Source organism: Rhipicephalus microplus, chromosome 9, assembly GCF_043290135.1.
Source record: "Rhipicephalus microplus isolate Deutch F79 chromosome 9, USDA_Rmic, whole genome shotgun sequence".
Lineage (NCBI taxonomy): Eukaryota > Metazoa > Arthropoda > Arachnida > Ixodida > Ixodidae > Rhipicephalus > Rhipicephalus microplus.
The window spans coordinates 57,813,516-57,885,604 of NC_134708.1; the positions used below are offsets into that span (position 1 = coordinate 57,813,516).

The 72,089-nt window shown below is 44.7% G+C and overlaps 2 protein-coding genes across 2 annotated transcripts; one reads left to right on the forward strand and one right to left on the reverse strand.

Moving 5' to 3' along the window:
* Positions 1 to 8,900: 8,900 nt before the first annotated feature.
* RpS21 (ribosomal protein S21) lies at positions 8,901 to 15,054 on the reverse strand. Its single transcript, XM_037415275.2, has 6 exons — positions 15,003 to 15,054; positions 14,841 to 14,920; positions 14,656 to 14,719; positions 13,896 to 13,967; positions 9,019 to 9,074; positions 8,901 to 8,946 (listed from the first exon to the last, which is right to left on the reverse strand). Exons 2-6 carry the CDS (start codon positions 14,888 to 14,890, stop codon positions 8,937 to 8,939), a joined length of 252 nt encoding a protein of 83 aa, XP_037271172.1. The 5' UTR covers positions 14,891 to 14,920; positions 15,003 to 15,054; the 3' UTR covers positions 8,901 to 8,936.
* A 288-nt stretch (positions 15,055 to 15,342) lies between these two features.
* On the forward strand, positions 15,343 to 49,921 carry Ns2 (nucleostemin 2). The gene is made up of 13 exons (XM_037415274.2): positions 15,343 to 15,591; positions 15,763 to 15,850; positions 17,478 to 17,706; positions 18,126 to 18,224; positions 18,723 to 18,866; positions 23,839 to 24,111; positions 28,318 to 28,446; positions 32,456 to 32,560; positions 33,272 to 33,430; positions 34,279 to 34,374; positions 39,549 to 40,358; positions 44,343 to 44,444; positions 49,759 to 49,921. Exons 1-13 carry the CDS (start codon positions 15,519 to 15,521, stop codon positions 49,906 to 49,908), a joined length of 2,457 nt encoding a protein of 818 aa, XP_037271171.2. The 5' UTR covers positions 15,343 to 15,518; the 3' UTR covers positions 49,909 to 49,921.
* The last annotated feature ends 22,168 nt before the right edge of the window (positions 49,922 to 72,089 follow it).

Genomic DNA, 72,089 nt, shown 5'->3' on the forward strand with positions numbered 1-72,089 from the left:
CTTAATATTTGCCTTAGTGTCCCTTTAATGTATCATAGAAAAAATCAGGGCCCCAGCACAGATCCCTAAGGCACTCCTGAAGATATGTGTCTTTCGGATGAATGTAATGTCTTCAAATATACTTGTTGACGACGATTTGAAAGAAAACTACCAATCCAGTCAACAAGCAAGGGGTTGTTTAGAAACAGACTGAGCTTATATAGTAGTTTTGAAGGATTTACAGTCGAATGCTTTCGAAAAGCCAATGAATAACAAGTATAATTAGAGCGGATCGGGCAGCCGACGTTGGTTGGACTGACTAACCGTGTATTCTACACATAGCAGGAACAAAAACCACAAGCATCGGATTGCCTGGCTCGTCATTCTGCGACAACGCGGAATCATGAAGTGGACTACGCGCAGGCGCACCTGTGCCTCTGTTCCTGCAAGTGCCGACTGCTTCGGATCACGAGGCGTCGACAGTAACACTGCAGGCCGTTGGGCACGCCCCCATCGACTATATAAAGAGGCAACCCCGGATAGACATCATTCAGAGCGGATCGGGCAGCCGACGTTGGTTGGACTGACTAACCGTGTATTCTACACATCGCAGGTAGGAGTCTGATCATTTGTGTAACTTAGCATAAATCCTATGCACTCACGGCTACCGATCCGCCCTGAACTTGCATTTGTTTTATGACCCTGTCATTTTGTTGTTGCTATTTGTAAACAAAGTGTGAGCCGAAAAAAAGAAAAATGGATGCCCTGACGGATTTCGCCAATGCCTTAGGTGAAAAACCACCAAGTACTGTAAAGGAAATAGGGAAGGCAATGTTGGAGATGAACACGAAGCTTCTTGACATTCTGTCTGCTATCAAAACAGTCGTGAACACAACTGATTCATTGTACAATGCTATCAAGGCAGAATTGATATCCATCAGGGCATCTGTAAGCTTCGCTAGTGACAGCTTTGACGAACTAAAGACTGAAATAAGGTCGCTGCGTAAGGAACTGAATGAGGCGAGAAATCGAAGCATCGAGTGTCGGAAAGAAAACATGGAAATCAAAAGAGAATTAAGAGATACAAGAAAACAGTTGATAGATTCACAGCAATACTCGAGACGGAACAACATTGAATTGAAAGGCATTCCCTATGTTGAAAAGGAAAACCTAATGGAGATAGTGGAAAAAATTGCCGACTGTTTGCGTGTTGAGGTCAGCGCCAAAGATATTGATGTTGTTCACAGAGTGCCGACGAAGGCAAAGAATGTGCCAAATATTGTCGTTAAGTTCTTGTCTCGCTTCAGACGTGATCTAATAGTAAAATCAACAAGAAGGAACAGGCTTAACACGTCAACTCTTGGTTTCAGTACAAATCCACCTGTGTTCGTGAACGAACATCTGTGTCTTGAAAATAAGGTTCTATTAGGTAAGGCTACACAGAGAAAGAAAGATAAGAACTGGAGATTCGTCTGGATTTCCGAAGGAAAAATCCTTGCTAGGAAGTCTGAGAACTCGAAGGTAGTTCACGTTACATGCGAGGATGATCTCGCGAAACTAGTGTAGCTGCTCTTCTTGATCACTTGCCACAAGAATTTTCAGAGAAATGGCTGTCACGATAACTCAAGATCAGCTCATAGATAAGACATACTAAGATATTCCACTGCAATATCCGCAGTATAAGGAAAAACCTAAATTTGCTTATTGCTTTCTTATCTAAACATACAAACCACTTTGATGTGCTAGCAACTACAGAAACATGGTTAAAAAAAGGAGAGAATGTCAACATTCCCGAATAAGAAACCATATCACATCAGCGAGACTCATGTTCACGTGGGGGTGGAGTGGCGCTTTTTGTAAAAAAAGGCTGTGCATATACAGCTATCTCCTTCCTGAACCACAGCTCTCCCGATCTAGAAGCACTTTTTATCAGACTCCACTGTTTCGGCATAATTGGCGTGGTTTACCGTCCACCAAATTCCTGAACCAAATTCCAGAAGTACCAGAACCGAGCAGTCATCGTTGGGGATATGAACATAGACACGGCAAACACTAGTTACACTCATTACACACAATTGGTTAGTTCATTCAGTTTTCGTAATCTCATGCATACCCCTACGAGAGTAACCAGTACGTCGGCAACAACGATTGATCACATCTTAACTAACGTATCATCGAAAGTGAATGCTGGTGTTTATAATGAACCAATAGCAGATCACCTTTATACCTTCGTTTCCATAAGGAAAACTTGAAACAAGTATGCACGATTTTTCAGCAATACAAGCAAAATCAATTACAACTTATTACGGAATCGCATTCTCTCCATCGAACTTGAAACATTGTAGGACGATGACGCCAACATTGAATTAGAGAACATAACAAAAACTCTTCGCTATGCCATTAAATGCAGTCGTTCAAACGTGTCCGCACGCTCATATAACACCCCGCTAACTCCTTGGATGACAACAGAGATCTTTGTATTGCTGACGAAGAAAGACTTCTGGTACCACAAGTGGAGACAGCACAAAGAAAATAAATATTATTTAGGTCAATTCAAACTTTTAAGAAACCAATCCGCGAGTCTAATGAGGCAACAAAAAAAAAAGGTCTATTATTCTCGACTCATTTTTCAAGCACAAGGCGATTCAAAGAAAACACGGCAAATTGTAAAAAAAGTTGTCGGTAAAGAACCAACACAGCGTGTATCACCTGATGTAGTCGATGCGCGTATACTTGATAAATTTAATCTATTCTTTACTGAAATCGGTTCTACCTTAGCCGCGAAATTACCTAGTAGAGAAATTAAATGTTTTTCAACCTCCTTAACAAATACGTTTGCTCTTCACTACATCAGTGAGCATGAAATTCATGACACTGTTGCCAATATAAGCACGAAAAAAGGCAGTGGAATAGATGGTATTACTGCTCGCTTAGTGAACATTGATATTTTGAGTTCCATCTCGTGCCACGTATTTAACCATTGCTTGCGTACGTGGATGTACCCATCTTGTTTAAAAAAACGCCAAAGTTGTGCCAGTATATAAAGAGGGCGATCGCTCTGATCCTTCAAGCTATCGGCCCATATCTGTGTTAAGCATTATAAACACCATATTCGAAAAGATTCTTGGGAAACGAATGCACCTATTCTTAGAAAAATATAAAGCTTTTTACCCGGAGCAGCATGGATTTAGATCACACCGTCCCTCATCAACAGCTGTGTTATCGTTATCACAGAAGATTAACAAAGCACTGCACAACAACCTTCTTGTGGCAGTTGCCTTCATTGATTTAAAACAGGCATTCGATACCGTCGACCATAATATTCTGCTTATGAAATGGAAACTCTATGGGTTCCGCGGCAAAGTTTTTAGCCTCTTTTCTAACTATATTGATGGACGTCATCAAATGGTCAACATGCAAGATCTTACGTCGTCATTATCGAACATAAAGACAGGGGCACCTCAGAGGTCCGTCCTGGGGTCACTGTTATTCTCACTATACGTAAATGATTTGCCATGCATACTCATATCGGCCGAGTTGCTAATGTACGCTGATGACACAGCTTTAATAGTTACCACCGATAACATAGCCGATCTAGAATGTAGAGCTAATGAAGAACTAGATAATATTTTTAAGTGGTTTACAGTGAACAAATTAACACTCAATGCAAAGAAAACCAAATACACCGTTTTTCACTCCCGTTACCGAAATGTAAACTGCGAGTCATTTCGACTTACATTGAACAACTGCCAACTTGAGGATGGACCTTTAAAACTTACCTTGATCCTATCCGAATATTACAAAAGCGTGCACTTAGAATTATAGATTATGCGGCATATAATAAACCCAGTGAGTCTTTGTTTCACAAGTTGGATATTCTACCTTTTGATTACATATGGCAGCATGAAACCGCAGTCACCATCAATAATGTTATTGCACACAGTGTACCTTTCGATGCATCTATCTTTTCTTCCTCGTTCCGCGTCACTAGATGCATGACATTGCGGAATTTTAATCTTCCACCTACTAAAAACGTGTATGATAAACGCTTACTACAGTTCGTAGAAGCTAAAGTGTGGAATAACATACCACTTCAGATTAAAGATTCTAAGGCTTTCTCGAGCGCTCTCAAAAAATATTTGCTACATGTATATCAATAGTAATGACCATGTACTAAGCCTTACACAGAGTGTGATGTTTTGCCTGTACTTGATTATTTCATTATTTATGAACAAAGTGCAACAATGTCTATCTTCTTGTATTTTTTATCGTTCTTTTTTTTTGAAAAATCAACGGTTTTTGATGTTCTGATTTTTTTAAATACATATTGTACTTTGCTTGTATACTTTCTCCTGTTAGACCCCCTACTAGCCTATGGCTATGGGTCTAATCAGTGTTGTGCATTTCTTGAAATGTAGTCATAACAACCACAATAAAATGAAAAATGAAATGAAATGTTCGACGATTTATAGTACGTTGTACTCTACTATACACAAGGACACTAGGCTGTCAAAGTGTGTTTAGAAAAAGTGGGTAACGATTTACAGTACTAGGTACTCTACTATGGGAGAGCATAGAGCCGTCCCTGCGCCGAACTTCCTGACACATAGGAATTTACAGGATCACTTCACAAGACACTTTATATACTTAACCATTATCCTGTTCTACCACCACAGTTTCTCAACTCAATAATGAAGTTTCACGTTAAATACGCCGACATTTGTCTTACACGCGATACCAAGGACGGTTGAGTAAACACTCCGGCAAAACATTGCCTCCTTTAGCAAAGTGCTTAACTAGGTACATACGAAAATGATTTTTTTTTCCTCTCTACCTGCACAGATGTACGAACTATAGCACGAGGCGAGCTTCGCTCGCATTGAGATTCACGTTGCCTGCAGCAGGTGATAATTAAATGTACACACAAGAGCATAGTGAACTTCAATGGCTAGCAAGACACAAAGCGCAAGAGTCTGCGACAACGAAAATTCCCTCTCAATGTTAAATCGGTCAAAGATAACTTAAACGAGCACCGACCTTTGCTTTTTTGTTGCAATAAGTAGGTTATCACCCGATTTTCACGGCTGGACACCTCATTTTTCCGAGTGCGCGACGGTTTTTCATTTACAGACGTTTTCAAAGCGTAGCAGTTTCGGTTTTCAAAGAGCACCGAACTATAGGCAGCAACAGCCCCAGCGTTGAGGCAGAAACCGATGCCCACGTGACCATGCAAGACTGTGACGTGACCGTTCCGCAAGAGCGGGCGCCGCACTGACAGCCACCACAAAAACATGCAAAGGCGCAGGCCACAGGAACAAGGAAAAAATTGGCAGATTTCACGTACAGTGGGAATTCAGACATGCAAAGCACGAATGAGGAAGGTTGATTTGTCACTTTAAAAGTAGCACAACCTAACGAGGCGGAAGTAAATTATGTCGTACATGACTTCTACGTGATGATTATCATGTTTGGACGTGTTATTTACCTTCATCATTTATTCACGTCACCTGATACCGAATTTGGTGGATCTGGAGCTAGCGAAACGGCCGTGAGTGCATCATGGTGTGGCATGTAGTCAAGTTACAAGACACGCATGTCATGATTATCATGTTTGGACGTGTCATTTACCTATGTCGTCCGTTCGCGTCACGTAATACCAAATTTGATACATGTGAAGCTAGTAAAACGACCGCGAGCGTATAATGTAGTCATGTTGTACGCATCTCATGATTATCATGTTTGCACCAGTCACGTACCTACGTCATCCATTCACGTCCCGTAATACCAAGTTTGGTATATGCGAAGCTAGCGAAACGGCCGCGAGCGCATCATGAGCGTGGCATGTAGTCATGTTACATTACATGCATGTCACGACTTTCATGTTAGGGTCCATCGCTTGTGTTTGCCATGCAGTCATGCCACACCATGCGAGTTTTGCAACATGTCATGTGAGCGAAACCACTGCAAGACCATGAAATGTCAGTCCATGACAACCATGTCACGATTTCCATGTTATGACTACTCACGTATGCTCGAAATACAATCATGTTCTGCCATGCCAATATTGATATCGATACCATTATCCAAACGACCAGGAGAGCTGAAAGTCATGAGCGGCTAGATAGATAGACACGCTCAAAGTCGCCGAAGCTCGCTAAGAAACGCTTCGCATTTAAAAATTGCCAGTAGTCCAAGAGCAAGGTGCGTGCAAAGCTAACAGCCAGTGCGAACTCGTGACGTGGGCTAGTTCACACTCCCACCACGTTCATATCTGCGTCGTGAGGTGCTTTGCATTTTGCTCAGACACACGGCGTGCACTTCGAAATCGATTTAAAATGTTCTAGGCTACATTTGCCTTTGATATTTCATAGATGTGTATCACAGTGTCTCCGCATAAATTTACCTCTCGGCTTCACACTTTTATGTCAATGGTCCTTAACTCGCAGGCGCGCATACTTCCGTGACGCACGCGTCAACGCATAACCCACGCTTCCTAGAAAAACTATGCCTGGAACATCGTTTTATTTTCAATTGGGAGCCTCCTGCCAGCACGCAATCTCAGAGGCCATGCCTCCTGCCGTGTGTTGCGACCAGCCACGGCGCGAGACCACTCGCCTCCGTACCGCTCAGTCACGTGACATAACTGTACTACTCTGTCACGTGACATCACGGCTGTTCGGAGGCAAGTGTTAGAGCATGGCTGTGTTCGCAGGGGGCGACCGTCGGAGATGCTCGCCTTCGTACCGGAGGAGGAGGAAAAAATCAGAGAGTAGGGCAGCGCGTTCGCGGCTCACGTTCCAGGCATAATTTCTTTAGGAGGCGTTAGCATAACACTACAACCTGTCATGCATTCAATCAGCGGCGTAGGCAGAATTTTTTTTTTTTTAGGGGCGAAGCTCCTTAGGATTGAGCAATGTCTCCTGTCCGTCGGCGTAACATGTGCCACAGAGGATGCGAGATGGCGGTACTGCTGTGTTCACTAGATGGACGCACAGACGGACAGACATATTACGAACAGAAGCAAGAACGAACGGACAGGCTGAAGGCCGCTTCGCCCCCACTCATCATTTACTCTGTGAGTATGCTGTGATTTTTTTTTTCCAGGGAGGGGGCACCACTTTTTTAAGGTCGTCATTTGTCCTGTATGTCTGGGAAAAATTAAGGGGGGAGAGGTAAAGTGTGCCAACCTCTGGCAACGCCACATACTGCATTGCACACAACACACTCAGTATAAAGAAAACGAAAAGAACAATAGAACTTGATTTTACGCCTCCTTAAACTTATGCAAGGAAATTTATTGAAAAGGCGGACATTGATTACAGCTTCTTGCGCATGCGGAGTTTTTCGGTGCATGTATCATTGGCAATGCATGACGCCGGCACTCTTGCACCGACATAACTTCCCACAGCAACTACTAACCCCAGATACTTCAAAAGTAGTGTTAGACCTGAAATTTACGGGAAAGCAAGCTCAGCCTATTACTATGCATATACATATATCTCAAAGTTAGTCTGGACCGTAAAGCAAATAACAGGGTAATTAGTAATTTTGCACAAAAAACATTCTATAGAAACACGAAGTCACTCCGCCCATATATACTTATCTATTGAAACGCCGACCGCTTTACGGTCATGTTGAACAAAATCCTTGTGCGCTTCCTCGCAGCAGGACACGCTGTTGAAAGCAAAGCCGCATCAAACCCGAGAAATGATTGTCATCGATACGAGTGATTTTTCGAAAAACAAGGTTGATTCCTTCGTAATAGGAATCCGTAAAACACGAAAGTAAAGCGTGTGCTTACAGAAGCAGTTTAATGTTTCCTCTACATTATGAGAGCTTGCATAATGTATATTGGTGTTGTTTACCATCCCTTTATCTGAAAGAAAACTCTTTATTACACTTTAGTCTACTCGAAGATTGCCTGTTGTTCACTAGTATGGGCTACTACCACCAACGTAACTAGACTAACAATACTGCAAAAATGAGTGCTGCATATTTTTAAAAATTACATAGGGGATACGCGAGATTAGCGTACCCAAAAATTATTTTTGAGACATGACATGCTTACGGCCGATCAAGTTTGCCTTTATAAACTTATACAGCACATACACATCACCGGCATGTATAAAGATATTGGCATGGTAACTGAACCTCGGTACGCGTCTAGGCAGCAGATAAGAAAGCTTCCGAAGATTAGGCCGAATTGCAGGAAACAATTACCCTATCAAGCTATACAAGTTTTGAACAAACACAAAGGCATAAAATTGGACATAGACTTCGTAAGATCAAAAAAATGCACAAAACATTTCTCGTGATGACAGCATGCATTTTGTAGGCTGACGTGATACTTTGTTGTGCTACTAGCATTTCCGTTTTCTGTTCATGTAAATGCGTTGGACTGACGCATGGATGTTCTAAGCATACTCTTAATGCGATACAAAGCCTTTTCAGTTTACCTGGCGCGTGTATACTGTGTGAGCAAGTGATCTGAGTGAACCACTTGTTTATATTATATGCATGTATAATGTACATTCTGTGTTAATTATGTTCCAATATGTATTATGTGTTGATTGCATAATGATGTACATATGCAATATTTGTAACCCGAAGAAGTCGATGTGAGCTTTTGAGTTTTCTCAGTTGTATATTAAAAGCTCAACCCGTTTTCCCGGACATTCTTGAACGCAACTCAAGAACATCCAGATAAGATAGCGCGATGAGCGTGCATCACCACATCGTCATGACACGGCGGCACGCGCTTTCCTCTTTTACGCGTATTACTTTGGACGCTCACTTGCGTGCCCTTATCTCACGGTGGGGAGGATTGTAAGTATTGGCTGGCTTTGTACTTTTACTGGAACAATTCTGTGAAAATGAAAGAACATACAATAAAAATAAAAAAACATACACGAAAGACACTGTTTTGGTGGTTACCAATGTTTATTTATGAGCTTCCATCAGTAGTCCCTGCAGAAGGAAAAAAAGGAGCAAATATTATGTAAGACTTGTACTGCAACAACCTGAAAATGTCATGCTTACTTTGGAATATAGCCATCTTTCTGTGCCAACCGCGTTATGCAGTCGTCAGACTCCCCCTGTGAAAAAACGAAAATGCATTGTTGTGTTGATGCAACGCTAGCAATACAGCTGGCAAAGAGCACTTATCAAAAGGACCAACCAGCAACAAGGCGGCCTTATATCTTGCAATACATGGGGATCTTAAGATGGCGGCAATCATTACTTTTTATCTCCTTAGAGAAAGTCAGTGCAGAGGAGGAGACTAAGTTGTTCGTTCCTAAGTTCTTTTGTGCTCTCCCCTCTTTCTACTCTTGATGAACCACTCAAGGGAGAACATAAAGGGTTTTGAAGGGTACTAGCTCTAATCTTATGTCATTCGTCCAGCTCGCGCATTTCAACCAGCTGGGGGCCCGGCAACGGTGACGTCAATGCGAACTACGTGTAGACTTATTCTTCTTGACCACCTTCAAAGTAGATATCACTGTCACCCTCACAAGGCTAATATTACTGTTATTTATTTCACGAGTCTAATAAACACACATTTAAAAAAATAAACCTGTGACAATTTAGATCAATTCTTATCTAAATTCGATGCGTTAGTTTTGGAAAAAAATAAGTACCAGCGCAGACACTCACTAAAGGTACGACACACGCAAGCGCCTCCCTTATTTTTGGAAAAAAAAAAAAGTTTTGATCATCATCATCATGTACGCATCACTCTCTAATGGCTGCCCTCTCGGATAACTTGGTACAGTTCACAGGGTTGAAACTTGAAGTGTCGTAGGTATAGGCATGTTGGTAATTCATCGCTGTTGTTCATCCTCTAGTGCCTGTGTTCGTCCCCACTGTTCTTGCTTTGTTTTATTCGTCTAATGAACACACTAACTACGGCAATCTTCATGAGAAAATAGAGGTTAGAAATGGCCAAAGAAGCTTTTGTTCTTGAAGGTACCATTTTAATAACAAATCCATTGTGATCACAATAGCAAATACAATGGCTGTTGCCTTGACAAAGTTTATACTGAAAATGTTGCCTCCACCAACACTTTTTCACCACTGTTATCCACTAGCAATGCATGGTCACACAATCAGCAACTCTTGCACACAACCACTTTCTTAGCATAAAGTAGGCCACCCTGCAAGAATGTTAACGAGAATATGCACAAGGCTTGCGTGAGTAGCAGAGAGAGCAATGCTACCATGGACTGGAGAGTGAAGCGAATTCTGATGGTATGCTTCATTGGCATCATATCAAAGCCAAGACAACAGTGCTCTGCGTCTCTTTGTATTGCATTAACATGTGAAATACAGAAAAAGCTCGTTAATTTGAACATGCGGATATTTCGGATGAGTTCCGGATAGAACATGCTTTGTTTAACTACATCCAACTCTCTAAACTTGAGTCATTACTGCCAGCGACCCGGTCATTTTGGACACTCCTCTATTGTGCCGAGCGCGATGTGCCGCAAAGGTGTGATAAGACATTCTCCGACAGCCAAAAATGGCCGTGGGGTTTAAGAAAGCTGTGGTCACCACCCCTAATGGCATTGTTGGTATGTAGTGAGAGATTGGCTCAGAGCAAGCTTCGGATTAAGACATGGGAATATTGAGCAGCAACCACATAGTGAACGAAATCATACAAATGGCAAATGACTGAAATTGCGGTTTTTACCACACTTGCAGATTTCCCAAGAAAATGAAAGAGCATTGATGAAATATGCATTTATTGTTGTCTTGACACTTTTAGCATTTGGTTAACTTTGACAGTTTTTCCAGTCTCTTGGAATTTAAATTACTGCACAGATTTTACTGTACACCCAAACCTCAAAATAAAATTGCATCGTACATGAAAATAGGTTTGTTTTATCCGAAAATTTGTTATGAAGGGTTATTTTTAACACTATATTACAAGGCTATTTTTAATTTACTTCATTATATCTGGGTTCATTATATCGGGCTTTGAGTGTAATTGAAAGACTAAGTGGTAACCCACACCAAGCTGAAAAGTTAGATATAAGAACTCCCTTCAAACAGCTAATGCACACACAAAAGCTGTGGCCCCTAAGGTCCTGAGAAACTGCTGTACAGACAAGATGTTTTTGTTCTTTTCAAAACATTGGCAAAATACTGCGATGCCGGAGCAGCGAAGCACCAAAACCAACCACCACCATGCTAACACTTTGTGGTTGTGAGTGAAAAAACATTGCCCGTAAGCAAAAAATTTGACGTAGGTGCCATAACGCTAAAAGCTGGAGGGCAAATGCACATTGGTTTCCTAGCAGCCCACTTAAGACTCCACTGACAATCAAGGGCCGGCTAGCAATCGAGAAGGTGATAGTGTGCGAGTGCAGATATCGTGATCGCTTTGAACTTTCAAAAGCTTACCGGTGCCCCAATTCTTTTCTGCACGGTACGAAGTGCCTTCAGAATAGATTCTCTCAATTAGGCACAAATAGTCCGACAAAATTTGCCTGTTGAGCTAACGCAAACCTTACTATAACAAAGTCACATCTGCCACAAAAATGCTTTGTTATATAGGAAAATTCGTTCTGAGCATACATTCTTAGCACCACTGCAAAATATTGAACACCCCCCCCCCCCCCCCCACCTCCCGCGTAAGCCAGCCCTAATGTGAAGCCTCCTGGCTGCCTCAACCCAGCAGCACAGTTCTTCCGACTCATAAGAAAGCTGTCGAAACCGAAACCCGTGCCAAAACCACACAAGTGTTCACTGAGGAAGTGGACGACGCACTTTTTGAGTATCTCAAGCTGCACGGGCTGTCAGTAACAGATTCCTCTCTGAAGAAGCTATCAAAATAGTTCACAGCTTGCAGTTAGGAAATTTTACTGTGCCAAAAGGCGGAAACAGCAATTTGGTGTGACAGTGCAGCAAGCAACAAACGAGTCAGAAGACACGTGAGGACTTCTTGAAGTCAGCAAAGGTATTTCCCTCTGCGGTGAATGCCCTACAAGCACGCCACGACTATGCTCTGTGCAACATGTGCAATATGAACCAGATGATGCTTTGAACGGACTTTCTAACGAACAGAACAAACAACGTGGCCGACACTGCCTGCCTCCATAGAGGCTTTACAGTTTACACTGGCAGCATGTGCAAGTGGACACAATCTTGCAACCTTTGACATTTTGAAAAAAAAAAAAAAATACAAGCAGAAGGATACCCACCAAGGCGTTTATGAGCCTTTAAATACTAGATGAGTAGCGAAGTTTGTGCATCAGGTTCTTTTTTGTTAGCTTTTACGACGGACAATGACAATTGGAAATGTGCTCAACATTACAGTGCGCTCAGTTGACTGAATCTTTACAGCCAGCCGACGTTACATTGAAACAGACCATTTGAAGCCAACCATCAGAGTGCTTGGGAGATATTTGAGAAAAAACACTGAAAGGCAACGTGCGAGGGCAGTTGCGGCAGGACGCCCTCAACTTTATGTCCGAGACTTGGGCTGCTGTCACCACCGAGACAGCCGTGCATTCTTTCCAAGGAGTGCTCCGAGGATGGCAAGCTACATGACTGCCTGTGAGATGTCGGCTGTGGCATCTAAGCTTCCCGAGAACTTGCAAAACGAGTGTCTGAGCCCGCAGATTTCTTTGATGGCTTCGAAAGCGATTAATTAGATTGAATGCCACTGAATAAATCTTTTTTGGTTTCAGTGCATTGCGTTTCCTACCCAGGGGAAGGGGGGGGAACATTTGGCCACAACTTTGAATTTCGAGGCAGTTCGGAGCAAGAACCCCCCCCTCGACATTACCCAATTATCCTCACGCCGAGAGGGGGTGCTTGATCGTGATTTTACATTGTATATGTGACTAAGCTACTCTTTAATTACTTCGTTATATCGAGGTTTGAGTGTATATCTGCCAGCCACATTGTTCAGCACTTGCTTAGAGTTGCACAGGCACAAAAGTGCTACACTAAGCACGGAACTACAGCACTGAGACACCAGGCACACCTTTCGCTTTGATTGTGTTAACTAGCATACAACACAACGCTCTCTGCATACATTTGGGCGCTCACACCCCTCCAACAAACACTTGTTCACAATGGTGACTAACAGCAGTTACAAAACTAAGCTGATAACAGGTACTGCAAACTGTTGCTTTTGTGAAGAGCAACCACTTTGAGGTATCAGCTCACTACACAATCTTTCAGTTGCATGTTGCAACTGTATGACCAAATTGCCAACACTGCAACTGTAAGAAGGCCACCAAAAATAACACTGTTCGGCAATGCAAGGGTGACCCACAACAGCAGTCTGCACTCAAGTGCTGACCAGCAGGTCGCGGGATTGTATCCTAACCGTGGCGGCTGCATTTTTGATGGAGACTGAAATGCTCAAGACCCGTGTGCTAAGATTGAGGTGCACTTTCGGTGCACCTAAATTTAAATTTACGTGCACTTTCGAAGCCCTCCACTAAGACGTCTCTCATAATCATATGGTGGTTCTGGTACGTTAAAGCCCAACAATTATAATATATAATGCAAGGGTGACCTTCCTAGACAATGCTGCTAGCTTCCCTCCAGAATGCATCTGTCACTCCTATTAGTAAGTGACGTTGATCAAACAGAGGAAACTGATTAACCAGACTCCCAAAACGGCCGTGGCAAGAAGCCGACCAGCACCCTTCAAACCACCAGCAAGCAACTCTCACCGATTTTGTCGTGCCGCTAATAAAGTTATTTATATCTCTGCAGTCAAAAAGTTTGTGTTATGAGCCAATGGTGGTGTGAGTTGATGCAAATCACACTGATCACAGGGCACGTCAGTGTGATCGTAAGTCGGTCTTGCTAGGCTGAGCAAATTCCCCATCACACCAACCCAGCGAATCACCAGTGTGAGGGCCAAGAGCGAAGCACACATTAGTGATGCAACTCACCATGCGGCGGATGGCACCACAGATGGCGTAGGCCGTCGTTTCCCCGGTCGCCCGGCCGGACTGTTCATCTACCTGAAATACAAATGGTGATTCAGTGCCATGGTTAAACAAAATGCAGTTATAATTCCCGGTCAGTAATGCATAACATTACCTTTTATACAAATGTAATAACCCCTCTCACACATGCAGTCGGCGCCCCAACTTCATAGACCACTACTTCTTGGAAAACTTCGAAATAATGACTCAAGTCGGTTGAACTGCACGGGTACACGTTAGCTCGTTCTCAAGACTTCGCGCCTATCGCGGTATTCGAACTTTCGACGCTAAATGTGCGACGTAACGCTAAACGGCGTGTTGAGTGCCAAATGCTAGCCGTTTTTAATAAAGTAGGTGAAAGGAAGCGGTAAACATCTCGCGTATTACGGGTCCAAGTCATGTCTACGAAGCATGCAGTATTGGGGGATTTCTTTCTAGCACATTTGACCACATGTGGTTCTTTCAGGCGGGTGCACGAAGCCAATCACGGCTGTTCGTTCATTCAGCCCCCGTCGAAACGCTGCGCCGTGTTAGGTATTCGAACCCGTGACATCACGCTTCGCAGCGCAAACACCGTGGCCACCATGTTACCGTAACTGGTGCGCACACGACTAACCAAGACACATATGGGCGCAATCCCTACAGTTTCATAATCAACATACACGCGGAACACGTAATCGCGGATTCAAAGCGAGTCGCAGGAAAAACGCTGTAGGCGACTTACAATTGCCAAGTTGATCTGGATGGAAGCATGGTCCTTGGCGTGGATGATGCGGTTGCTCGTAGAGCTGCAAAATGGTTTTATCGAAAATCAACTTTAGGTTCTCGAATCCCCGGCAGAAAATTCCGCGGCCAACGCAACATGAGCGGCCGGCCTCGGGAAGAGAGAGGCAAAACACGTGCACTCACCACTTGCGGGGAATGTACAGATCAACGTATTCTCCGGCCTCGTTCTGCATGGTTGGCTAACCTGAAGTTGCTCGCGAACACTGTCACGGAAAGAAAAGCGCGGTTAAGCACCGTTTTTACGGCAAATATGGCACAAAGGCGCCGGCCGAAATTTGACGATACCTTTAGCAATGGCGTCAGTGATGAAAAAGGGCTGGGACTGGCAATAATCACATTTGTCGTTTGTGGCCGCTAATAACTTATGGCGCTATCAACCGCTTAACTAAAACGTTCATATTTTTACGTTTTGTTTTTAAGTTGTATTATGAAACAATAAACATAACTTTAACTTCAGTTTTTTGTATTTATATTTAATAATTTTTATGTTTATTAGGCACAAGGCATTAGTTTTGTATTGATATCTGGTAAGTCTAGTAGGCGATTCTTAGATGGCTTCAGGGCTTGCATTGCATACATATGTCTTTACGTTTACTAGGAGCACGTGTGATTGCTGGCTGCTGCAATTTCGTCGCAGCCGGCGACGTGCGGCTGTAAATAACTGATTTGGTTACCAACATCCAAGATTCAATTAACATAAGCGTCTGATTTTGCACGCACCAACTCGTTCCACAGCTGCGACCTGTTCAGTCCGGCCGCTCGTCGTTTTTCTGTGTGTATCGTCGATTCGAAGTCGTCAACATGGCTAAAGCAAAGCGGATCGGAGCTAAGAAAACAAGCTCTTTCAACAAGGGAACTCACAGTTTGAACCCAGGTAACCGCTTGACCGTTCCTTTATCACTAAGTGCTTATGTACCGAGGTGCGTTTATGGAGGTGGTTTCGCTTTGATCTGTGCCATGAAGGGTTGAAGAAATGATCAGACCCGTCTGTGAGTGGATCGCGACTGTGAAGATGACAGCTTTGACGTGTTCGGTGTCCTTGCAGATCGGCCCAAGAAAAGCAATGACTCCACGATGCGAGACAAGTCGACCATCAAGCGTCTCCTCATGTACAAGAACTCGAGACCGTACAGGTATTATGACTGTCATTCGCTGGTCAGCGCGTGTGCGAAACTCGCCGCGTACCTAGTGCGTTCTTGGTTGCGATGACAGCGGTCGATTATGGGCACTGAACGACGCGACAAGTTACTGCGATTGCAATGAACAGCAGTCGTAAGCTGAGATGTAACTTGCTGTCAAACAGGCATGTTGCTATAAGTCGTTTTTAGCAACCAAACAAGGTTGTTCAGACGATGGCAATCACTGTTGATTATACGTATGGCCAAAATAGCAGGTTGATGTCCCAGAGATTCCCACAGCGACACACAATCGTCGCACAACGCAAGTGCATGAAATGTTAGGTTTTAAGCAATCTATTTTGTGATGATTGAGCGGCGTTACACTTCGACACCCATTTCATAACTTTTCGCGCAACCTTTTACGCGAAACCCGTCGCGGGTGAAGTTAGCACCATAAAAAAAACAGTCAACTTTGATGTTGTGGTGCAGGACAGTGTCACAGTAGCTCATTTCTCACTGAGGCTGTACACTTCAGAACTGACTACTGATTCAGAAATCCGCTTAATTCTTTATCTGTTCCCTGACCAGTTATAGCGGCTTCCCTATGGTATTCCACTACTGAGCACGAGGTCACGGTTTCAATTCCGAGCCAAGACGGCTATATTTTGATCGGGGCATAATGCAAAAAAAAAAAAATACCTGTGGACGAATTTTTTCTTGACTTAGAGCCTCTTGTTCCGAGAAATCACTTCACTAGGCTCGTGCTGTGACTGGATAAATGGCAAAAGAAAAGGCTAACGGCCTGTTAGCCTGACTGTTGGAGGGGGGACCTATTTCTTTGTAGGGACCAGCCAAATGTATGCAACAGCCCAAGAAAAGTACAGGGTACATTAATTGTTCTTTTTACTGCAGTATAATTATTATGGCAAGTGGACAAGGAAGCAGCATTTCGATCAGTGCGCCCCGAACCAACAACTTTTGAATAGGGAGGCTGTGAAATTGGATTCCATTTACTGAAATGGTGCTTTCTAGTCTATTTTGATTCCTTTCAATTTTGGTAATAGTCATAGTACAAGTCAAGACCCTCGTGTAAACAACGGGGAATCGGGAGGGTGGGGCGTCTTTCCTTGAGATTTATCTTTAGAAAATAACCGCTGAAGCCCTCCCAAAGAGCAGAAACAATGTACAAAGGGGAATTCTGTTTTTTGTTTGACAAGTCGTTGTTGAGAAGTGACTGTTGAGCACAAGCTTTCTTCTATGATATAACTCACGTCTGGTAGGCCATTTAGTTTGATCATCTAAAGTAAATTTAGTATTGCTGATCATCTACCACAATTTATTTATGAAGATGTTTTGGTGGAAGCCATTGAAAATGAAGTATGAATCCAATCGCTCAACTATGTTTGTGTTATTTACTGATTTGGTGCCCTGATATGGCTGAGGACAAATGAAACAAAATGGGGAACCGTGGCAAGATCTGTGTCCCTCTCTCGTAATTTTTCTAGATTTACGCCACCGCTACAAAACAACAAATAACGCCCCCTATGCTTTTCTTGGTTTGATTAAACGGGTGAATTTTTATACCTGTGTTACACCCTTACCGTCTGTAACTAACGCTGTATGTTGTGGTGTTGTTCCACAGAGACCGCAAGGGCAAGATTGTCAAGGCCGCACCATACCAGTCGTGGGTGACGTCTGGCACCGTGGCCCGAGTGGCACCAAACCCCAAGTGGTTTGGCAACACCCGCACCGTCAGCCAGGGGGCGCTGCAGCAGTTTCAGCAGGAGCTGGGGCAGGCCATGCGCGACCCTTACCAAGTGGTGATGCGGCAGAGCAAGCTGCCTGTTAGCCTGCTGAACGAGAAGGCCAAGGTATCCAGCCAAGTCATCTCACTTTTTCTAGTCTAGTCTTTTTTTTTTTTTCCAGCGTTCACTGTTTTGGGAGCGTAAGACATTGGAACTGTTAGTGACATAGCGTACTGCACAGTAGAAACCGTTGACCAATTTCCAAAATACCAGTCGAGCCATGTTGTGACAAACATGGGTCATTGTCCTTCATCCAACACAGTATTGTTAATATGTCACTGTGGTCATGTTACCATGTCACGGCGTGTGTAGGCAATCAAGAAAAGGTCTACGTGCCTCTTGGACGATGGCCCTACAAATAGCTCAACCATAAATAGTATGTGACTGATGTACACAGTAGTGTGCTGGTACAAGCACTTTAGATTGCTTATCAGTAAAAGGTATTGCGCTTGGCAGTTGTGTGGCAATTGAACTACCCTTTGCAGAATGCCAGAGTGCACATCCTGGACACGGCAAGTTACGAGGCAACGTTTGGCCCCAAAGCACAGCGCAAGAAGCCACGTATCTCAGCTGGAGACTTGAACGTGAGTATATTTAAGAAGTCTGTGTGCACGCTACAGTAGGCGAGTGGTGCTGCTTGTCCATTTGTTGAACAAGCAGCACAACAGATGTCGTGGCTGCACTTTAATGGAGGCAGAAAATCACTTGAGTTTATGGACGCCAGCAGTTGCGGTGGTAAACAACTATGGTGCCAGAATCGACCCTTGCTGTGATCTCATATGAGCTTTCGCTGTAAAAACTACAGTTGAACCCCTTTATGAGGAACATGCATCAGCGACCAACCTTTGCATCTTATATAAAGAGTTCCTTTCAAGCAGGGTACCACATATGCGCTTTCTTGTCAAAAGCTATTTCAGTGCAGGCCCACCGGTGTCTCTTACTTCAGTGTCTCTTGTAAACAGGTTCGACTGTACAAATAATTTTGCCTATGCTCTCCATGGCTACGTTATTTACTGGCATTGTACAGCTTTGTTTAGTTCGGCTCTGCTGGGGCAAAGAGACAATTGAAGTTGTGTTTGCAGGAGCTGGTCCAAGCTGCTGACACCTCTCAAGCCCAACACGAGGAGACCAAGAAGGATGCTCCAGAAGAGGAGGCAAGGGCTACCGTTCGTCAGGAAATCATGGCCAAGGGCCAGTCTAAGCGCATCTGGAATGAACTGTACAAGGTAAGCAGGTGTGGCTTATTCAGCGAACAGCACCATCTATTAAGTAGATTGTACAGAGTGAACAAATAAACTTTACTAGGGATGGGCAAATCTTCGGTTGCTAAGCTTGAGGCTAAAGCTAATTAATTCATGCTTATAATAGGAAAAAAACCAGTCTGTACTAGGGATGGGCAAATCTTCGGTTGCTAAGGTTGAGGTTAAGGCTAATTGGTTCATGCTTATAACAGCGAAAAAAAAAAAACTGCACAAAATTCTGACAGAACACAAAATGAAGAAAGCACAACAACAATGCTGACTAACAGCTGATGTTTTTGTTGTTTTTTTTTTTCGACTTGTTGGCGCATGTATACCGCAACAGTTTAAAAAAACAGGAAGAAAAAATGTTTTAAGAACCCACTGTATTTACTCGAATCTAGGCCGACTTTTGAAGAGTCCAAAGCCCAGAGAAAAAAAAAGTACCTCGAATGTAGGCCGAACGAGAGAGCGCTCACAAAGAGAAAACATTTTTATACGGTAACATGAAAATGGTATAATGCAGTTGGTTCATGATGCAAATGACTTGAGAAACATACAGCAACTAGTCCTGTTGTGCGTGTTTCTTGGTCGTCATTTTCAGTAAACTTATGCACTATTTTTTTCACGTGGTTGCAGACATGCTCTTTCGCTCTGTAGCTTCCACAGTGCTGTCAAGAAAAATTGTCCCCCCAGTGTAGTACTACAAAGATGCTGAGAAGCACCAAAAAAAGCATGCCGGACACATTGAAGCAACTGAAGGTTTTTTTTTTGAGATGTTCATGTTTGTTCTTTCTGCTGTTCTCTCTATAAGATGAATTGGGATATAATTCACTGAACGATCTTATTGACTTGTCAAGAAGTTCTTCTATGCATATCATACTGGCCACAGCCTTCCTGGTCACAGTGGTTGCATTTCAATTAAGGCAAAATGCAAAAATTTTAGGCCACTCCACTTCGTGAAAGCTATCAAAACAGTGAAGCTGGTGCTCCTTTTCTCAGGCTCTCTTCACTGTTTTTCTTTTGGCAAGTTCTTCTAAGTACTACTATTTTAATGTTTTGCAAGTGTTTTTTAGGTATTCCTCTGTTGTATAATTGCTCTTTATTTTGTACTCTGTGTTAAGCTATTGGGCAACACCATGCTCTTCAGCGCTGATGCTGTGCATGACATGCCCCCCTTGTCACTCCTCTAAGCCTGCTCCTCGCAGGCAACTACACTCTAACACGATATACAGCGGCCTTCACCCTTGCCACTCCAGGCATGCCTCCTGTTTGTTCACCCTCTCCACCAAGCCTCACCGTCATTTCAAGACCACATGAGCAGACCTATTGCACATATGGCAGAGGGCCAACTACGAACATCTTTGATGTTTAAAGGGACCCTAGAACCGTTGTGGCAATCTTGTACAAACACATTGAGCCCATAGACCAAGTCCCAAGGGTTATTTAGAGACCGATTTGAGCTCTCTGTAGCAACTGTGTAATTTGTTACAATGCTTTAAAGCTTCCAATTACTGCAGATCGTGGCAGATTGTTGCGACACAGTCAAACACATTTTCAACCGCCCATTCACAGAGCGACATGCTCTAGGCGCTTGACGAAGCCAGAGCACATCGGCAGCCACGTCACCATGGCCACCGTGGCTGCTGATTGGCTCTCATGCGCTGTAGAATGTGTTGAAGTAAGATCGGCTGTTAGGGTGGCGGCACTTGTTTCATTTCATTTTATTACCTTAAAGACCCCATTGAAGGGGTATTACATAAGGGGTGGATACATATATGAAAACGTGAAAGCCATTTTTTTTTTTCTTTACAATGAAAGGTAATTTGTTACGGTGTTCAAAAAGGTGGTAGGACAGATTATGGCGGTGATTTCGTTAGAAAGGCCGTTCCAGTCCGTAGCTGCACAAAAAAAGAATGAGGACGAAAAAGTGACGGTGCGCGTACGCGGCCGCTCAACTTGTTGCGGGTGACCAGTGCGATGGGAGATGCGTGCCGGAGGAAGAATGTATGGTGGCCTGCCGAGCGAGCTGTAAAAAAACTTGTGAAAAAGGGAAAGACTAGAAATGTGGCGACGACTTGTTGGAGCAGATATGAACCACTCCGCGAATATCGTTTCTCTTGCCAGAAGGTGTGCATGCTGCCAGGCACACTATGTGATGGCCTCCGAGACTACCGTATAAACCGAACTATAGGTCGAGTGGGAATATAGGTCAACCCCCCCAAGTTCAGGTTACCGAAAAAGAAAAAAAGGAAAACAAACCAAAACTGCCGAACCACATTTATTTGCGAATTGGGCGCACCGCATCCCGATCGTCGGAGCTCCCCTCTACCACCATCGCAACTGCTCCTATTCGTTCGACGAAGCACCGCTGTCTTCTGAAGACGAGAGTTTGTCGCTGGCCGTCTCCCACAGTGCGTCGTCTTAAGTGCCATCCAGCGAGTTGCTGATGCAACATTTCTTGAAAGAATTTTCCACCATGGAATCCGGCAAGGAGCGCCAGGCAGAAAGCACCCAGCCACAAACAGTCGCAAGCGGAGGCCTCTGTAGGGGTCCCGTCGGTGTCTTGCGGTTGTCGCCGGACATCCACTCTTGGTATTCCAGCCTCACTCGGTCCTTGAACGGCTTGTTTAGTACAACGTCGAGCGGCTGGAGGGTGGACGTCATACCACCTGGTATCGCGGCGAGGTCCGTTTTCTCGTCGCCGAGTGCGCGTTTCACTGCGTCGGTCAAGTGGCCTCGAAACGCATCCAACACCAGCATGCTGTGAAGACGCAGCAGTGCACCTGGCCGACGATTCCACACCACTCGTATTCATTCGAGCATCATGGCCTCGTCCATGTATCCTTTTTTGTTGACGCGAATGACAACACCGGGCGGGAACACTTCCTTCGGCATTGTCTTGCTTTTGAAAATGACGAAGGGCGGAAGCTTTCTACCATCTGCCGTGCATGCCAGCATGACGGTGAAGCGCGAGTGCTCGTTGCCAGTGGACAGCGGCTTCACATCCTTGGCGCCGCGCTGCGTGATCGTGGTCGACGAAGGCATGTCAAACCACACGGGGGTCTCATCGGCGTTGCCAATCTGCCCCATCATGTAGCTGTTCTGCTCCTAAAGCCGGTTTACGAAGCGCTGAAAGTTTATGAGCTTGTCCTCGAACTCCTCCGGCAACTTTTGACAGATGGATGTGAGCCCCCGGAGAGAAAATCCTTTGCGTCGCATAAATCGACGCACCCAAGAGTTCGGTGCACGAAGCTCTTCTCTCGTGAGCCCAGCTGGCCGAGCGAGTTCCACGGCTTTCTTGCGAATGGTATCCACGGTCACTGGCAGCGAGCGCGCACGAACTTCCCGTACAAAGTCCACTAGCTTATCCTCCAGCTGCGGATGAACGGCACTTCGTCCACGAAACGACATTTTTTTGTGGATTGCACCTCTGCAGCTTCCCTTTCTGCGCCCTCCAATAGCGCACGCTTTTTTCCGATACACCTAAGCGGCGCTGAACAGCCATATTCCCGTTCGCTTCTGCGAACGTAACAACATCTAGTTTAAACGCAGCTGAGTACTGCCTTCTCGCACCGCTGGACATATTCAGTGAACGAAAAAAAAAAGGCCACTAAAAATGCAGCGCAATGTCAAGCGGAGCGTAAACTCAGAACAGATCGGAAGGAAATCACAAGCACAAAAAAAACAGACTGTGATTGGATTTGGATGCGGATATGGCCGCGTCTGGCTTCACAAGCACATGCAAGTCATATGTTGCCAGACAGCGTCGCACTTTCGGCTAGACACCGCTATATAAGACGAGGGGTGACTTTAGCTTATCATTTTATTGAAAAAATCTCGACTTATATTCCGGTTTATACGGTATACGCAATTTGTCGGCGTGCGGTCTCGGAGGTCTAGACTGGTAAAAGCTCAAATCGTTGAGTGCGCTCATGAGAGCTCTGTGATCGTCAGTGATGCCAACGTGCCTCATGAGTTGAGCAGGCCAGGCAGAGGTGAGGAGGGGGGTATAATATAATTGTTCATAGCGTTCTTTGTACACAGCGTGCGACTCAATTTTTGGTGTGAACCGTTTGATGATGCTCCAGCCTAAACGCTGACAAAACCAAAAAAAACGTGTCAGGGTCCCTTTAATACATTTGCCAATCGTCTGTTCAGATGCTGAAAATTTGGGCATGCTCGTTTATTTGAACACCTTCTTGCCGCTGCCACTCGTCACATTGAAGTAACGTAAACTCACAAACGAAAATTCGGTTACAGCACAGTGCGCCATTCAATTTTTTGAACTCCAGCTTGCTGAATGATTGCAATGATAAATGCCATGACAAGCTGTCTACAGTATTTACTAGGTTGCCTGCACTGTCTATAGTTGAAGATAGCACCAGCACAAAAATTCACACAGCAATTACAATTGCTAATTTGAAAGGCCGTGTTTGTTGGCTACACAAAGTAAAGGCCGCCTTTCTTCAGCCAGTCGAGCATTCATTGAATGACTACCACAGCCATACTGAGTGTAGGTTCTTTTTTTTTTGGGGGGGGGGGGCATCCCAATTCCAAAAGGCAACGAAAGCGCTGCTGGGTTTTCTCAAAGACACTGGCCTGTTTCATCGTTTGTGATGTGAAATTGTTACGTGTCAGCCCAGTCAGTGACCTTTTTTCTCCTCCTCTATAACTTTTCGTCCCCTTCCAAAGTGCAGGGTAGCCTACCGGGGCTCGGCCCGTGTTAACCTCCCTGCCTTTTTTTCTTATGTTCTCTCTCTCTTTTTTGGGCTTGATTAGTTCACGGTTCCCACTGAGTCCAAATAAACGATCGACGAGTTTAACCTCAGCTGCTCAAAGTGAGTCAAGAGTTGCCTATCGTGGTGGACCTCACAGTCATTTTACAGTTAAAACCCCAGAATGTTAATCTTTACTCATAAGCATGCCCCGAGAACTGTTGCCACCTTCACTGTCGCAGGTGATCGACTCGTCGGACGTGGTGATCCAAGTGCTGGACGTCCGGGACCCACAGGGCACACGCAGCCCTTTCATCGAGCGCTTCATGCGCAAGGAGAAACCCCATAAGCACCTGGTGTTCGTGCTCAACAAGTGCGACCTGGTGCCCACCTGGGTGACTCAGCGCTGGGTGGCTCTCCTCTCGGCTGAGTACCCCACCATGGCATTCCACGCTAGCATCACGAACCCTTTTGGCAAGGGCGCCCTCATCAACCTGCTCAGGCAGTTCTCCAAGGTACTTGATCCGTTTTCTACTCTGCCAATTTCCTCGGGATAATAAGTGTTTGTTGGGTGTGTAGGTATGTACATTGAATACTTGCATCTGCCGGCAGAATACCTTTGTAAATACCGTATTTACTCAATTCTACCGCGCCCTCGATTGTAACGCGCGCCCGGTTTCCACGACAAAAAAAAAAAAAAAAAAAAACACACTAAGACATCGATTGCAATGCGCACCCATTTTTCTCGTTGGCCCGCTTGATCACACCACTTGGGAAAACGACTTCTTTGAGAGCCTCTTCCGTTCAAATATGAGGTACGGGGGAAGATTGTGCCTATCTGACGTGCAACGGAGCATTGCTGTCACTCTAGTTTTACCGTGGCCCGATGTCAGCACACGAACTTGCTTCGCCCCCTTCTCCTCGACGAATGTGGTGCCAGGCATGTCGAAGTAAAGAGGCGTCTGATCGGCATTCCCGATTTGCCCAAGCAGGTAGCCGTTGTTGTGCCGCAAGTTAAGGAGGAACCTCTGAAGACTCTGAAGCTTTTTTTCGTACTCCTCCGGCAACTTCCGGCATATACCCGTTCGCCTTCGAAGGGAAAAGCCTTTCCTCTTCATAAAGTTAGTTAGCCAGCACCTGCTCGCTTTAAACTGGCTCTGCATTAGCCCTTTTTCTAAGGCTAACTGCATAGCCTGCACTTGGAGCAGTTCTGTCGTCACGGGCCGCTGTGCCGCTCACTGCTTAATTGCATACTCGCCGAGCAGCTCTTCAATTTGTGAAAACCGACCCTGCTGTGGTCCACTGAAGCCTTCGCCTGAATCTTTGCTGTCGACAATATTCTGCTTTTGTTTCCGACAGTCCCGCACGCACGTTTCGAGAACTCCGAATGACCACGATGCGGCCCGATTTCTGTCCGTTTCGGCACACGCGATGACTTTTCTTTTAAAAGCAGCATTGTGGTACACTCGTCGAGTTTTTGGAGTCGGCCCTACCATGCCGTCGATGCTAATGTACTACAAGATGACGAACTTCTCAGCACACGTACGAAGTGCCGCACATGGGAAACACATAGGCAGAAATGGCCGACGCGCCATGCCGACGCACATAGGGTGTGGCCATTTTTGAAGTGCCGATGGCAATAAAATGACCATATTCATTTTTTTTTTCGTACTCGATTGTAACGCGTATGCGATTTATGAACTCTCTTAACCGGAAAAAAGGTGCGCGTTAGATTCAAGTAATTATGGTAAATACTGTATTTTCGCGCGTATAGCCCGCAACAAAAACCCAAAAGTTTGAGTGGCAAAGCGGAGGTGCAGAAAATACGCGGCGTTTTTCCTATAGTGCTGCTTCACAGCAATGCGTGTTGTGTTGTGAAGCCCCTTAACAATGTAGCGAAGGCTACGGAAGTGGTTTCCGCAAATTCGTGTTGCTTCGTTAGTAGCACGCCAGCTTGCGGCCGATTTTGGTTTCGCTTGCTTGCATCGTTGAAGCATTTAGAAAAACATTTGGGGAGAGACAATTCGATTGTTCAGTGTAAAATCTCACTGTCACACCACAAGTATATTTTTTGGACGTTTGCGAGAGAGATAGAGATATTATCAGTAAATTTATGTACTACTTTTTGACGCGGCAGCAGGCATGCATTTCGGTTCTGTTGTTTCCAGGGTGCTGTTACAGTGTACTAGAAGGGGTAGTGCTAAGTCGTGAAAGCCTAAGTCGATCTGTTCTGTCACCATGAGTATTACGGTGGCAGTCCTTCACGGTACAGCAAAAGCTTAAGATCATCGCTGTCACCGAGGAATTCGGAAATCGTGAAGCAGGAAGATGGCACGATGTGGACGAGTCCTGCGTGCGATCGTGGAGAAAGAAGAAAGAGAGCCTACAGGCCACGCACCGCGACCGTAGGTCATTTCATGGCCCCAAGACCGGTGCCTACCCTGAGCTGGAGGCGGAGCTAGTAAAGTTCATCGAAGATGTGAGAAGCAGGGGTCACGCCGTATCGACCGAGATGGCCCAAGTGGAAGCGCCGCGACTTTCGAGGGAGCTAAGCCTACCACACGAGTTCCGTGCGAGCCGCGGATGGCTGCACCGCTTTATGAAGCGGCAAGGGCTCTCAATCAGACGGCGGAATACAATATGTCAACGCTTGCCGGCTTCTTATGAGGAGAAGCTGCCCAAGTACCAGAGATATGTAATTGGCCTGCGAAAGCAGCACAATTACATTTTCTCGCAAATCGGCAATGCGGATGAAACTCCTGTTTATTGTGAAATGCCATTGGACACAGTGATTGAGAAGACGGGCAGCAGTTCAATAAGCGTGCTGACCAGCGGGAACACGAAACAGCGCATCACAGTTTTGCTTTGTGCCCTTGCCAATGGCACGCAACTGCGACCGTATGTCATCTTGAAAAGGAAAACTCTACCAAAGGTTCATTTGCCTGCCAGTGTGGTGGTGCGCGCACACGAAAACACATGGATGAACAGTGACTTGTTCGGGGACTGGATCAAGACGGTATGGGAGAAGTGGCCCGGTGCGATGCTCGCAAAGAGGTCCATGCTCGTTTTTGACTCGTTCCGTGGCCACACAACTGAGGAAGCGAAGGTCCGCCTTTCACGCAACGGCACCGACTTAGTTGTTATATCCGGTGGAATGACGTCAATGTTGCAGTTTCTAGGTGTGTCGCTTAATAAGCCCTTCAAAGCGCATGTCAAGCGCTATTACACCGAGTGGATGGCCGAAGGCCTCTACGACTTGACGCCGACAGGATGAGTCTGAAGGCCTGATATTGCCCTATTCTGCAAGTGGATTGTCAAGGCATGGAAGGCCATTCCAGGTGAGATGGTGCGAAAAAGTTTCAAGAAATGCTGCATCACAAACAACATGGATGGAACCGAAGATGACCTTGTGCATAACAGTGAAGACTGAGGCTCAAGTGACAGCTCTAGCGAGAGCAACGACAGTGAGTGAATTGTGACTGGCCTTGCCGACAGCGTATTCTGCTTGCTAAATAAAGCTTTTTCTGTCTACATATGTGCTATGTTGCTTGAGCAGTAGCTTTTGTACAGCCTTTCCTGTATATCAAATGTACAGGCAATACGCGAGGATTTTTCTTTCTCGGTGAGCTGAAAGTAGGGGTGCTGATTATATGCAGGGGCGGGTTATACGCGCAAAAATACGGTAACCAAAGCTATTATATGAATAACTGAAGCTATTCAGGTTTGGCGACAATAGTCATTGGATGTTTATTAGCTTCAGCTCGGTAGAGGTAAACTCTAGACTAGTGGTTCTAGGCCATGGGTGTTCGGGGACCCCTTATGGATTGGAGGCAGTGATTGGGGGACCCCTTGCCGGGGGTGGTCATAAATTAACACAACGTGCAGCTTAAAATAGGTGCCCTTTTTTCTCGCTTGCGAAGAATGGTCAATCGAATGTGCTGTGCCAATTAAATTTCAACGGCTAATCTCTAATTATTGCGATCTGCAGCCTCAGTCAAGCTATTTCTAGTTGCATTCGCTCTTCAAGTTTGCAATCCTCGAAGAAGCATGCTATGCATATGTCATAGAAAACTGCAACAAAAGCTTTACAGCTATCCCATAAGTTAGCATAAGTCAGCTTCGCCGCAATTAAATAAGTGTTATACCGTGAATCTTACCAAAACGCAAAAGGCGCCGCTTCACAGGGCGTAGTGTGACTCGAAAAAGATGCTTCGTTTACGTGTATGCATTCCCCTACTCCCTGAGGACAGATTTAGCAGACCCACAAAAATGACTTTGCAGACCCCCATTGGGGAACCATTGCTTAAGGTGTTTAATTTTTTGTGTGTGGTACTGTGTTCACTTCATGGCATGCTACACGGATTTTTTTTCTGTGGGTGTCCATAAATCTGCTCCATACATTCTTTTGCTCTATAAATTCATCAATTCTGTGTGTTCGTTTGCATAGGGGCACAACAGAAAGGCAAAAACTGCCAAACAAAACAGTGATGTGCGTGAACATCATCAATGCTTTCTTTAATTCAACTCCCTCATTAATTCAGTCAATTTTGTCAGTCCCATCGTCCTCAGCATAGCATAAATAGATCGTGTTTTTTTTGTGTGTGTGTGTCTAAATGCCTTTGTTTTCTTAGTTTAAGAGAAGCAGACTGTGTCAGTTCACAGTGTTTCTAGAGTAGCCAAATTCATGTTTGCTTCATCACGTACGTTATCTTTGTACCTAGCTGCACACGGACAAGCGGCAAATCAGCGTGGGCTTCATTGGCTACCCCAACGTTGGCAAGTCATCGGTCATCAATGCCTTGCGCTCTAAAAAGGTCTGCAATGTGGCACCCATTGCCGGAGAAACCAAGGCAAGTTTCTTGAGAACGGACGTTGTTTCAGTTAAATCATTTCACGCAAAATATTCCAGCTGTGTTGGTGACCATCTCAAAATGTATTTGACAAAAACTCATGCCTTTCTTTGCTTGCATTGAAAACAGGCAAATGCTAGAATATAACGTAGAGAAATGATTTTTTGGTCACGTGGCAGCCTTCCGAATTTCGCAGAATGTTGTGCAAATCATGTGTTTTCAGAAAATTCTTTCCAAGGATAGTGTTTCTTATTTCAATACTGAATTTAGTTTACCCGCCAAGCAAAGGCGTTTGTGTAAGCTGTTTGAAACTCACTATTGTAGGCTTGTGCGAATAGTCAACTTTAGCTTCGAAACGAACAGTGATTTTGATCGAATAATTTCAAATCGAATTCGAATATAGTATATATTTCACATATTATAAAGAAGAAAGGCATATTTGTCATTGCCTAACCAACCTGCACAATATTTAGAAGAATTGAAGTAAGTCCTGTGCAAATGCCATTTTTTTGCATCAATGAAAGCGGATACTTTAAACAGTAGCAGGACTTGACTTTCAGTAGAATGCGAGTGATATCTCGGAAAATGTGTTACTTTTTAGAATTTGCTAAACTTGGAGCGTATAGGTCTGTATAGTAAGCTTTTAAACTTAACAAATGAATCGATGTGAGGAATACATCCTTATTTAACCTTAAAATGGGGCTTTGTGACAGTGCGGATTCCTTTTGTATATGTTTTCACTGCTTTGCAGTACTTCACTGCATTGAAACTATCTTTTATCAAAGGAATACCGTAATTACTCGAATCTAACGCGCACCTTTTTTCCGGTTAAGCGAGTTCATAAGTCGCATGCGCGTTAGAATCGAGTACGAACGAAAAAATTGCGGTCAATCTAGTGCCATCCGCAAATCCAAAATGGCCGCCCCCTACGTGCGTAGGCCATTTCTGCCTATGTGTTTCCCATGAGCGGCACTTCGTACGTGTGCTGAGGAGTTCGTCATCTAGTAGTGCATTAGCATCGACGGCGTGGAAGGGCCGACTCCAAAAACTCGAGTGCACCACGATGCCGCTTTTAAAAGAAAAGTCATCGCGTGTGCAGAAACGGACGGAAATCGGGCCGCATCGCGGTCGTTCGGAGTTCCCGAAACGTGCGTGCGGGACCGGAGAAGATTGTCGACAGCAAAGCTTCACGCAAAGGCTTCAGTGGACCACAGCAAGGTCGGTTTCCGCAAATAAAGAGCTGCTCGGCGAGTATGTGCTTGAGCAGCGAGCGGCACAGCGGCCCGTGACGACAGAACTGCTCCAAGTGCGGGCTATGCAATTAGTCTTAGAAAAAGGTCTAATGCGGAGCCAGTTTAAAGCGAGCAGGTGCTGGCTAACTAACTTTATGAAGAGGAAAGGCTTTTCCCTCCGAAGGGGAACATGCATATGCGAAAAGTTTTGCAGTGGAGTACGATGAAAAGCTTTAGTTTTCAGAGGTTCGTCCTAAACTTGCGGCGCAACAACGGCTACCTGCTTAGGCAAATCGGGAATGCTGGTCAGACGCCTCTTTACTTCGACATGCCTGGCACCACAAGAACGGGGCGAAGCAAGTTCGCGTGCTGACATCGGTCCACGGTAAAACTACAGTGACGGCAATGCTCTGTTACACGTCAGATGGGCACAAGCTTCGCCCGTACCTTATATTTAAATGGAAGACGCTCCCGAAAGGAGTCGTTTTTTCGAGTGGTGTGATCGTGCGGGCCAGCGAGAAAAATGGGTGCGCGTTGCAATCGATGTCTTACGGTTTTTTTTTCCGCGGTGGAAATCGGGTGCGCGTTACAATCGAGGGCGCGGTAGAATCGAGTAAATACGGTATATGCGAATATACACTTAAAGGCTTTTACGGCTTAGCACCACTCTACTGCAGTGAAACTACCTTTTCAGGATCACAATGCGAATTAATATGCATTTATTCGTTCGTTTCGAATAATTGGGAATTTTCAATAATTTAAACTAATTCATAGTGAATTGGAATGCTGCTATATTATTTTGAATATTCCAAGCATTCGAATATTCGCTCGAGCTCACAATATTATTATTACTGCTACTCTTCCACCTAATACGCCTCCACAAATTTTATAAATTGTTCTGTTTTTATTTTTCTTCTGTAACACTGCGTGATTTTAAATATTCAAGTAATCAATACTTACTTGACAGAAAATATATCTTGCATTTAAAATATTTGCTGATCACGTTAAGTTGGTAAACCTTGTGGTCTTAGTCAACATAAAGACAGAATTTACACCACTAGACACTCCTATTAAAAATCAATTTTACAACTCAATTGAAAGTAAATAAATTGTTTTTCTCTAATGTGAGTTTTATCATTCCACATCTTATGAAGCTGTGCGAATATAAAAATTTTGATGGCGAAGCTGATATGAGTATCGAAGTGTGAGTGCAAATGAAATATTTTTTTAATTCTTCTAGAATATCTTTCGAATACTTAGAAGTGAAATTGCAGTAAAATGTGAGAGAAGATTCCTAAGCACATTCTTATTAGATAGCAACATGAAAGCGTTTCTTTTCGCTAGATGAATAAAGATAGTAAGGTAGTCTTTTATAGTTGTCTTATCAGGAAGGAGTGAATGCATAAACTGAATTGTATTTATGTTAAATGATTTGGTGCAACCAAGGTGTTGTCTTTACATGTGAAAGGCAAAGATGTTGTATCCTTCTCCTCTCAACATTTTTGGAGGCCTGACTGATGTGGTGGACAAGGTGTGCTCTCTTCCGGAGTTGCAAATCTGCTTCTAAACATCTGCAGTTTTGGATGCTAAAGTTTTTGATGTTCAATTTTTGCAACTCCAAATTTCAGGTCCAAAAAAGTATTAATAGAGCCTCTGCCTCATCTAGCGTCTTCATGTTGGGACCAGCGTTTTCTTGAGTCAATACATTTGCGACCGCAGCCGATCTTGAAAGGCAGCTTTGCTGCAATACGAGAATGGCACGGGTGAAAATTATTGAAAATCTGAAGGAGCCACTGCCAATCAAACATTGAATGTATTTGTCTTTAAAAAGTCTGAATCGTAGAATTTCAGTGTGAATCGAATCGAATAATAGGCACTATTAGAAAAAAACTCAAAATTTTGAATATTGGCTCATCCTGAGTGTTGTGTTTGAAGCAAAGAAACAATTTTTGAAGTTCCCCATTGATGGCTGTCTTCCCAATGGTCGTAGTTTATATGGCAGCTTGAAGTTTGTCACTGAAGTTTTTCATTTTCGTTAAATTCCCTTAAATTTTGTGAACAAGGGATAATTATGTGATCCTATACATCTCATTATGCATGCTAATGAGATGTGCGTGTCTCCCAAATGGTGTATTCTTGGGGGTCTACTTCAGAAACACCTGGGCTGTGCCACAGTCACCGTTTTGAGCCCTCATTCTCTAATCCTTTGGTCAATCTTTGGTCTCATAGATATTTCCAGTATTTCCAGCCATGTGCCAGCTTACCAGCTTGCTTACGCTGTAGTTCTGGGTGCAGTGGTACGTTGGAACGTCAGAGCTTATAAAATGCTGTAAAAGGACGCTAAACGCGCCAAAAATTGTGCTTGCTATATTGACTCGTAAAGCTTGAATCCTTTGCTTATAGATTTCAGCAGAATCTGTATACTAGCCGCATTTTATTTTTGCTGTTACACCCTCATGCAACTGTGCCTCAACTGTTCATAGACATACGCAGATGTGCAACACTGCCTCACGCGATGCCACTTACTGTTAGGTGCCTGAACTACCTACCCCTTCTGTCCTCACTGCCACGGCCGGTTTCACTTGCATCTCAACTACTGACTTGGTGACAAGCTCTTGTCCTTTCAGCCCAAGGTCTGCTGATTCTTTTAAATAAAGGCTGCTCAGTCAGTGTTACAACTACGGCATCATCCCTCCATCTTAACTCACTCACTGTTTATAAATTGCCAGTGTGCCATCCCTGCAGCCGGGTTACGTTACATTCACCCTGCCTTACAGGTGTGGCAGTACATCACGCTAATGCGCAAGATCTACCTGATTGACTGTCCTGGTGTCGTCTACCCCACCGGTGACACTGACACAGAGATAGTCCTCAAAGGAGTGGTGAGTACCTAGTTGTGCCCTTCTGTAAAATTCTATTTGTTAAAGTGATGCTAGCATGCCAAGTCTTTCAAACTGTCTGTAATTAAAGTCATGTAGTAACATTTTCTTCATACAGTATTGTAGCCATAGCCGTAGCTCAGTTGGTAAACCATCAGACGCTCTGTTGGAAGGTTCTAGGTGTGGTCCCTACTGGCAGCAAGCTGTTTTTCTAGTCCCTTCAGTTCCTCTCTATCTTTCTAATTATTACTGCATGCAGTACAGTGTGAAACTGTTAATAATCTCCCATATGCCTTTCTTGGCTTCATTGTCTGTTGGTTTAATTCAGTCACATCTAACAAACATACCTGCCAGGTCTCCAGAATTTTCTGGGAGAGTCCCAGTATTTCGACCATATTTTACATTTGTGTGGTTGGCAGTTAAATCTCTCCCCCATCATTTTGGAAATCTCCTAGGCTCAGATTCTTTAGACTTGACAAGTATGAACAAGCAAAATGAGCCCACAATTGACTCCCCTGCTTTCATTCATTATGTAACAATGTTCTTGAAAATCAGCAACATTTTCATCTTAATGTTTTGCTGTGATAGTAGGTTGGTTAGCCGTTGCATATATTTGGTTCTGTCTTTCGAGCATTTTTTTTTCTTTCAGGCCATGCTGTTACATAGTGCTTTTGAAAAAAAAAAAAGACTAATTTCTTCTCTGCACAATCCCAGGTTCGTGTTGAGAACATTGAGGACCCCCAAGACCACATCCCAAAGGTCTTAGACCGTGTTAGGCCTGAGTACATCGTCAAGACGTACAAGATTGACTCGTGGGACAACCCGGAGGACTTCCTCGAAAAGTTGGGCAGGAGGTCTGGCAAGCTGCTCAAGGTACGGACAGCCTGATGCTCTCTTTTAAACTAGCAGTGCAGATGCAGACATCGGGCTTCCAAAAGATATGATTCGCGGACCTTTTTCCAGTCAGGAAAATAGGAGGAAAGCAAAGCTTGCCGTGTGCGCACACATGGCATTCTGCTTTACTTTCTTTCTTTCTTTTGCAACTTGCAACGTTACTTCCTACTTTTCCTTCCTGCATGTTGGGAACTGAACCTTTATCTAGATGCTTGGCAGCACCACACTTCACTTGCTGCATTCAACAATGACAATCGTGTGTTGATGTCCAGGTACAAATAAAGTGCAGCAGATTGAAATGGTAAGTCGCCTGGGTGAAAGATCAGATTATCATATTCAGTAGGGTTGCATGCCAGCAAGTCAAGATTAAGAGAGCGTGATTTATTGGAAAAACAGTGCAAACTAACTCAAATGACCAGCACATCTTACAGGGTCACATTTCTTTGCACTTGTAGGTGCCAGGTTATTCACGTATAATGCCACTGAAAGCTGCGAGGTTATTAGGGTACGGGGTTATTAGGGTTTGGTTTGGCAGAGCGACTCCTGACAGCACGCTTTTTTCTGCATGACCACTGAATTAAATGTGGCATTATCATGGCATGCAGTAGAAGTTGATTGTGTAGGCCATACAGAGGGAAGCATAACAACTTGATTGACGGCCAGGAATGCAGTGAAGCTATAGAAGTCCACAGCCAAGAGTAAACATAAAGTGTATTTAAGTCAACCAAAGTTCACCGAATGCTATGTGCTAGTGCCTATAGTGTTAGGCACTTTTAGAGAATGTTACAGTCGCCAAAATTTCTTTTCGTTGCTTGTCACTTTTTCAGGGTGGAGAACCTGACATCTCCACAGTGGCTAAGATGGTTCTGAATGACTGGCAGAGAGGAAAACTGCCGTACTTCGTGAAGCCACCCGGTGGAGAGGTATGGAGTGACTTTGCAGTTTCCGTATTTACTCGTGTAATGAATGCACTCGCACTATACCCCCCCAACTGCAGTCGTCAAAATCTGGATTATTTTTTCTCCCCCGGGCAATGAATGCACCCCTGCATTCATCTGCTGCAGCCCTGCTCACCTACCCCTGGCACCTCCTTGCCAGTTGGATCGTTTTCGTTGTTTATTAATATGCCAATCCCCTTTGGCCATCTCAGCTCGCTCTCTCCCGCCCCTTCAACCGCCACCACATGCCGTATTGTAGTTGTTGTTGTTTTTATCTGTGCGTGGAACGTGTCCTCTCGTTTTTTATTATCTGTGCGCCATAGCGGGGTTTACGAAAGGTGCGAGTGTAAAGACATTGCAGCTGACGCACACAGCGAGCAAAGCTCACGAAACCGCCCGCGCCAACCGACAGTCACTGCCTGCAAATACAAAACTTGAAGGCCCACCAACATGCCCATTATTTTCGAGTGACAACGACAGGATTTGCAGTCACCATGATTTGTCTCGAAGGACCATTCGTCACCATCGCTTCACAGGTTTCTGAAAAACCAGAAAAAAATCCCTTGTCAGTCAGAAAAGATTGTGATGATTTCCTCAACATGGTAGCACCCCCGATTCTCACTTCGGTTTCTCACTTCAGTTGTAATTTGCTCTTCCTGCTTGTTATCCACGCGTAGTTCAAGGAACGCTAGATATAGGCTACTTTTTGTACAGTAACATCTCATGTGAACAGCGTGTGAACTCATGTGAACTTCTCATGGGAGCAGCCATATTTTGTCGTTAATCTTGTTATCGATGGCTTGTTCTGATGCTTCGATGGTAGCTTGCTGCAATGTCAATGGGGACATCGCGGTTGTCGTGCAAGGTTGCCACGAAGTTGGCAAAGTGCGTCGTAGTGTCGTAGCGCACGCTTCTGGGTGCCGCTCGACATCACAACAGATACCACTGTTGCGGATAAACGATTGCGAGAAAAGGAAGTCACAAAACTAGGCTTGTGCAAATATTTAAATGCTTCGAATGCCTCGGCACGTGGCATGACATGTGCAGTTTGGTCACCCTGCTGTCGCCACTGTCACATCACTCATTCAGAAACTCCAAACTTGCACCCTGCCATGCAGCTGTTCATTTTTTTGGCATGTGCACTTAAACTGCGATATAACGAACTCGGATACAGTGAAAGCTTGTTAATTCACACCTCATTAATTCGAAATTTTGGATAATTCGAAATGGTCGCCGCAGTTTGGTCTGCAGTGCATAGGGGACCATGTGTAAAACGATTAATTAATTCGAGCAGAAATTGCTGCCTCTACGGATAATTCGAAGCGCGCGCCGCCGAGCGTCATCATCGTCAAACACTAGTGGAATCTTTTATGGTCGAACGATTGGTGGCACGACCAGTTTTTTCGAGCTTCAAGTGGCCTCCGAGCAAAGGGCGAGCAAACTATGGCCTCCAAAATCCAGGGAGCAATTTTTATTTTTTTTCTGTAGCCCTCCCGCTATCTCAATGCCTGGCGCCACTTGTACGCGGGACCCACGGGACGCTGAGGAGTCAGCGGAGTAGTCCTAGCAGCCCTAGGCAGCTCCCGGCAGCGTCACTTTGTTCCTCGAGCACGTTGTTCGTTCACACCGTCAAGCCGTCTTATTCCGCATCGAAGTTACAAGATGCCGCGGGGAAACTACTGCGCGAAGACTGTCAAGGAGAAGGTGGAGATTTTGCTAGAAGTTGACCAAGGCAACTCGAGCAAATACGAAATTGCGAGGAAGCACGGCATACCTCCGAGCACGTTGTCAACCTACATACGCAACAGGACGGCCATTGAAAACGCCTATGAAGCCGAGGATTTTGGCGCCAGTCGAAAAAGGCTAAGGACAGCGAAGTTCCCGGAACTGGAGTCAGCTTTGATTATCTGGGTTAAAGAAATGAGAGCCCAGAGTATCGCATTGAGCGGCCCTATCATCATGGCCAAGGCAGCCGATTTCGCCCTGCGCTTGGACATTAAAGACTTTGTCGCCTCCGAGGGATGGTTTCATCGTTTCAGGGAGCGGCACAATCTCGTATTCCGCACGTTATCCGGCGAGGCAAAGGAAGTGGACGTCGAAACATGCGCTACTTGGAGAAGCGACACCCTGCAGCAGTACTTGGAGAGCTACTCACCACAGGATGTGTTTAACGCTGACGAGACAGCGTTATTTTTCAAGTTGCAGCCAGACAAGACGATCACCTACAAGGGAGACAGCTGTGCCGGCGGCAAGCACAGCAAAAAGCGTGTCACAGTTCTGGTCTCCGCAAATATAACCGGTACGGAAAAGGTCCCCCTTTTTGTGATTGGCAAAGCACTCAAGCCACGGGGCTTCAAAAACATTCGCTCACTGCCGACGGAGTACGCCGCAAACAAGAAAGCCTGGATGACAGGTGACCTATTCAGGAAGTGGCTAGTGAAATTCGACAGGCGAATGGAACTGGGCGGCAGACGCGTTCTTCTTGTCGTCGACAACTGTTCGGCGCACAAAGTCGACGTTGAGCTGAGAGCAACTAAGTTGGTGTTCCTCCCGGCAAATACGACTGCGGCCCTACAGCCAATGGACCAGGGTGTGATAAGGAACATTAAGTGCTTTTATAGGCGTCACGTGCTGGAGAAAATGATTTTGTGCGCGGGCGACAGGAAGGACTTCGGCATCACGCTGCTCACTGCCACGCACATGTTGGTGCGCGCATGGGAACAGGTGACCGCGACCACAATCGCAAATTGTTTCCGCCACAGTGGATTTGCAGCTGGAAGTGCGCAGGATAGTTGTGACGTCGACGTGGATGGGGCTGAGGAGCTCATGCCAGTGGCATTGCGCGACACTCTTCGGGGCGTACGTTTTGCCGATTATGTTGAAGTTGACACCGGTGCATCGGTGTGTGGTGCCCTGACTGATGAGGACATTATCGCTCAAGTAGCCAGTGCGCAGCCTGATGCTGAAGAGCCAGAAGGTGAGGAAGACGAAAATGACGAAGCGCCTGTGCGCCCGTCAGCTTCTGCGGTGATGGAGGCACTTAATGTGGCGCGTCTCTTCTTCAGCTTTGAAGAGGGTGAAGAGAATTCGCTGCGCCGCGTCCGCGCGCTGGAACAGAGAGCCGCAGCTGTGGCATTCAGAGAAAAGAAGCAGATAGTCATCACCGACTTTTTTGGCCAATAAATATTTTTCGTGACCCCACCCCCGAAATCCACCCATTTTTGCTCACTTTCATTATTTCGAATTTTGTTTAATTCGTAATTGCTCAGCGATCCCGTGGAATTCAAATTAACGAGATTTTACTGTATAATAAAACATCAATTATATCTAAGTACCATATTTACTCCCGTAATCCTCACATTCACACAATTCTCGCACCCCCCACATCGCCCAACAAAAATACGATTTCTTTTTTTCCTCGAATAAATATCACACCCCCGAAAACTGCTGCAATAATGTCGTCTGCTCTTTCCAGCCACTGATGATGATAGCGCACGTCATCTGGTGCCATCTCTTAAGCACCAAGCATACTAATACACAGAGATTCAATCCAACTCAAGCCAAGCCGAAGAGGCCAGTGCACGTTGCGGCGTGTTTTGTATGTTGCGTCAGTAACCTTGTCACGTTATGAGGAGATACTGAAGCTGTACGGCTGCTTTCAAGTTGCAAGTGATAGATAATGCACTAAAGAGCGGCAACAGGGCCGCCGGTAGGCCCTTTGGAGTCTACGAGTTTTGTGTTCGCTACTGGTGATGGCTGCTGAAAGCCACCAAGACGCTGTGGGCCTGCCGTGTGCCTAAAATTGGGATTGATGGTAAACTTTATTTCTTAAGAAGGAAACTGCGGACAATTCTGTTAAATAGCCGTCAGCCCAATACTGACGCCCCACGTTTACCTTGTGAGGGCTCTTGTTGAGCGACGAACGCTACCGCAACGCCCACAAGCTGTGGGTATGGTATTCTAATTCTCGACTATTTGCTTCCACTTTTTGTGTCTCAATTAATTCTTGTCTTGTGTTGAACCTCTGCTTTTATTGTTGAGGTAAGTTTTAATTAGTACTTTTTAAAGCTTGCTGTTAGTTGCTGGTGTGAGAATCCCAATTTGCGGCCACTTCGTTTTCTTTTTCGCTCTGTACGTTTTCGTAGAAGGTTTTCCCCGCGTAATTCTCGCACCCCCCAACTTTTCATCGGTTTTCCGGCAAAAAAAGTGCGAGGATCATGCGAGTAGATACGGTAAATGGTCTTCTTTTTCTTTTTTATTTATGCCGGGTGCATTTATGGCGATGAAGCCAAGCAGAACAGTGGCATGCCAATCATTCCAGGCATCAGTGAATCTACGCATACCTCCTTAGTCTACGCTCACCTCCACACAATAGATAATAAAGCTTAGTGAGTCTGGCAGATTCGGCACGCTGGCACCCAAATCGTGCACTACACGCGTGGCAAGAGTAGAAGTCGAGAAAGGAGGAGATGTTGAAGGACAATGCAACGAAGTGAGGGACAGCTGGGTTGGCTGGGGCAGATATTAATTCGGGTCCACTTGCCAAATGCAGCCATGAGAAAATAGCAAAAAAGAAGTGCGTGAAAAAGAGAAGCTTTTTCATCGACTACCAGTGCCCCCAAAACAAATCTTCCCTAAGCCACTGTTCACCACTGAATGTCGCTGCTAATTAGAACAAGGCCTTTTCCATCAGCGATTGGCACTTCAAAACTGGTGCATACCCAGTGCTTATGGAAGTGGCTATCGTTGATTGAAGAGCTCAATCAGCAGTGGCACTCCTGACGGAGAATAGCGGCTTGGTAAAAGGTGAAAAACAATACAATACTTTTCTTTTCCTCCCTCAAAGTACGAGTGAGATCGATGCATCCCTTTTTCTAATTTTTTCTCCTATTCCTGGCAGTATTATACTTTTAGTTTCGATTGTAAGTCACCCCCAAACTTTGACTTCCAGATTTAGATAAAATAGGTCAGCTAACAATATTTTAAATACGGTGCACTGAACAAGTGAGCATGTATGAAAGCTTGCTAATATGTAAGTTTACATGCCATTTGATGCTGCCATTAAAAAACCAATAGATGAGTTCACAAGCTAGGCCAGTGCTCACAGCGTCTTGTGGCTCATGCTTGGTAGTGCTTTTACAGAATTCTAATTCTCGCAGGAGTCCACCGTGACGCAGGAGAATGCGGAGCCCTCCGGTGACATTGCCATAGCTGCAAAGGTGCGTCAAGACCTAGACGAAATCCGGGTGGGCCCGCACTTTGTGGCCGAAGACCTTCAGGCACCCGATGGTATCAAGACAACTCCAGGAGCAACTGGCAAGTCCAGGACCAAGGACAAGGCACCATCCGAAAACTCATCCATTGAAGTTGAGAAGTCTTCAGCAGAGGAGAACGAAGGGCACGACTCTAAGTCTGATTTGGGCCCTGGTGGTCTGTTTGTTGAATCCGAATCTTCAGAAGGTGTTCCTCAAAGTGAACAGAAAGAAGATGTCTCTGAAGGTTCGCCAGCTACCATAGAGCAGGAAAATGAAGATAAAGTCGCAAAAACTGCTGTCAAAGAAGTTGCGGGCAGTATACCTGCCGAAGTGAAGGTACATTCAGCTGCAGAGAACGAGACCGAGGAGTCCAAGGACTCCTCGAGTGTTCCCAAAAGGGAACAAGCACCAAGTGAAGCTGAGAAGAATTCCAATGCGACACAAGCCAACGCCGTCGGCATTCCCGCCAATCGACCACCGGCCAAGAAGCGGAAAAAGTCGGGCGCGGATTCGCAGCACGTAGAACTCTGCGATCTCATTGGGAGAAAGATGGCCCAGAGCCCCTGGGCCCAGTTTCTACCGAAGAAGAAACAGAAAACTGAGAGCGATGCCCCGAGCGTAGACAAAGCTCCAGTGGCTGTACCAGCAACTGTGAATTTGGAAGCGGCAGACTCGTCGGACGAGGATGACAAACAAAAGAGAGCCACTTCTCTGGTAGGTGCAGTCAGTACTTTTTTTTTTGTCAGTGAAGTTAAATCTTTTTTCTTTTAATACAGCAGTTCTCTTTGACGAATGTTTAACGTTGGTTTTCAGCAGGGGTCTCAAACACACGGCTCGCAGACCTTTCACTAGCATCGAGATGCACACATGACTGCTTTTATCCCATCTCTTTATTACATCGAAGGCTGTTACAAATTCAGCAATGATTGTTTTTGGCACCATAGTTATCTGCTGTCACCGCCGTTGGTGTCCGTAATTGCTATCACCAACTGTAGGAAAGAAACAAAATCAATTTTAAAAATTCACAGGATATTCATGAAGTGAAATATTGAGGGGGGTGAAGCGTCCGTTCGTCTGTCTGTCTGTAAGTACGTCTGGCTGTCAACTATACAAAATCATCAACTACAAAAAAACTACTAACACTATCTAGTGATATTATTTCCAAAGACATATGCACACAATGCCATCTATTGAGTAATTCATGAACTAGAGGTGGGTACAACCTACTACTACTAGTACTACTACTACGGAGGAGGAAGAGACGGAGGGAACGACCCACATTCTAAGCAGCTTTGCTCCTAAAAAATGTTCTGGAGAGAATGAGATTTGAACCCAAGCCTTCTGCTAGGCAGCTCAGTATTTCACAAAAAAGCCATGCCAGTGCTTGGAAATGTTTTGCAAACAGGTCCTATGCAGGCTGCATGTCGGGAAAGGATACATTTTAACATGTGTAATAGAGCCTTTTAGATGAGTAAAATAAACAGGCATCACACAATCCCTATCGTGTTACTAGTAGGTCGTTTAAAGAGACACTAAAGAGGAATAATTTAAATAGTTTAGATTCACCAACTGCAGTCTAAGAATTCTAATGCTATGTGTCTGACTATCATGAGTTCATTATTAGTGGAGAAAATCAAGGTTGAGGTTTCATTTTGAACTCGGCACCAAAATCGTCACGCGTGACATAACAAATTTCGAAATGTATTTTTATAACATTGGCTAGATGAAATTTTCTGAAAGTTGTTATGCAAAGTCTACGATGCCTGGCACCCACACATTACAATGTACTTCATTTTTATCGATTGTAAGCTACGTAAGACCCAGTAGATGCATTCAGAATTTTGTACGCCACGGTGTTTGGTGTGGGAATGTCAAGGTGGCATCGCCACCCGCATTTTCTTTTCGCACTTCTCGCTTATGAAGCATGGTGTCGCGGTCAGAGTAGTTTTTGGTATTGTGAAATTGTGCCCTACTAATACGTGAATAGTCATTTCGCTCTTTAGTGTCCCTTCAAAACGTTAAACCCATTATGATGGACTCAGCCACAATTCTTTGTTGTCAGCAGCTGCTGCATCAACAAATTGCCCATAATATTTTGCAGGTGCGTTGCAGGTACCTCACTTCTCCGCAGAGTAACAAATGGTAGCGCAGTGGGTGCTTCCCTACGTCACAAAAATTATGATGACTCATAGTATAGTGAGTGCCACAAAAATGCACTTGTATTATTTCAAATCTCATATGGCTCATATGCCGTGAAAATGCTTCGCTATATCCGAAAATTTGTTATACACACATCTTCCTAATACTGTATCGGCGACAAAGCTATTCGTTACTTATTTTGTTATAACCTGTAATTTGTTATATCTGGGTTCATTATATCGAGGTTTGAGTGTAGTTACGCTAAGAGGGCTTACATAAGGCTGTAGAAAAACCTCTCTTCCAGCTTTTGCTGTGACTGTGTCGTGCATTTCGCTCAGGCTTGCCATTTTATTTCTATATTAAGTATGTTCATGAGATGCACAGATGCGACTGGTGTCTGGCATTTTTTTTCTGTGACGCCCATCATGCGGTCACCATGGAACAAAAGCTCTACATTTCGGAATTGACACCCTGATAGCAATCATTCTGTAGATCATTATTGATATGTTTTTCATATCCTGGCGTGAAATCATCTCAGAAAAACTAACCATATGTTAGATATGAAAAGTGCCTTCAGTACTCCCTCCTTTGCTCAATTTTCACCATTGGCCTGGCCTTTGTCGAAGAATAAATTTTGCGACTGCTGCCTTCTTGTTGATCTGAGATTGATATAAATGATTTAGAGGATATGGGAAGTAGCGTGAAGGGGGCACAGAGTATCAGTGGGGCTAGTTTCTGTCCTATGAAAGGAGTACTTTCATTGCTCCTGAAAATGAACAGTTTGAGGAACAGTGTTTCACAAAGCTTCGAATGCCACTGTTTGGGATCAGTCATTTTCATTATGTGGTACTGTGAATGTAGAATTGGCGTCAGTGGAGTCAAATTACTTGCACTGCGCTGTGGCTCGAATCAATTCGTAAACCTCCAACGTTCCTCATGTTCGATCATTTTATCATAGTGACCATGTGCCTGTTCGAAGTTCTAGACGACTGATGCATATGCTTGTGAGGGCACATCTGGGACACTGAATAATGTAAGCATTCATTCAATGTAATGCGGTATAATTGAAGCCCTGGTACACTCAGCATCAGAAGTTTATGAACCACAAGATGCAAAAAAAAGCATAATATTCCTGCAGGTTTAGCAGCCAGCATTTAAATAATTCAACTAGGATTTCTGGCCTGTTGTAGAAAAAGCTAACAACATGTACAGTATTGCGCGTCCACTGAATACAGTCGCAAAAATGACAGTTCTTATACAGAAACTTCACAATGATAGCAGTAAACAAGCTAAGAGGTTTTAATATGCCACAAAGTTGCTTCATTGATGCTCATAATGAAAATTTGGGGGTTTTGTGTTTTTAATGCATCGATATTTGCTGTTATCTTGATTTATTGGCAGATTTATAAAACAAAGTTATACCTTCTTGTGAGATGAGTATTGGCCCATTAACATGGGTGGATAATGAGTTAAATGCTATGAGTCGAGCTGTTATTGTTGTAAAATTTTGTTGTTGATGTGGACGTAATTTATTTAGCCACATGTATGAGCATATTTTCCATGCATTAGTATTTTCCATGCGTTAGTTATGTCGCCCGTGTAGCCATTAATTATTTGGCTCTATTTCAGCTGCAGGTGTCATTGTACTGCACTATTCGAAAGGCATAGGCAAATATTCGAGCGGGTTGAATGTTCGAACGAGCATCACAGTATTAAATTTTGCTTTGACATGAAGTTAAATTGCTTGAAATTTCGAAGTATCGGAAAATAATGAACCTAATTGGCCGCATGTAGCCTTCTTTAAGGGTGCTTTGACTTCAGCGAAGGGTTGCCATGAAAATCCGCACTTCAGTGAAGCCACATTTAGAGGTTTACATACTATTACTTTCACCTCGATTAACTATTTCTTTAGTCTAAAAGCTTGTTATATGGGCTTATATTCACTAAATATAATACATTTTGAAACCTAACGAATTAAACGGCTTATCACCTGCACCCTGCTAGTATTCAAATCTTGCTTCTATACAAAGTTGCTTTCACCTTACCTCAAACCATCCGCACATGCCTAGTTCTATTTGTCAAGAAATATTGTACAAGTTATTTGGTTTATGACAAAAATGCCTATTTTTCTTTATAATGTTTGATACATACAGTCTAACCCCTCTATAAGAGACATTGATGCAACAAATAAATAGGTATAAGAGATGCGAGTTGGCCCACATTCACATTGGGGTTGATAAGAAAACGCTTACATGCTACCATGCTTGTAGACCTCATAGTATAAGTGACAAGAATTTCTCCCCGTTGCATGCCTCTTATAAAGTGGTTCAATTGTACTATGTGTTCGAGCTTTTTGATTTGAAACTATTTGGCCAAGTCACTGTTCGCTTCGAACCTTAAAATGTATTATTCAGGTATCCCTGCTGTTCGATCATATCACTGATGACACACACCACGCTTCTAGTGACGTCATGTTATGTATGGCCCTTGTGCCATGCACAATAACTGTGGTGTTTGCAGGGCGATGAATCATGTCTTGTTCTCATCACTTCTGAACAGGTGACCAGCAGCGGCACGTTTGTCGTGAGCTCGATGGCCAAGCGGAGAAAACCTGTGAGAGAGGACAACGAGGCACCCGCTAGGCGACTTACCGGCAAAGAGGTGCGTACATAACAAAGTGGAAAAACTAGACAGGGTAAATGTTTTGGCTGGTTTGTACCGGATTCTTAAGAGGAGACACTTCACTAAAAAAAATTTTTTTGTCATTTCTTCATTTATTTTGATGAAACTTAGTGAGCTTATGTATTTTCGTGTACGGATTTCAAATATGCAAGTCTTTTTCTTGCAAATAAAATGTACTTTTTAAAATACAAATTATTTCGTGTGCCTTTTGAGGGTCAAGATTTTTTGCTAGACCAAGAGAGCTACGACGAAGTAAATTAGCTTATCACAATTATCGGGAGTCTGAGCTGATTGCAATGCACAAAAAAAAAAAATAGACATTCTAAATCTATTTTAACAGAAGTTAGGGTTCGTTGGACATTTGTGAGTGAGTCAATTTTAAGCTGAGATTTCTCTGGCAAATATTCAACATGCCATAACTTTTCTACTAATGCATTCGGAACATCAATTTTTTTTTTTCTTCTTGCACTGCAATCAGCTCTGACTCCTGATTGTAGTGATATTCTAATTTTGTTTGTAACTTTCCTAGTGTACAAAAAAACTTGCTCCCCAAAAGGCACATGAAATATCCTGCGTAATAATAGATACTGTTCATACAAAATATACTTGCATTTATAAAATAAGCACACCAATATTCGTAAACTTACCTAGTTTCATCAAAATTGATCAAAAAATAAAATGGAACCTTTTAAGTGCCCCTTTGAGGGAAAACCCCTTTTTTGTTGACAAAACATCTAAAGGCCAGCTCCGGCGATTTTTCGAGTTCAGTGGATCTCAATGAAATTCACTGTGTATGTTTATTTGCATGTTTCTGCCATTCATGCCAAATTGTAGGCTTGGGAGTCTCGCTAATTCTTTTCAAATGAACTTTATAGCTTGCCTCAAAATGCTCACCCGCTTGCCAGAAATAATGGCAACATTGTGTGAGTGACGTCGAGTTTTGCCTGGCGGAAGTGACGAACTGATGTGCCACTGCAGCGTCTGCTTGTCTGCTATGAATTGTGTGGGTTTGGCCGGCGCTTCTTTAGTTGAAAGTGCGATTTCCTTTTTCGTGTTGGTGGGCGTGTAATAGGAGCCAAGTGGTGTTGCGTTGTGAGCCACACATGATTCACCATATCTTCACCATAACAGCGTAAGCGTTTGAGCCGATCGCCGCGGACGGCGTGGACAGATAGTGCTATCTGGCGGGCATTATGTGCAATCAGGCAGGTTCCGGCGGCGTCAAACAAATCTTTACGTCACACGTAGAAGTGCACTCGATTGGGTTTCGGTTTCGGTATTGCAGTTTTTCGATAATTAAAAATTCTTTTCGAATTTTTTTGAGCATTTTAGTTATCGGGCACGTGAGAACAGTGTCTAAGCGACGTAAAATCACCATTATCTTGACATGGTAAAAAAATTGCCGGAGTTGGCCTTCAAGGGAATAAACCGAAATACGACAGAGCACACCCTGTCAGTTTTTTTTTTCTGAAATGTTTTGTGCACAAAAAAGTGTTTTCCTTAATTAAAGAATTCAATCTTTATACAACCATGTATTGGATATATTAAAGTAAACAAAGAATTTTAGACTTGGCAGTAATGACACAGCAATGAAATTACTTCTTGCTGTAGTGAGTATCATGCTAAATTATTTTCATGGACTAGTAACGTAGTAGTGTAACGAATTACTTCAAGCATTTAATTTCGGAAATAATACTCATACCTTCCCAGTTACTTTTCACTAAATCCTAAGATGCTCACTTCCATTCATGCATATCAAATTGTCCAAAAACTCGGAAATTTATTCTGCACGCCAAGCCTCAAGCGTGGGAAACTGAACACAGATTTCCTAGATTTCTATACATGGGCTGCAAGTAACACATACATGAGTCATGAATGATGTACATGAATGATGAATTTTTTCAAAGTTACTTCATTGCTTTTTTAAAAGTAATACAGTCCAACCCATCGATAATGATCCCAGATGTAATGCTATAACAGTTATAGTGACTTTGTATCAGTGTACTTGCGCTTTTTCAATGCTACCCATTAAAATCGCCTACACACATGGTGAACATTTTTGAAAGCCCTTTACTTTTACAACGATCACTTTACATACACAACATACACTTCGAACCATGTTGGGAGTCGCCACCTGTCCTGCTATTTATTCCTGCTTCCTTCTCGTCTTGTGGCGCTGTTGTGAAAGTGAACACCAACCAACTTGCCCAAATCTCTGTTCTGCTGAACTTCAGACATGGTCGCGGTAAAAATATGGCACAGACGAAGCGAGAAGGAAAACTTGACACAGGCCCTACAAAGCAGGAGAGGGGCACGCGCTCGCGTGTTTTCTGCTCCAGTTTACTTGTGCTGCAAGTATCTTAGATTGGCGTGCGCCAAGCGCAGATTTTGGATGCTACAAGTTGAACAAACAAGCTTTTCGTGGCAGCTGTGCAGTCCCAAGTTAAACAGACACAAAGAACTCACGATCACGCGCGTACGGTAAGCCGCCCAGCAGTGACAGTGTGAGCTGAGCAGGCGACACACTGCACTCAACTATTCGGGGATGATCGGCGCCATGCGCATGCGGGCTCTAATCTTCAGTGACGTGGTGTTAGTTCAGCGCAAAAGAGGTTTGATTAACATGTAAGCGTAAAGCATGCATCGAGTGTTGCGAAGCAACACCCGATGCATGCTTAGTTGGTCACCAAAGGCTTAACTTGTCACCAAAGGAGATATAGCACCTTTTCATAAAAATGCACACAAAAAAAAAACAGCTTCGTTGCTAAGAGCACGTTTTTAAAGGAGGGTCCTGTACAATGAACTACTGATATACAGTAAAATCTCATTAATTCGGATTTCACGGGACCGGAAAAACTGTCCGAATTAACCGAATGCCGAATTAACGAATGAACAGGGAAAACAACGTTTAAAATCAAGCTGCAGAAGCATACCTTTATTTGTTGAAGTATTTTGTAATTGTCGTCTGCGTTTTCGCACAGATTCCGGCTGACATCACAATTTTTCTTAACTGTTCCAAATGGCCATCAGCACGCAAGCTGTCAGGAGTGTTCAGGCAAGCGTCCTCTAATATTAACAGCGCCTCCGAGACTTCCCGTGAGGTGCGATGAGGTCGCGGCTGTAGCTGTATCTCCTCGCATGATTCTTCGTCGGAATCGTGGTCTTCATGGGCGCCCGTGACATCATTAATAATCTCTTGATCGGTCAGGAGACCACTCGTGGTGACACCATGGTCAATCGCGATGTAGTCTTGAAAGGTCACATCTGTGGGAAGGACAGCATCGAAAGTCGGGCAGTCATTGTCGGTGGACTCGGCTGACACCTCGTCGATGCCATCGTCAGCTACTGCTGCATGCTCAGGCCTCACAAAACCGCTGTGCCGAAAACAGTTGGCGATGACTTGCGGCGGAGTGTTTTTCCACACGTGGGCGATGATGTGCACTGCGCCGAGTCAGTCCACTTGATACAACTTTCCAGCTTCTGAGCATAGGATCATTCGCTCTAGCAGGTGCTTGCGGTACTTCGATTTCACGTAGTGAATGATACCCTGGTACATCGGCTGAAGAGCAGATGTAGTGTTGGGCGGCAAAAAAACTACTTTGATGCTCTTCAGTTCGACTGTACAGTTATGGGCACTGCAGTTATCAACAACCATAATTATCTTGCGGTCCTTCGACGTGAAGTGCCGGTCCAACTGCTGCAGCCAGCCGCGAAAAATGCCCGATGTCATCCATGCCTTCCTGTTCGCTGTGTACTCGACAGGAAGGCTTTTGACGTTCTTAAAACAACGTGGCTTAAGCGCCTTCCCGACGGCAAGTAGTGGCAAGAGCTCCATGCCAGTCATATTGGCGGCAAGAATCACAGTTATCCTTTGCTTGCACTTCTTGCCACCAATGCACGCGTCCCCTTTGAAAGTCACCGTCTGTTTGGGAAGAGCTCTGAAAAATAGAGCAGTTTCATCTACATTGAACATGTCATGTGGTTCATATGCGGCGATGTGCTCCAGCAGCTTCACATTTCTCCACTCGGTGGTCACGCTTTCGTCAACACTGGCCTTTTCGCCGCACACACTCCTGAAGACAAGTTCGTGTCTCTCTCGAAATTTTGCAAACCACCCTTCTGACGCTTTGAACGATTCAATGTTCATCATTGCAGCGTATTTCTCACCTTGCGCCATGATGAGAGGTTCGCTCAAAGGCAGATGCGCGTTGCGACAGTCAGTAATCCACCGGAGCAAAGCTTCTTCGAGCTGGGGATGAGCTGCGGTTCGCAACCGCTTTCTAGAGGCATGAAACTTCTCGCTTTCGAAGGCTTGTCGAATCTGTTGTTCATTTTTCACGTACGTTCCCAACGTGCTCCGCTTCACGTTGTACTTGGTCATAACCTGCTGTCGTGATTCGCCGTTCTTCAGTGCTTCCAAAATTTCCACTTTAGTCGCCAAGTTCTTTGCATCGTAGTTCTGCCGCTTTTTCGGCGTTGCTATCACTGTAGCGCACGATGGTGGTGGCATGCAAATACGGTCACAATGGAAGAAAGAGAGAACTCCGCAAGAAGAGATAGTTCCGACACGACAACACAAGGGAAAATGGCGTCGGAGGCGCTGAGTGGAGAAGAAAGAAGACGCCGACGTTCGGTGACGCTGCGATCGCTCCCACTAGTTGATGATGATGGCGATGCCACTCAGGTTTCGGTTTCACTCCAGTGGTGTCAGCGCTGCTTTATCACACTTTTGTGTAGCAGCAGTCGTCAGCATTTGTCCAAATTAAGTGGTGCGGAGCCGAATTCCGACGAAATAACGAAGGTTTGGACCCATAGATTAACATGCACTTTGGCCGGGACCAATAGAGCCGTCCGAATTTCCGAATTAATGGGTGTCGAATTAACGAGTTTTTACTCTAACGACCTTTTTCATTGAACTTCTGAGTTTTTTTAAATGGTTTCAAGCGTACTAATTGCGTGTCATTACTTTTGGTCTGCTGTAATATTTAATGTGATTTATTTGCTTTTAGGAATAATTGTGGCACTTCTCAAAAATATCATTGTAATGTATACATTGTTACAAATATACATTTATAGTGACTTTGTGTATATAACGAAGTGTTTTTTCTTGTGTCAGATGAAACATTGTTATACTAATGGGGTATTACTGTATATATGAAAGTTGCCAAGGTTGGTCTTTTGTCATGTCAAACTGCACCTCAGTAATGAAATTCGTCATTTTATGCAATTTACATTCCAAAGATGACAGGGAGCTAATCTTGCAATTTCTCTCTTGGTGTTCTCTGCTTTGCAGAAGCGACGAAAGATGGAGGCGAAGAAGGTACGAAAGGTGGGCCACCACTTCTATGACTACGCCAACGTGAAGAACCGCAACAGGGCCAAGGCGCGCAAGAACCGGGAAAACCAAAAGCTGCTGTCTAGAGGGAAAATAAAGTCTCTGTAATTATTGTACAAAACTGTTCCGGTGCTGCCTTTCATATCGCTGTAAGAAATTCCTAAGGCAGCAGTAAATTACAAGGCTACATTTCGCCACACTCAGCACCTTTGGGCTTATTGAAAATTAATGGTTTGTGTAGGCACCTTTGACTATAGGCACTATGGATGAGCACTTCTAACTGCTAAGGAGTCATAAGTGTTCATTTAAGTGACGCACACAAAAGTGGCGCCAGGATATTTTTTCTGGGGGAGGCGCCAATTGTGTTCTTTCAGGGGGGACAGGGACGCCCAAAACTTATGCATTGTGCTTTGACTATACTTCCTCATTGGGAGGGGGGGGGGGGGGAGGGCAAAAGATGGGCTAGTGAGAATTTTGTGGGGGCTCAGCCCCCTGTGCCTGTCCCTTGCACTGGCGCTGCCCCTGGGCACGCACAACCACACTGGTAGGCTTAAGGTTAAGGTGTCCCCATGCAATGCATGATGTACCGGGTACGATTCCCAGTGCAGTTGGGCACCTACTGGTTTTTGTCACGGGAAGAGAGAAACACTGGCCTGGTGCTCTGTGTTGCTGGTTTTCACTTGTTGAGAAGGAGAAGGCATTTCCTTTCCATTTTCTTCTTTTACTCTCATTTACCCTCCCCAAATGCCTTTGAGCATTGCGCACTGGGGGAGGGGCCCCCTCTTTCAGGTGAAATTTACTTAATGGGGAGGGAGGCGCTGCAATCAACTCACCCCCCAATTTAAAAGAGAATCCTTCGCACAGTTACGTGCTGAAGTATGCAGCTGGAAGGAGAGAGAGGATTCCTGTTACGATGAGTTGCCACCATGAAATTGCCTTGGCATGTTCCCCACCTTAATTTTTGCTTGCACAGATTAGGTCAGTGACTGCCCCTCTGTGCTGTTTCCGTAATCGAGAGGAAAGGATTCGTCGCTTCTTTCAATCCTGTTGCCATAGGGATGCACGCAACGCCTTTTCTTCCCCAGGTTACATGAGAGTGGTGCTCTTGTGCCTTATACATTTGACCTGCCTGGAACAACTGTGAAGGACTTCCTTTGTGCCTCACCGTAAAAGATACCGGTCCTGCAAGTGTTCCTCGAATTCTCAGGTGCCCTTACCCAAAATAGGGGCTTGGAAAAATTTACCTGTGCTTGCCCTATGCACTTCTTTTATTTTTTTATTGGTTTGCTTGATTGTTCATTTTCTCTTTTTTATCATAATTTTTTTTTTCTTATTGCTCAGTACTGTCTTCTGTTGCATTCGTCCATGCTGAGAATACCCCCGTTATCCAAGTGCTTAGCAGTGGAGCACATTACTTGCTACAGACATAGATAGTGAGGCGTTCATATCCAGGCAACAATAAAATGTTTCAATGTCACGTGACAAGACTCCTACATAAGAGATAAGACTGCCAGAAACATCATATCACTCACAAGGCCACGACTGAGAGAGGATCATTGAAAATACAGTGCATACCTATGTGACAAGAGCACCTTCGTGGGTCACATTTCAGTCAGCTTGCTGGCACTGAGTTTCTCGTGTAATGCTTTCACTGAAGTTGTTCAGCTAAAACAAGCTTCAATTGAAATAAAGTGAGAGGACTTTTGAGCACTATGGTCTTTACTGTACACTGTCCACAATAGAGGCGTTTATGACAAGATTTAGGGTGCTGTGCCTTCAGCTATGGAAGAGCTCTAGGCTGCCTCTGTGTTCAGAATATATTGAGATCATTTCAGTGCTACGATTTCTCTAGCTTGGTAGGTCGCAATAGCACACAGACAGGACAAAGCTGTGTATTTGGAACAATCATCATCATCATCATGAGCCTGACTATGCCCACTGCAGGGCAAAGGCCTCTCCCAAGATCCGCCAATCAATCCGGTCTTGTGCTTTCTGCTGCCACGTTATACCTGCGAACATTTTAATCGCATCGGCCTACCTAGCTTTCTGTCTCCCTTTCGTGCATTTGCCTTCTCTGGGAATCTAGTCGGTTATCCATAATTTCCAGCGGTTATCCTGCCTAAGTGCTTAGTGCCCAGCCCATGTCTATTTCTTCTTCTTGATTTCAACTACGATATCCTTAACCCCAGTTCGTTCCTCGACACCCACTGCTTTCTACTTGACTCTTAAGGTTACGCCTACCATTTTCCTTTCCAACACTCACTGCATCGTCCTCAATTTAATGAACCCTGTAAGCCTCCAAGTTTCTGCTCCGTAGGTAAAGACTGGCAAGATGCAGCTATATATACATTCCTCAGTGGCAGATTACCGTTCATGATTTGAGAATGCTTGCCGAATCTGATCCACTCCATCCTTATTCTGTTATTTCACTCTCATGGTTTGGCTCCACGATTACTACGTCCCAAGTAGACATATTCCTTTACAACTAACTTCCAGCTTCCCTCCACCTATCGCAAAATGCTGTTTTCTGTCGAGACTGTTGCACATTACTTTAGTTTTATGCATAATAATTTTCAGACCTACTCTTCTGCTTTGCGTGTCCAGTTCAGTAATCATGTGCTGTATCAAGGCAATGCCATCAGCGAATTGCTGGTCACAAAGATACTCTCCATTAACTCTTTGAAAACCTCCTGCAAACATACGCTGAATAGCATTGGAGAGATTGTGTCCCACTTCCTTACGCACTTTTTTATTAGAATTCTGTTGCTTTCTTTGTGGAGAACTATGGTGGATGTGGATCCACTTTATATTTCTTCCAGTATGTTTATGTACGGTTTCTTGATGCCCTAATTCTGTAGTGCCTGCATTACTGCTGATGTCTTCACTGAAATAAACGCCTTCTGGTAATCTTTGAAGGCTATGTATAAGGATTGGTCATATTCCGAGCGTTTCTTTATTACCTGATTGATAGTATGAATAGGGTCTATTTTCGAGTAGCCTGTACGAAATCCTGTTTGGTTCTTTGGTTGATTGAACTCTAATATCACCTTAATTCTATTAGCTATTATATGCAAAGCATTTCTTAGCAAACTTCAGCTACTTTGAGCGTATCTATCTATCTATCTATTATCTATCTATCTATCTATTTAGCCGCCTAGGACTTTTAACTCTCCTGACGGTTTCGATAATGGTATCAATACCAAACTTGGTATGGCATAACATGACTGTATGACGAGCATAATTGACTAGTCATAACATGAAAATCATGATATGAATGTGATGATTTACATTTCATGGCCTGTTTACTTTTGTGGTGGTTTCCTTCACAGGACATTTTGAAAAACTGGCATGGTATGACATGACTGCATAGCAAACATAAGTTACAGACCCTAACAAGTAAATCATGACATGCATTTGATGATTTTCATGTTACGACTAGTCGACTACACGCCACGCTCATGGTGCGCTCGCGGTTATGTAACTACTTCACATATACCAAAGTCGTTATTACGGGACGTGAATGGGTGGCGAAAGTAAATGACACGTCTAAACATCATAATCATGACATGCATGTCATGTAAAACGTGACTGTATACATGCTACACTCATAGAGTCCTCGCGGCCATTTTGCTAGCTCCACATATGCGAAATTTGGTATCAGGCGACGTGAATGAACGAGGAAGCTAAATGGCATGTCCAAACATGATAATCATGATATGCATGTCATGTAAAACATGACTTCATGCTACGCTCATAGGGTGCTCGTGGCCGTTTCGCTAGCTGCACATATACGAAATTTGGTATTACGTGACATGTGTAGACGACGAAGGTAAATGACACGTCCAAACATGATAACCTTGATGAGCGTGTCATGTGAAACTTGATTACCTGCCACGCTCATAGCGTGCTCGCGGCCGTTTTGCTAGCTGCACATATACGAATTTTGGTATTACGTGACGTGAGCAGAGGACGGAGGTAAATGACACTTAATTCCAAACATGACAATGTTTGGAAGTGCCATATTTCATGTACGGCACAATTTAGGTCCACCTCGTGATGGTGTGCCCGTGTTTAAAGTCCCGTAAACCACCAACAAACGCTCGCGTGCTGCTCTCCATGTCTTTCCTCTATCGAGAACAGTTGGCATGACGTAAACTGACGCTGCGTACAATGCAAACGACGCTGTGTACCAGAGACGCTGTCATTTGGCGAAAGAAAGGCCGCATTCGGCTAGGACATGCACGCGCGCCCTGTTACGTTTCCACCTCAGACGCTGAGGGGCGCTATAAAAGGTTGTCAAACGAGCCAACGAACGCAGCCTTGCGAAGAAAAGAGCCAAACGAGGAAACTCGTGGAATATCACCAGCGTTCACTGAAGACTCGTACACAACTACAACGCCACGTCTACATATCTCTGCATGGCTTGCGGGCCCCTTAAAGTAACATACCAACCTTCCTCACTCGTTCTTCGCGTATAATCGATTTCCACAGTGCGTGGGATCTGGCAATTTTTATTTATTTTAATAGTTTGTAGAGAATGAACTGAAAGCTGATCGGCCTGTAGTTTTTCGACTCCTTGACGTCTTCTTTCTTATGAATTAAAATAATGTTGGCGCTCTTCCAAGATTCTGGTACCCTTCCCGTCAATAGACACTTTGTATACAAGGTGGTCAGTTTTTCTAACACAATTTCTCCGCCCACTGTTTCAGCAGGTCCGTTGTTACCTTATCCTCACCAGCAGTTTCACCTCTTTGCCTTCCTTCTAGGGCTTTCCTTACTTACGCTGTCGTTACTGGTAGGATGTCAATTTCCTCTCAGCTATTACTGCTCCTTACAATATCATCCTGTTTGTTTCAGCTTCTGTACAGCTCTTTGTAGAGCTCCTCCGCAACCTCAACGTTCCCACTGTAATGATACTGGTGCCGCAATTTCTGTCATCGCCGAAAAAGTTTGCCGGTCAATTCGAAAAGTGACAACGCCTTACTTGGGTTCATGTCTTCATACTGCCACTGCACAGCCTGTGCAGCCTGTAGCCGCGTGTACTGCCAGACTTGTAATTCAAGGAGTGCCCTACACAGTCCAGTTCGTAGTACTGCCGCACTGTTCTCATGACATCATTTTAGGTTGGGATTTTCTCTCCCATCACCAAGCCGTCATTGATTGCGCCCGTGCCGAAGTCGCCTTTTGTCCCCTTGGTGATGCGCTACCAGTGCACGATCGCCCTTCCGACGCGAAGTTGGTCATTAGTGACGACACCCGAATCCCTCCACGCGCTACTGTCTTCGCACCTGTGTCGTGTTCCACCGTCGTCGACGCTACCGCATTCTTCACGCCTTCCGCTGCTTTCGTTCATCGCCACCTATCACCGCTCCCAGCCGCTCTCGTTACTCTTCAAGGGGGTGCGACCAACGTGCCTGTGGAGAATCCGTTCCCATTCGCGATTACGCTACTTCGAGGCGAATGTATTGGTTCGATAGAATCATTCGAAACCATCGCTACACTTGACGTTCCTGATGAATCATCGGAAGTCAGCGCCCTCTCCTGTAGTTCCGTGAATGACCCTTCCACTACCGACATTTTCAACCGTGTCATCGACGAAGGCCTAAACCCACAACAGAGGTGTGAGCTTTTGAGCCTCCTTGACAAGTTTCGACCATCTTTTGACAGTCACAGCGCTACTTTAGGTCGCACATCTACCGTATGCCACCAGATCGACACAGGTAATCACCCACCACTACGGCAGCGACCATACCGTGTTTCGCCAACTGAACGCCGTGTCATCGATGAACAAGTAGGTGACATGCTAAAGCGAGGCGTCGTTCAACTGTCAAACAGTCCTTGGGCGTCGCCGGTTGTTTTAGTTAAAAAGAAAGATGGCAAGATACGCTTTTGCGTAGATTATCGTCGCCTAAACAAAATAACACGAAAGGATGTTTATCCTTTGCCTCGAATTGATGACGCCCTCGACTCTTTACAAGGCGCAGAGTTCTTTTCCTCCCTTGATCTACGCTCTGGGTACTGGCAAGTGCCCATGAATCCGGATGATAGGCCAAAAACTGCATTTGTTACACCAGACGGCTTATACGAATTTAACGTGATGCCATTCGGGCTATGCAATGCGCCGGCAACATTTGAGCGCATGATGGACACTATCCTACGAGGCCTCAAATGGAACACGTGTTTGTGCTACTTAGACGATGTAGTAGTATTCTCGCCCGATTTTCCCACGCACCTTCGTCGCTTGGAACAGGTTCTACGCTGCCTCTCTGTAGCAGGCCTCCAACTCAACTTGAAGAAGTGTCACTTTGGAGCGCGCAAGCTGACCATTCTCGGACACGTCGTGTCGAAGGATGGCGTTCTTCCTGACCCCGCTAAGCTACGTGCTGTTCGCGAGTTCCCGAGGCCCGCGTCTCTCAAGCAGCTGCGTAGTTTCATTGGGCTTTGCTCATACTTCCGCCGCTTCGTCCGAGATTTCGCCTCGATCATGGCGCCTCTGACAGACCTACTTCAGGGAGACCGCAATCTATCTGCGTGGTCTCCAGCTTGCGACAGTGCCTTTGCGAAGCTCCGTGAACTGCTTACAACACCACCCATACTGCGTCATTTCGATTCAAGCGCTCCCACAGAAATCCACACAGATGCTAGCGGTGTCGGTCTTGGCGCTGTACTCGCCCAACGAAAGCCTGGTTACCAAGAATATGTTGTTGCGTACGCGAGCCGCACTCTTACACGAACAGAAGCAAATTATTCGGTAACTGAGAAAGAATGCCTAGCGATTATCTGGGCCATTACAAAATTTCGGCCTTATCTGTACGGCCGCCCTTTCGATGTTGTTACCGACCACCACGCGCTCTGCTGGTTATCCTCCCTCAAAGATCCCTCAGGACGCTTGGCACGATGGGCTTTACGGCTCCAAGAGTACGACATCCACGTCATTTATCGCTCAGGCCAGAAGCACGCCGATGCCGACGCTCTTTCGCGTTCGCCTGTTTCTACTGATATTGCGAGTGTCTCCATCCAAGACAACTTCCTTCCACTATCAGGACCCATCAACATGGCTGCGGAGCAGCGCAAAGATTCGTGGATTGCGTCTCTGATGGATTACCTATCTGAAACACTCGCCCACCCGCCATCTCGAGCGCTACACCGACAAGCCTCTCACTTCGCCATCCGTGATGGAATACTTTATCGCCGCAACTACCACCCTGACGGTCGCAAATGGCTACTCGTCATACCCAGGCATCTCCGCACCAGCATATGTGCTGCTTTCCATGCCGATCCGCAGTGTGCGCACGCCGGTTTGTTTAAAACCTACGCCAGGCTACGTTTTCGGTTTTATTGGCGCGGCATGTACACATTCGTTCAAAAGTACATTCGATCTTGCACAGAGTGCCAACGCCGCAAGCACGATCCTAGCCGTCCTACTGCACCAATGCAGCCGTTACCGTGCCCAGTGCGACCATTCGACCGGGTTGGAATAGACCTTTATGGTCCTCTACCATATACATCAGCTGGGAATCGCTGGATTATTGTAGCGATCGACCATCTCACGAGATATGCAGAAACGGCCGCTCTACCAGCCGCGACGGCACGTGACGTTGCGTCTTTCCTGCTGCAACGTTTTGTTCTGCGTCATGGCGCTCCACGTGAACTTTTGAGCGACCGAGGCCGCGTCTTTCTCGCGGATGTTATTCGAGAACTTCTTGCAGAATGCCATGTAATTCATCGCTGTACTACCGCATATCGCCCACAAACAAATGGCTTGACCGAGCGTTTCAACCGTACTCTTGGCGACATGCTTTCTATGTATGTCGCCTCCGACCACACCAACTGGGATCTTATCCTTCCTTACGTAACGTACGCTTACAACACGGCACCTCAAGCGACGACAGGCTTTTCTCCATTCTTTTTACTTTATGGTCGAGAACCATCGTCTCCAATTGACACCATTCTCCCCTACCGACCCGACTCATCCGAAGGCACACCAGTTTCCGAAGCCGCGCGGTATGCGGAAGAATGTCGGCAATTAGCTCGCACCCTTACAACACAAGAACAAGGGCTACAGAAATTTCGTCACGACGATGGACGGTCCAACTACCAATTTTCGCCCAACTCTCTTGTTTGGCTGTGGGTGCCCCCCAATGCTGCTCCTGGTACCTCTACAAAGTTTGTCAGCAGGTACCATGGACCTTATCGCGTCATAGAACAAACTTCCGCTGTTAACTACCTCATCGAACCCCTCACGGCCACTGCGGACCTGCGTCGCCGAGGCCGCGAAATCGTGAATCGCCTCAAATCATATCACGAACCACTTGTCCTCACGACACCTTAGAACACTTACTTGTCACCATCTTCAGCGAGGGGGAAATATGTAATGATGATTGTAGTGGGTCATGCAAATCTCGGCACACACATTGTCAGTGCTAAGCACGAGACGCTCGGCCCGGACTGTCGCTGATTTTGATAGCTAGGCCTACGCTTCTACCTGGTCTCGGATAACACTTTTGACTGTCTCCGTTCTATATTATACCACCCATATTGGTTATGAGATTGCCTTCCTTGTTCCTTAATGCATACTTCCGGTTTTTGCCTATTGTTACAAAGCAGTAACGAAGTCCTTGGGCCAGCTGCCCCAAGCGTGCCTTCCCGTCATCTCGAACATTCTTTTATGGGGTACGGCTTTGTCACCTGCACCGGCTGTCTTTGTCTCGGCTGTGCGCTTCGCCTGCGGGGCAGTGGCTATGATCGGGCCCCTCTGGAATGTGCGGAAGGCCGGTTGTGTGCTGTAGGAGCGACTCCCGTGAATTGCTCCTGCGTGGTCGCCTCCGAGTCCCCGCGCGTGTGCCACGTGCATGAAGGGATACTCGTCTTGTGTTGTGCTCTCCATGAGTGGTTGGTTCTCCGAAGTGACATTCCGCCCTTATTTTCGGAACTGCACGGCGAGGCAGGGGAGCAGCCGGCCAGAAGGGAACAGAAGAGAGTCGCGAGAAGAGTCGTCGTTCGGACGTTACTGTCCAACATGTTGCAAATCAACGTCTTGTTAAGTTTTCCTGTACGCCTGTCCCTCTGCCTGAGCACTCTTGAGTTCTGAACGTCCCCGTGGCCTGCGGAATGACGACCACCACCCAGCTCCACGCTACTTACTGGGTCCGCTGCGGCCACCGAAGCGGCTCGTAACACTATGTACAAGTTTGCCCTCACAACTTTTAGGCTTCTGTCACTTCTTAGAGCCTTCTCAATTCTCTACGTGTTATATCCTCTGATGTCAGATACCTTAAGCCTACTTCGAAAGACCCACTGACTCTATATTGTCAGTTGCATTGGCGGCTTTCATGGTTTGTCGTGTCATCATGAATTTTTTTTTACTCTTAATGAAAATAATTTACGGACCATGAATACCTTCTTCAGAAAAAATTGGCAGATCCCACGTAGACTGGGAATTGATGATGCGATGCAAGAATAAGAAATTTTGATATGTCACTGAGATCAGCACAACGTTACGAGGTGGTGGCAAAAGATGCCGTGCATAACTTCCGTGTCATGATTATCGTGTTTGAATGTGTCATTTACCTTCGCCATGTATTCACGTCGCGTGGTAGCAAATTTAGTCACGGCCGGACACGACTCCTTCTCCGGCGCTCCCGTTACGGCCTTCGCATTGGGGCGTTTTGCTGCCTGCCGCCGCAAGTTCGGGGTGGCGCTGCTAGACCACTGTTGGTAAGCAGGCTTTGAGAGAGGCAGTGAGCAAAATAATAATCGATGGTGAAGTTCCCGATAGATGGAAACTTAGCAGGATGAGCATGATCTATAAAGGAAAGGGGGACAAAGCTGACATAAACAACTACCGTCCTATAACAGTGACATCAGTGGTCTACAGGCTGGCGATGCAGATTATAAAGGAAAAACTGCAGGCATGAATAGAGGATGAGGGGGTGCTGGGGGAACTGCAGAATGGGTTTCGGAAACACAGGAGGTTGGAAGACAATCTGTTCTCACTGACGCAGTGCATCGAAATAGCAGAAAAGGAACCCAGACCCCTGTGGTTAGCATTCTTGGATATCAAGGGAGCGTACGATATCGTGGTTCAAGAGGAATTGTGGGGAATACTGGACACACTAGGCGTGAAACATGTAGTCACTAATCTTTTAAAGGGTATCTATAAAGGTAACAAGGTAGTTATAAATTGGGAAAAACAGGTATCCAAGCCTGCAGAGGTAAAACGGGGGCTTAGGCAGGGGTGCCCCCTGTCACCCTTATTATTCATGATGTACCTACAAGGATTAGAGGCAAAATTAGAAGGAAGTGGGCTGGGCTTCAACCTCTCTTTAGTCAAACAAGGAAAACTTATTGAGCAGGCACTACCAGCATTAATGTACGCAGATGATATAGTGCTAATGGCCAACAACAAGGAAGATTTGCAGAGATTGATGGACATCTGCGGTAATGAGGGAGATAGGTTAGATTTTAGATTCAGTAAGGAAAAATCAGCAGTCATGATTTTCAATGACAACGAAGGTAGTTAGCTTAGGATACAGGAGGTCACGCTTGAGATAACAGATAAATACAAATATCTGGGCGTATGGATAAGCAATGGGACCAAGTACCTGAGGGAACACGAAATATACGTGACGACTAAAGGTAACAGGAATGCAGCAGTGATGAAAAATAGGGCACTGTGGAATTACAATAGGTATGATGTTGTGAGAGGAATATGGAAAGGGGTCATGGTTCCTGGGCTGACGTTCGGCAATGCGGTCTTGTGCATGAGATCAGAAGTTCAAGCAAAATTAGAAATTAAGCAACGTGGAATAGGTAGGCTTGCTTTAGGAGCTCACGGGAATACACCAAATCAGGGAGTACAAGGTGATATGGATGGGATGGACATCATTTGAGGGCAGGGAAGCTAGCAGCAAGATAAAATTTGAGAAGCGATTGAGAGAAATGAAGGAAGAGCGTTGAGCTAGGAAGGTTTTCAGCTACTTGTACATGTAGAATGTCGATACAAAATGGAGGAAGCGAACCAGGAAGTTGACTGGTAAATACATAGAAAACAGCAGGTGGCCAAACCAAAAAGAACTATCGGTTAAGAAGAAAGTGAAGGAAACGGAGACTGACATGTGGAAAATGGGCATGATTAAGAAGTCCGCACTAGAGATCTATCGAACTTTTAAGCAGGAAATTGCCAAGGAAAGGATCTATGATAATACTCGGGGTAGTTCTCTACTGTTTGAGGCCAGGACGAGAGTGTTGCGAACCAGGACATATCGGGCCAAATACGAATGGGTAGACAGGGTATGCAGTGCGTGTGGAGAGGAAGAGGAAAGTGCCGAACACTTGATAATGTTCTGTAAAGGGCTTCACCCTATAGTTCAGGATGATGGCGCAGAGTTTTTCAAAGCACTGGGGTTTAGGAACCGGGAGGGCAAAATAGACTTTAAGCAAGTAGACTTAACTAGAAGAAGGCTGTCTGATTGGTGGCTAAAGTCAAGGCACGAGTGAAAATTAAACTCTTCACTGCAAAGTACGAATCCTCAAGCTCACTTTTTAAGGAAAAAAAATAAACATAGTTTTTGGTTCATTAAGTATTACGGTTTGGTGGCGCTAGCCACCGCCCAATCTAAAGGGTAGTACAGCCATATCCAACCATCCATCCATCCATGCTCCGCCGCCTCCAAGCGCGTTCACGGGCGCAGTGTGCGCGCCACAGCGCTATGGCCATCATAACAGCACTGAGTACGAGGAACAGAACCAACTGCGGCGCCTGAACTCTTGAAGATGAACGTTTTATCCACACAATACAGCTCGGTCGTTGCATGTGATGAGGTTAAAATGGTATAGTCGACCTCTGAGAGCGCCGCTTACCCAGTCGCAACCATTCCGGCAGCTTTCCCGGATTTTCGCACACGCTTGTTGTCACAAGCAACAGTAATCCATTACAGCGCACAAAATTCAGAGAGAAAAAGCAATATTTATTTTGTCGTAAGGTGGACTAGAACTTAAATAAAAAACAATTTCTTTGCGAGGTGAGCACAAATACCTTTTTCTTTCAAACCCACGCTAGCAATACAAATTAACACAAACACAAATGCATGGTACAAATAAAGCGAACCTCTATGACATACTCATCCCAGTCTGAAATATTTTCTAGATGGCTTGTGCACATACGCAAGTGGTTTTTCATTTCTATCGCTCACCATCTTGGTGTAGTTAACAAGAAGAAGTCTGATGAATTTGTCCGCAATTAAACGAGCTGTGCGCCTTGCGTGGCTGCTGTCTACACCCTCTGGGCAGAGGAGGACGGGTGATTGTTCGAGGTGTGGGGTAACCAGAAGTTGCAGCCCTTCATGCACTTTTGTACGCGGAAGTTTGCTAGCAGCTTTTTCAAAGAAAGTAACAATGTTGTCCAACAGTGTCAAAAACATACGGTTTGGGTAGTGGAGTGCACTTTTGTCATGGCTGCGCAACAGAACATACAAAGGATCAGCTTTGTTCGTCAGCATCGTAACACAAGCATCACACTCAAACTCACTGACGAGCTTCACGATGTATCCACTCCCCATAGGTAGACGGCGATGACTCCGCTTTCCGTTTCGTCGGCTGTCGAGGAGCCGAAGTGGCCGAGGGGCCACGCCCTGCAGGTTCTTTACGCGGCCTTTTCGTAGCCGGGACCATATACGAAGGATACTGATCGAAGACCGTGGGCACGGCTCCTGGACGTAGTTTCCGGATACGATATCCGGGAACATAGTCATATTTCCGTGAAGTGTTTGCTGCACACTACAGTCGATGCGGACTTGTCATTGATGACGAGGTTTTCACGTGAAACATTTTTCCTCCACTTCGAACACAGTTCCTCATCGCTAGGAAATTGGTGGTACGACACACCCGGTGTCTTCCCTTGCTGTGACTTACACAGCGGCACGCAACAATAAACCATGGCTACGCTAGCGCAGTTAGCGTGCCTGAGCGTGTCTGATGCATTGTTTACCCGAGGTCATCGAACGCAGTCAAGAAAATTCACAGTCGGCGACGCGGGGAGCCGGCGGAGCTTACAGTGAGGTGGTGCTGCCCTCTACGCGCCAGAAAAAAATATATGCGTGGCGCCGGTATTGAGAAGGCCGTAAGGAGCGTGCGGAAGGAGCGTCGAGTCCGGCCGTGATTTAGTATATGCGGAGCTAGTGTAACGGTCGCGAGCACGCTATGAGCGAGGTATGTTGTCGTGTCCTTACATGTCACACGTGTCAGGATTATCATGTTTGCACCAGTCATATATTTCGTCATCAATTGACGTCACGTAACACTGAATTTGGTATATGCGCAGCTAGCAAAATGGCCGCGAGCGCATCATGAAGGGCACAATATATTCCAATGTAGCGTTGACGCACGCGCACGCTGGGTACAGCGACGCTACGTCAGCAAACAGTGAGCACTCTACAGTCTGACGCCAAGCAGGACCAGCGTTCATCGGCGCAGCCCGACAGCAACCAGTGCGAAATGCGACATGCTGCATTTCGCGCTGATGCGTTACCCAGAAAACACTGCGTCTCACTATTTTCGTCTCCCTCTTTTACGCCGGACGCACTGAAACGCGCATGCGTCAAAGCAACGAAGCTGCGAGTATATGGCACGACCGGTGCCTGGTATGGCAACGCCGGCGTGACGCGACGGAATGAACGCCAGCGAGTACGCGCACGGTGTGACGTCAAAATGTATTGACGCGTTGACTGTGGCATGTAGTCATGTTCTCGCATGACACACATCTCATGACTATCATGTTTGCACCAGTCACATACCTTCGCTATTCATTGGCTTCACATAATACCGAATTTGGCATATGTGAAGCTAGCGAAACGGCCGCGAGCACATCATGAGTGTGGCATGTAGTCATGTTGTCGCATAACACGCATGTCGTGATTATCATGTTTTGATGCGTCATTTACCTATGACGTCCGTTCGCGTAGCGCAATACCGAGTGTGGTACATGTGAAGCTAGCGAAACAGCCGCGAGCGCATCATGAGCGTAGCATGTAGTCACAGTGTTGCACGACACGCATCTCATGTTTATCCTGTTGGCACCGGTATCATACCTTCGATCGTCATCCATTCACGTCCCGTAATGCCAAATTTGGTATAAGTGAAGCTATTGAAACGACCGTCAGTGCATCATGAGCGTGGCATGTAGTCATGTTGTTACATGACACGCATGTCATGAATTTCATGTTAGGGTCTGTCGCTTGTGTTCGCCATGCAATCATGTCATACCATGCCAGTTTTGCAACATGTCATGTGAACGAAACCACCGGAGGAGCTGCATGACCCTGAAATGTAAATCATGACATTCATGACATAAATGTCAAGATTTTCAGGTTATACTAGTCAAATATGTTCTTCATACAGTCATGTTATGCCATACCAAGTTTGGTATTGATACCATTATCGAAACGGTCGGGAGAGCTAAATGTCGTAGGCGGCCAGATAGATAGATAGATAGATAGATAGATAGATAGATAGATAGATAGATAGATAGATAGATAGATAGATAGATAGATAGACAGACAGACAGAAGATAGATAGATAGATAGATAGATAGATAGATAGATAGATAGATAGATAGATAGATAGATAGATAGATAGATAGATAGATAGATAGATAGATAGATAGATAGATAGATAGATAGATAGATACGCTCAACGTCGCCGAAGTTCGCTAAGTAATGCTTTGCATTTAAAACTTTATAACGATTTCGACAACTTCGTACTCGCTAAGGGAGCGCAGTGAGCGTTATTAGAAAAAGTGGTTAACAATTTTGAGTACAGGGTATTGCAGTATAAGAGAGCTTGAAGCTATGCCGTAGGCCTCACACTTGAATAGGCCCTAACAGAGGGACGATCATGCACTCTTTCTGGCGGGGGGAAGGGGGGGGGGGTAGAAAAAGTGGGTAATGATTTAGAGTACAAGGTACTCTACTATGGGAGAGTTTAAAGCCGTCCCGGAAACAAACGGACAATGAAGACACGGAGTTATCAGCGGGCTATCATGCCCTGTGCACTCTTTCTGTGTGTGTATAGACAAAGCGAAAAAGTATAGGTAACGATTTCGAGTATTTAGTACTCGTCTATGGGAGAGCCTAATGCCGTCCCGTGGACTTTCTGTGTGTTTAGCAAAAAATAATTAACGATTTTGAGTACATGGTACTCAACTATGGGAGAGCAGTAAGCCGTCCCTCGCTGACACTAATCCTGACGCCTGTTTTAGCTATAGCGCTATTGTGTTAAATTGTATTCGGGTACGAAATGCGAAAGGTAGCTCAACATGGCCGTATTAATCGCTCTACCAAGCTTCGTCTCTTCTTCGCAAATGTATGCCCATCGTTTTATCTACGTAATTCGCAGATAAGCTTATAAAAAAGTGCTCCAAAATTAACGAAAGATCTTTAGTTCAATATGTCTCAACAGATGTGCAAAGTAAATTAAAAATAGCAGTGGTTTGCTGAACTTGGGACGTTAAACCACACATATCAATCAATCAAGGGGTATGCTGAAACCACTTCATGAAATAGTTTGTTATATCTTGTTGGTATTGGATTGGATACTTTGAATGCTGAATGGTTGTTTCGACTAAGTGTGGCTCACTTTACGCACCGATAAAAGCTTTTGTTAGACCCGAACTCCACGGACCTTCCCAGGAATTACAGCGCCGCGCCTCCTCCTGGCCGATCAGGGCTGGAGCATTATGGGAAAGCGGAGCGCCGGATGGGTCATGAGCGGATAATGGGCGGGAAGAGCAGACGACGCTTTCCCGCTTTCGCCTGCTTTCATAGCGTGCAGTGAGTGGTTTCGGCTGGCGTTAAGGTGCTGCTCTCGTGAAGAAATGGCTACTTATGAGTGCTCCGACTTTCATGCTCATCATCTAGGCTGTAGTGCTCGCCACAAATAGGCAGAATCATCACAGAACATGCCGAAGAAGAAAAGTGTCGGACAAACCTGCTCCCTTCGTGGGTGTCATAAAACGCGAAAAACATCAGACGTTTCATTCCATTGCTCAGTGCTACTTCAGAGCTTGAATTTTTGTGATGCTGCAGCTAAGTTTGACCTCTGTCAAGATATTTCAGTTCTCATTCACAGTGATTACGGATGGAGCTGGGTTTTTACCGTAGAAGCATATATACCACGTAGTACACGAAGTTATAGAGGCGACACCGTTAGATGCCTCACTAAGGAATCACAGGGTCCCTTGCACATTCACCCAAGAGGACGCGAAGGTGAGCACCATCTCAATTTTATTGTCAGCCGATGTGCAGAGTCTACCCCGCCAGACCATTCGTACCATGGAGTGTCATGGTTGATACCACGAGGGCGATCCCGTCTTGCATCGTGGCTGGTGGAATGCACTGGTGTAGCTTGGGCGTGGGCAAGTGCTGGCGTGCCTTAAGTAGGGTAAGTGCTCCTTTCCTCCGCTGCCGAGGCTGCTGCCGAAGCCCACACCAACCACCATCCACACCACCCTTCTAAAAATTGCTGCGCATAATGAGGTTTTGCATTGCCTCTATGATCATACCACCTTGAACAATCTCGGATATCACGTGATGACGTCATCACGCGAAGTCACACGACGTTTTATTCATGTCACAATTTTTGGCGGTGTCTGAAGCCATTTATGTTGTCGTCACCGCGTGATGATTTTTCGGATCACTCGACGTCGTCGACGCGGGACGCAAACAGTCAAGTTTAACGTTTGATAAGGCACCTACAGTTCTCGCCTAAAAACAAAAAAATTCCGTCAGTAGCTGCGGCATCCTATGGTGGTGGCGCCAACAAGAGCGACGCGAGAATTGTCGAGTCATGGCGCCACCTATAGGACGCCACCGTGCCATCACGGATCACAGAATGTGTACGGTCACACACCTTACACAATCTGTAGCGTTCTGAACCTTACACACAATGTGTAGTCATCATGATGATTCAATGATCACGTCATCACACCACATCGTCGCTTTGCACTGCCTGCATGTGTGATCGGCCCACCAATCACGGATACCGAGAAAAACCAAGTGAGGTAGTGAATGTTTCGACTGCCTCCGCTCATAGAACCAGTGCAAGACCACGTTAGGGGCAGAAAACCTTCGGATGGGTAGGAGAAGGACCAATAAACGAACTGAATAATAAAAAAAAAGACGCTTTTGCTTTCAAGTCGTCTTGGGTGAATCCATAAAGAACATTGCAAGTTTTTTTTATTGCGGTCTTACTTAACGTTTATTTTGCTGTTTACTGCTTGGTTATCTTCAATTGTATTTGCTTGTTATCGACCATAAAACTAGAGGTCTCCCCTATTGTGGCTTCGCTCATATCGGTTTCCTTTTTTTAGGGGGCGGGGGGAGGGTGGTTCTTTGTGTCAAGGCAAGGAGTGCTAGTTGTAGTTTATTATTATAGATAGAAAAAGCGATACTCGCAACCAGGTAATGTTGCCAACTGATGTAAGTGCTGCTGCGATATTCTATACATTTGCCACACTGAACGAGGCTTCCACCATAGCCTTTAAAGTCACAGTCTCACCGTTAGCAGCCTTAAAAAGCATTACTTATCAACGTTTTCTGGCTTAAACTTACTGTACCCAGTCACTGAGTGCTTATTACCACCATTAGAATGCTCTATTTTGCGGAATTTTAGCTTCTGAATACGCCTGAGGCGAGACCTTCAGATGTTCTGTTCATGGCCGTTTTCGCAAAGGTGACAACAACGGCTGTGTGTTTTCTGCGGCTTGGAGAGCCAGCTGCATCGAAAGGACAATTTGCTAAATTAGCGTAATCGTAAACTATAATAAAACAAGGGATCACGGGAGCTCAAGCAGTGAAACAGAATATTGTGTAAATTGTGCACACTAACGCACATTCCGTTATATATTTCTTCCCATTGTTACCCTTTGCCCAGTCAGGTCGTAAATTTTCAATTTCTTAACAGGAACGACACAGAGACAGCATGTTTTACGCTGCTTCACAAAAAGATACTGCGAAGTCAAATGTGCGGAATATTATCGCTTTATGAAGTAAGACATTGTGCTGTAACCACGTAATCTCTGCACACGACACTACTCACTTGATGTCCGCTCTAAGGGCGTGTTGGTAGCTGGTTTTTACTGTACTCTGAGCATCCTAAGTGCAAAGTTTCTCAGGCACAACATTTGAAACAGGCAATTATATATATATATATATATATATATATATATATATATATATATATATATATATATATATATATATATATATATATATATATATATATATATATATATATATGTGTGTGTGTGTGTGTGTGTGTGTGTGTGTGTATAAATTAATTTACAGAAAGGCAGATAAGTCGGTATGAGTGATAGCCTGTTCTAGCCTGCTTCTCTACACTGGGGGAGGGGTAAATGGAGAGAAATAGTAATAGATGACTATAGTGAGATAGAGAGGTGAGTATATACAATCCTTTCCAGATGAGAAAAATGTTATAGCCATGCATATAATCCAGTTGCTTCCAATAAGGCTATAACTGCACTTATGACCACAGTTGCACTGTTGGTGGCCAAGTGCCCAACACGGTCTCATCAGTTAATGACCTACTGCGATATAGTTCAGTAGAAGAAATTAGTGTTTGTCGTTCACGTGCGTATGCTGGGCAGACACAAAATATGTGCTCAAGTGTTTCTAATGCACCAGCATAGTGGGGCTCGAACCCATTTATACGGGTCGGATTCTGACATTGATCATGACACGCGAAGTGCCAGGGTCTTGCACCGCGTATCACGCGGAAGCATATCAAGAGTCATCGTGCTTAACAGAAAGTACTAATAGTAAAGCTGTACGGTCATGCTGAAAGTAGAACGAAAGAGAAAAGCTTCCACCGCATGTAAATACGACGAACGAAGCGAACGGGCTCACCGCGAAAGCAGAGTAATGTTTTCAATTCAATGGGCTCTTTCGCGGGTACGTTAGCAATTTCCCGGGTCTCTAATAAGTTTGCTGACTTTTTGTTGCTCTGCGTTGTGCCTCTTCTATGAGTGCAGATTGAAGCAGGGTTATCACGTGGGATATTCCCGCGAGGATGTGTTAGTACGCCCGCGCGCTGTGGGAAACGAGGTGAGCCGACGCTTCCGCGAGGAGACGACACTCCACCGGTGCTCCTGCTTCCCATAATGCTTTGCGGCCAGCCTAGGAGGCGTGCGCCAATTTCTGGAAAGGTCCATTCTCACTCGGACTCGTAAATATTTATTAGTTATTAAATGCGGAGCATTTCTGGGCAAACTTCGGCGACCTTGAGCGTATCTATCTATCTATCTATCTATCTATCTATCTATCTATCTATCTATCTATCTATCTATCTATCTATCTATCTATCTATCTATCTATCTATCTATCTATCTATCTATCTATCTATCTATCTATCTATCTATCTATCTATCTATCTATCTATCTATCTATCTATCTATCTATCTATCTATCTATCTATCTATCTATCTATCTATCTATCTTTCTATCTATCTATCTATCTATCTATCTATCTATCTATCTATCTATCTATCTATCTATCTATCTATCTATCTATCTATCTATCTATCTATCTATCTATCTATCTATCTATCTATCTATCTATCTATGGGATTTGGGTGCACGCTAAAAAACCCCAGGTGGTCGAAATTTGCGGAGCCCTTCACTACGGCGTCTCTCATAATCAAATGATGGTTTGGGGACATTTAAACCAACATATAAATAAATAAATAAATAAATAAATAAATAAATTTGTGTCAAACACTTACTGCCAGACCATGGCACTTAACTGTAGGCGAGTGTGTGCCACTGATATGTGGGTATGTGACAGGTGATTGACATTTTATATCTACCCAGGAACGGCGAGAACATAAACGGGTATTTTTAACACGTGAGCGTAAGGAGAAAACTGTCAGGCACAGCGTTGACCCGAAAAACGCAAAAAATACATGGCGAGGTCTCAGCAGGAGTCGAATCCCAGCGTTCTGCCTGGCAATCAATTATTCTACATACCTTAGAGTCACGCCAGGTTTCGGAACTACTTTTCAAACAGACCCTAATATTCGTGGAACATCAATTTGGGTTGCAGTGCTGGCTATTCAATTTTATAAACGTTACATATGTACTTCAACAAATATGCAGTTCATTAGCGTAGGTGTGCCACAGGGATAAATTTTTGGCCTACTTTTATTTTTAATGTTTATTAATGACCTACCTACCATTCTTACTAAGACCAAGTGTATAGTGTACGCTGACGACCCAACCGTCTTTACACCATACATATAAATCATTTTCTACGCTCCAGACTGACCTCGACACATATTGACATTACATAACTCATGGTGTCAAAATAATCAGCTGCAGATCAAAGCTACTAAAACCGTCTTTATGGTGTTTCATTCCGCGCGAATTTCACTTGATATACAACCTTATCTTCACATCGGCAATAACGTCATAAACATTTCTCGCGAAGCATGGTTTCTAGGCGTAATCTCAGATACTGAACTAAAGCTTCACAAACATGCCGCTTCACTCGTTAAAAAGATTGCATTTGGAATCAATGGCATCATCAAGTCGCATACGTATTTTTCGCATCAGGTCATACGTTCTTTGTATTTTGCCTACATTCACAATGATATTTTGTAGTGCTTATCATCTTGGGCAAAAACTTACTCACACACGTTGAACAATTGCAGCGACTAAGAATCAAGTGGTTAGACTAATGACTTTTAGTTTATTTACTCGCCCTATAGCTCTTTGTTCCCGAAGCTTAATATACTGTCATTAAGACAATTATTTTACCACAAACTGCCCATACTTGGATGTAAAAACAGTGCGAATATACAGACAAATACGAAAGAAAAAAAGACTACAAGACGCGGTGCCTTGTCGTCTATTCTTCTGCCTTTTTCTGCAATTTCGCGCTGTTTTGACATGCAAGCATAAACAACCAAATAGCCGACCTTTCGCTTCTAGGACTGTCCATCGTTACTTTTAGGCTCATCACGCCTGATATTGTCAATGCATGCATGGATAATCATCACTTAACTCATAGCAATAGTACGTATACCCGGTTTTTTCAGAGCAATGTTCTTATTTTACCAGCCATAAGAACAAATTACGGCAAGTTCACAACCTTGTTTACAAGCATAGGAATTCGGAATTTATTGCCCTTCGAATTAAAATCATCGCACAACATTCATACATTTTCACCTCGCGTAGTAAAAAAAAACAATTTTTTTTCAGGAATTTCACCACTCGTCTGATTTGTATGATTAGCTCTCAGCAGTTGTGTGTTAGTTTCTTATCCACATTTTCCTTTGCACAACTTATGCCACCGATGATATAACTAGCTGCATTTGACATGTAGAGCGGAATAGTCTTGCTTTGTTCCAGCTTTATCCCCTACTATCAATTATTCTCTTGTCTATTTTTTTTCAGAACGATTACTATAAAGTTGTGTAAAATTGTATTGTTTTTATTTAACCTCGTTCGTCACTGCTCACAAATTTGCAGCTTTTACTGTACCTTTATGTTGTAATCGTCCCATTCATGTCGCCATAGGAGGTCCCCCTTTAAGTTTCTCTGAAACTTTGGTATCACCTCTTGTACTATTTTAACCATGTAACCGAACTGAAATATGTAATAAACGCGACTTTTATGAAACTGCTGTTACGTTGGGTTAACGTAGAATGTAGTTATGAGGCATTCGGTGAAGTTGATTTATGCAGCAGTGTCCAGGTGGTGGTGGTGAAAAACATTTATTAATATATTTACAATGAGAGGTGTGGAGAAGGTGAGTCTGAAGGGCTCGCCTTTCACAAACACTAAAAGGAATCCATGGTCTGGTATCCCTGCAGCTGCCGCAGTGGCTCGGGCTCTAACCACCCACGCCTGTTGGCTCGGAGGTCAGAGCAGCTGAGCAGGACAGCTTCCCAGTCATCTCGTGTGGGGTGGGGGGGGGGGGGGAGGTGGGATTTGAAGTACATGCCCACACCATGTGATAGGTGTCACAAGACTCCTCCACACAGTGTGGGCACGCGCCCGAGAAGGCTGAATTAAAATGCGTCAGTACTGCCGGGCACAGTACCGTATTGGCAAAGAGGCGGATCAGCCAGAGCTCCTCCACCTTATTGCTTCTGATGTTGCTAATATCCATGTTACTGTTGTCATCGTTACGCAACGCTAAACAACTGGTTATATGGAACATATGCGGCTGTTTAACCTATGTATGTGCGGGCATTTACACATATCTCTAGCACC

Bases quoted from the DNA above. Each gene is read 5' to 3' on its own strand.
- RpS21 (XM_037415275.2), bottom strand. From the start codon at position 14,890: ATGCAGAACGAGGCCGGAGAATACGTTGATCTGTACATTCCCCGCAAG. The intron at 14,720-14,840 runs GTGAGTGCACGT...ACCATTTTGCAG, and splicing joins CTGTACATTCCCCGCAAGTG to CTCTACGAGCAACCGCATCA. The intron at 13,968-14,655 runs GTAAGTCGCCTA...TTTGTATTTCAG, and splicing joins TCCAGATCAACTTGGCAATT to GTAGATGAACAGTCCGGCCG.
- Ns2 (XM_037415274.2), top strand. From the start codon at position 15,519: ATGGCTAAAGCAAAGCGGATCGGAGCTAAGAAAACAAGCTCTTTCAAC. The intron at 24,112-28,317 runs GTACTTGATCCG...CTTTGTACCTAG, and splicing joins TGCTCAGGCAGTTCTCCAAG to CTGCACACGGACAAGCGGCA. The intron at 34,375-39,548 runs GTATGGAGTGAC...TAATTCTCGCAG, and splicing joins TGAAGCCACCCGGTGGAGAG to GAGTCCACCGTGACGCAGGA.